Source organism: Neopsephotus bourkii, unplaced genomic scaffold (assembly GCF_033783945.1).
Source record: "Neopsephotus bourkii isolate Nb327-2 ecotype Australia unplaced genomic scaffold, CSIRO-AGI_Nbou_v1 NB_998, whole genome shotgun sequence".
Lineage (NCBI taxonomy): Eukaryota > Metazoa > Chordata > Aves > Psittaciformes > Psittacidae > Neopsephotus > Neopsephotus bourkii.
Genome location: NW_026901490.1, coordinates 1,846,290 through 1,907,237, shown reverse-complemented (window position 1 = coordinate 1,907,237; position 60,948 = coordinate 1,846,290). Strand labels below are relative to the sequence as shown.

Below are 60,948 nucleotides of genomic sequence, written 5' to 3'. Positions count from 1 at the left end.
TCTTGCCTGTATGATTCTTAAGGGCTTACCCTGTAAACCATACTTGAAGATACAGTTAAAACACAAGACAACTGAGCCACCTTTAATACAATATCCACCCAGCTCTCTTGGGATGTGGACAGATTGATTTAAAACTAAGAAAACTCCAGCAGCCCAGAGAAAGATCTAGAAAGAACACTGTTTTGTATCTGAAGGGGGCCTATAGGGATGCTGAGGATGGACTCTTCATTAGGGACTGTAGTGGTAGGACAAGGGGTAATGGATTAAAACTTAAAACAGGGGAAGTTTAGATTGGATGTAAGGAGGAAATTCTTTCCTGTTAGGGTGGTGAGGCACTGGAATAGGTTGCCCAGGGAGGTTGTGAATGCTCCATCCCCGGCAGTGTTCAAGGCCAGGGTGGACGAGGCCTTGGGTGGTATGGTTTAGAGCGAGGTGTCCCTGCCCATGGCAGGGGAGTTGAAACTTGATCTTAAGGTCCTTTCCAACCCTAACTATTCTATGATTCTATATTTTTTTCTACATCTTAACTCATACTTTTTTTTTTTTTAATCCATCACTTCTTACAATCCCACTATTTCTTTTTTTTTTTCCCTGAAATATATTTTGAGATTTCCATGAATAAAAAAGTCACTGGGAATAGCATACCCACCATTGTCCCCAGCTCACCTACTTCCTGGCTACTTCCAACTTCCATCAACATGTAGATATGTCCTGTCAGGCCACAAGCATTAGGTACTTGTGAAGACAATTAATGATCTGACTACAAGTCAAGACAGTATTAAAAGATGTGCAGCTTAGTACTTTACCAGTCCTTTAGAGCTTCATAAAAATATAGAAAGTTCAAAACCAGACCTATTTCCGTTATTATTTTGACCCAACCCAGGAACTTAAGGACAGCGTTTCTTCTGTTAAACGACATTACTTCAAGTACTGGAAGTCCAAACTTCCAGACTCCTACAGGTATCATGAAAGTATGTGAAAGACTAGAAGACCACAACATCACACGTTACAAAATCAAATACTCAATAGCTGAAGGAACACAATAACACATTAGCAAAAAATGTTCCTTCAACCACACCGGAAAAATGCCTTCCTGAAATATAGCTGGAGGACATAAAGATGACTAGACGGATGAATTTTGAAAGCTTTATACTCAAGGAAAGTTTGACAGCTTGGAAAGGATTTAAATCCGGGCTAATTAAAAAACCCTGCAAAATTTCAGATTTCCTTGTCGTGATGCCTGATCTGAAGCCAAAGTTGCAAAAATCAGGTTTCAGGCAGATTGCTGAGACAGCATAGGGGGTCTCACACTGCAGCAGAAAATTGTATCAGATCTTGTAGTGACCAAATGCTCATCTCTTGCCTTCTCTGTAAAATTTACTGCTGAGAACTGCCCTGTGACAGACATTTCAAACACACTGTAAAAACTCAACCTTGGAAAGTGATTTCAAATTAATGTCTTGAGGAAAAGATGGCTAATATTTCCCTAGTGCACACTCTTATTTAGATCTGAAATTACTAGTATGTATTCATAATGTCCCACTGCAAAGGTACTGACTTCTGTAGTTGGCACAGAATCTGCTATGCAAAACACAATTTTCAGAAACAAAGTGCTAATCCACACTGGGGTGCAATCACGTATGGTCCAGCCTCAGGTTTTCATTTCTCTCACTTCTATTTGTATGTGTTACGTGAATGTGTAACATCACAATTGCTGCAACACTGGTGCTTTGAATGTCCAGAAGGAATAAACTCCTGAAAGTACATCTAAGGAAGACTTTCCTGTTTGCAAAGGAACTAAATAAAACTCTCCTTCAAGCTATCTTCTGTTAAGTGCAGTAAGGAGGCAGGATATAACATTTAGTTTCACATTAATAACTATTTCGAGTTTTGGAAAAAGGGGAAGAATGTCATCACTGAGTTAGACCCAAAGTTTACCTGCTCTTTTTCAACTACTGGAATAAATTGCAAAAGATGGTATCCTTGTAAAGACTATTCTACAACCATCTTTGATTCACTAAAACTGGTATTCCAAAGGGAATCAGAGGTTTAAAAAAAATACCACTAATGCCATTTTTCTTTCAGCTTTCATTAATTCTTTTTTATTTTTGTAAGTCAAATGAGTCAATATATTGGTATTCCTAAATCATCCATCTTCCATTTTGATGAGTTAGTCTACCACTGTTGTTCTGAGTTACGAAATTTCAAAGTCTCTTTGGAATACTAATTTCATATTTATAGGTTTAAATTTGTTTATTCCTATTTCCCTGAAATTTTTCTTGACAGTTGCTGATGTAAAATTTAATATAAAATATTTAGTCACAAAATAGTATTGCTTTTATGCACATTGTGGTAAGATTTTTTTTTCTCCCAATAAAAACTATACCATCTTCCATAAAATCCTAAACATATTAAGAACTGTGATGCAGAACAAAATTACACAGGGTGAAACAGGTACCAGCACAACAGTGAGATTATATTACATCAAAAAATTTTAATGGTCCCAAATATATACTCAACAACTAAGCATACACTCAGGGGGGCAAAAAAAAATCTGACACAAAAGTGACCACATCTAGAATTCCACTCAATCTTTAATCAAGAAGGGACAAACAAATCCCTCACCTCCAAAAAGAATTCTGCAGTTTAAAGGGCAAAGGGAACAGATATTAAAAAAAAAAAAAAGAAAAAAAAAAAAGAGGAAACTTTATATTCAGCCCTCCCCCGTAGAGGTTTTTAAAACCTGTTGTAGCTTGAGTAAAATGTTCCGAATGTACGATTTCAAAGGCAGGTCTCTTTTATACAAAGAAACTGCTGGCATTCTTAACTAGTGAAGAATTAGGGCAAAAAACCGCCTCTTCTTCAGAAGTCTCATACATGGTCCAAGAAAGCATATTCTGATTGTAGCAACTGACCAGCCAATCCAGAGTTCCACTAACAAAAGTCCTGCCCTGTTGGCTTTTTTTTTTTGTTTTGTTTTCCATTTCCTTCCCTGAGAAAAGGGCAACGTGTGGTCCAAGCTGGAGAGCTCAAAGGCATAAGTCTTTCCCCTAATGAAGTATTTCCCCTCCTTCTGCTCCTTTGAATTGGCACTTGATTGGCAGAAATCCATTTGTATAGGTTGATCTGTGTCACACACAGTAGTTCATGAAAGATTGCTGCTTTGCTGTGGTTTTGTTTTGTTTTTGGAAAAAAGATCCTTCCCCCAACTAGTAATGTTCTTCTGCAGTTGCCATTATGATGACTCAAGCTTTGCTTTCTTTGACAAAGGTAAAGTTTCCTCTTTATCTTCATCTTCATCATCCTCTTCATCATCATCAGGATAATCTACAAGCCCGACAAGGCCTCCCTACAAAGACAGACACAATTACTACAATTAAAATATTTACACATATTCACATTTGTATTGGAAAATGATGTCTGCACGGAACATTACCATAAGTATACTGATTCAGGAAGTTTTGAATAAAATGAAGCAGAACAATAATAAATCCTTCAGCAAGAATTGTCTGAAAAATGCTTAAGTGAATAAATCCAAAATGGGCTTTCATCTATCCAATTCAATGGAATTATTTCCAGTTGAAATTTAAGGAAGTCCAAAAATCTGCTTAGTTTTTCTAAATGCCACTGCAGCTCTACCTGTAAAGATTTAAATCTTTTTTTAGGGAGCACGGCTGAATGCAACAACGAGCAATCTGGAAGCACCTCAGAAACAAAGAGTATCCTTCAATCTGAATTTCTGAATGATGATACTTTTTGAGCACAGTCTGTCCCAACAAAAGCTAGTTTAAATGTGTAGTAACTTAAACAATTTCTTTGTGCAATGTAATTGAATGAGGTGTATGAGTTACAGAATGTAAAAACTTGGCAGATGAAAATTAAAGTATATCCAGTAATATTAAAAAGATGCCTTGTATTGCAAATAAACACATTTTAAGAGCAGGCAGCTGTGGACCCATGAAGATGTGACACAAACTTCTAGAATTTCCTCCAACTACAGTATGTTTTAATTTCTGAAGCTTGACCAGCATTTGACTGCAACGGCGGTTACTGGTACTTTACTGCAAGATCATATTACTTATTCAGGTGTCTAATGATATCCAAACCAGAAAATTTCAGCCAACAGGCTACCCAAATACAACTTGATAAATAGTTACATACATTTTGTACAGTCACATATAACATATCACTGAGTATACTACACATAACAGGATGAGATAACGAATGAAAAACCCAATTTCACCACTGTTTCTGGTTTGCAGCTGTAGCACACTCATGAACAGTGTAAATTTTACCAACAGGAGATAGCTTCTGCCTGAATCCACGAATGTTTTTCAGCGCACTGCACATTTTTCTTTTACTACCATGACTTGAAATTTTGGAACCAATACTATATGCAATATGCTCCATATGTAGGCCCCATTTCAGAAGCAAGGAATTACTGTTTTGGAAAGAACAAGCCTCCAGCAGAAATATGGAACAGACTGAACTAAATTCCAAGCCAATTCTATCCCTTTTGAAAACTGCTTGACTCTTTCCCCATAAATAAAATAAATCTGCTTCCCTTCCCCACAGAAGGATTTAGAAGATGTAATCCTTAGTTCTTTCATCAGCCAAACTCTTCTTATCCAGGTGTTGTCAGCAGAAGGTAATCCAAATAAACTCTTAAGCTAAAGGCCTAGAATACCATTTACCTTTACTACAAGTTAGGTGAACAGAGTTATTCCAAGGCTGTATGAGAACTGAGATACAAACCTGGCCTTTCTTGTTAGGAAAGTAAATTCTCATTACCTGAACTACACTGTACAAACACTACCTATCTGTCCCCCGGTGCTGAGAAAACACCAATCACTCTGTCCCCTTGACTTAAATAAGTTTAAATAGAACTTTAGCCAAAAATACAATAAAATCCAACCAGTGTTCTAAAATATATAAAAAATGCTGGTTTGGGATATTTATTGCAAGTTATAGTGACTCTTTTAAACAGGATTTCTTCTTCTACTTCAGTATGTTCCAACCCAAAACTGTATGTTATTTAAAAAGATAAAAAAGTCACACTAGGATATTAAAAATTGTTTACATTTTGGCAACAGAAACCACAGCTACATAATACAATTTCTTTCTTTCATATGTGCCAGTTGTATCCTCCTGAACAATACTAAAAATGGTAACAGCAGAAGTTCTCAGTGGGGGTGGTGGGACATTGTGGCATCTGACAAAATTTGGCAATATTTCCAAAGTATTTCTGTTTTTCTACCTGCCAAATACGCTGTGCAATTCAACAAAAGTAAAGTGTTGTCTGTATTTCAACATAAATATCACTGCAAACAGCAGCTAGTGCTATGGCTCATGCTTTTAAGAGTCTGGGCAATAAAAGAGCTGTTATTTCTTCTTTCTATATACATTCAGATCTCTTTAAAAATGCTAAAAATCAGACAAAATGTACACACAAACCAGACAGTCCATTATCACATAACCTGTCAGAATTCATGCAAACCTGGGAGATGATAAAGCAAACCCCTAGTCTGGAACAATTAATTCAATCTATGTCCATCCAGAGTTACCTTAGTTGTGATAGCTGCCATCTGAGATGTGCTTTTAGAAACTGATCCTGGAGACCCAGGGGACCCTGGAGATCCAGGTGACCCCGGGGACCCAGGCAGATTACTTGCAGATGACTGGCTGGTAAGGTTAGACTTTGTACCACTGGTAAAGGAAAGCTTGAAACTTGGGCTCTGACGACCTGAAAGGTTCGTTTTCAGAAGAACTTCCTTTTCTTCACTCTCTTTTACTGGAGAGAGAAAAATAAACACAAAAAAATACAAAAGTAGAGCAGTATTATTTAGCAAAATATTTAATTACAAATCACTTTACTGTGTGGGAAAAGGCTTAGCACTTTATGTACTACTTGGTAAAGTGAGTAATCAGACTTTTTTTTCTCATACTATTATACTAGCTACCAGCGTGTAATAGTTGTCATTGGCCAGGAATGGACACTTGTATTCTACCAATGAAATCACCTGAACATTTATGTAGAAATTTTTGAATTATAACCTGAATAAATCACAGGAAAACTTGACTATCAGCTAAGATTGCCTTCCAAATGCTTAAAGAAATCTGTAACAGTATTCTGTATCATGCTGCTTTTAAAGACAACAAAACCTGTTTTGAAGGGGTGGTCCAACAACTTGGTGTCACAATTGCAAAATCTAAGAACTTTAGAATAAATATATGCAAATCCTTCACTGCAGTAGGACTACAGAATACAAGTTATTGCTTCTGCATGAGCCGTATGGTATTACTCTTCTCATCACTTACATTTTTTCCTTTCCATGAATTTACTGATAGGGTCCATGATATCTTCATCATTTTTAGTTTTGTCAGAAGGGGGCACCACTGCCTCTCCATCTTCCATATCATCTTCATCAGTATTAAACCACATTTCCTCCTCATCCTCCAGGGTTCTTGCATCCCTTCTGTATCTATGGTTTCTCAAAATGGATCGCATGCTGCCGAACAGTAAGTTTAAAATTCCTGATTCAAAACTCAACTCATATTAATAATAAAAGTTCTACTCAACATTTACAGTGACAGCTTACAGATACTAGTATTAGAGAATAAAAATACCAGCAAATCAATCTGTAATGTGAATATTTGTATTTTCAATGCAAATATCATTAAAAACATTATTTATAAAGAATCAAATAAAGTACAATTCTGCTCATAGCACATTCAGACTACTCTGTCCAAAACGGTGTTGCATGCAGGCTTGGATTAACAGTTTGCACAGGTAAATAAAAAGCTGCAAACCAAAGAGTTTGGGAACTATAGATTTTAATTTTTTTTCTTCCTGAAAATACTTGATAGCTCATCGGTATCTAGGGTCCAATGTGTTTAAGAAAAAAGGAAAAAAACCCAGCAAACAACCTCCTCCTCTGCCAATCTAACTTGAGTATGACTCCAGTTTAAACCAGATACACTAAAAAGACAGCTATCTCTTCCTGCCACATCCACTTCTTACAACTTTCAGTCGCTATCAGCTTTTTCCATTCTTCAGAGCCCTGGACACAAAGTGCTACCTGTCCCTCCCCATTTGATCTATTATCAGTGTTGGTATATCTCAGCCCCACCTTCCTTTTGTTCTCACAGAAAGCAGTATTAGGGCCTTGGAGAAGAGGGACAGTGATGTGCACCCTGAAGAACATAGAATCATTGCCAGATGTTGATTCTAACAGTTAATTTCCAACAAAAGCCTGAACCCTTTGACATTTCCTGTAGTGCTTCTTCAAAATTTACTGGCCACAATGTAAGTCTGAGATTTAATGTTTATCATAAAGTCTCTGTTACTGGAATTAAAATTTTAATACTACAATCTAGGTTTATTCTATTCATCGAAAAAATCTTGCATTACTGACTGAAGGAAAAAGAAGGGAAAAATCAGGAAATCACAAGGTATTAAAAAAGAATGCTAAACGTACTTTTAAAAATAAATTTAATTCTGAATAATCTGCTTGCCAAAATGATCATCTGGATGTATACATACTGCATGACTTTACACTGCATTTAAATTCAAGTTCTGTTAATAGTGCAAAACTACACTTAAATGGCACTCTTCCAAACACTTTTGTGGCCCACATCAACGAAATTTTTGGTCTCCTCCCTTACTGAGCTATTCTTTACTAGAGTGTGTGAACAGATTCTTGCTATCTTTGCGTTTTATTATTTCTGGGTTTTCACTTCGGAAATTATGCGGACTGTGACAGGGCTTGTGCAGCCACTAAACAAGATGTGTAGGAAGAAGGCAAAAACTGGGCTGGTTGAGCTACAGAGCTCTTGAAGCTGTAATTTTCTGCTGGATAAACTCATGCAGCACAACTAATACACAAATCACTTAGCTCAACTTAAGCCAAGACCAATGTTTTACTTCCCAAACCGGATGGAAATTACTGAAGGAAGTAGCTGGGTGTTCTTTCCAACACGTGCATTAATGTAACCATTATACTGAATTTAACAGGTGATAAGCTTAGCTGACACAAGACAAAATAGCAACATCTCAAGTGCAGAACATTAGTACTCAAAATTGCACATCTAATGCATACTCTTTAATGTGCCCAACCTGTGATCATACTCTAATTTTAATTGTGCGGTAAGTCTCACATTTAAATACTGGTTAAGAAATCTTGTGGCAGGAAAGAACTCAGAAGTCTGAAATTTCAAGATGTCCTCGTATGACTGATCAGGATTACTTTTTTAATGTGTTTTCAAACTAGCTCAAGACAACAAGAACAGGTCTTGCTAACAATTCTGAAGATTAACTCATCTAATTCATGCAAACAGTCCATTTTGTTTTCATGAAATGATATATAAAAGTAGTATCATTTGCCAAAAACAGATGGGAGTAAAAAGTCGTAAACTTCCTATTTTTATACACCCTAACCTTTTAAACTTTGGTAACCGCTGTGTACTAAGGAAGGGAACTTCTGCTCTGGCAAACGGAAGTGATTCAAGTGTTGCATCCGATTGGTTTTTACTCCATCAGCAAATCTAACAGTGATAAAAAAAGCATCCTCTGACAATTTCTTTGTATATTCTATTTCTCAGTCATTTTGGTAGAGCTTGAAATATCTACTCCCACAGCTACCTAAAATAAAAGGAAATCTGATGTGAATTTTTGGAGGAAAAATCCACTGAATGATAATTCAGAACTGAACAATCTTTCACATTAAACAATGGAAATTAATTATTTAAGCAAATGAATTTCCAATACTTGATAGGTTTCCAGCCCCATTGCAATGGTGTACATTAAGTTTAGGGTATGAAAACTTAGCATTATTCCTGAGGGTCCAGCAACTAATGTTAGCTGAAAGCTGATCCAAGAGTTTGAAGCAACACATCTGGGAATCACACTTTTAATCAGGTAAATTCAACAATACCCAAGATGCAAGCAGGAGTCTAAATTATTTAATTTCCCATTACTGCAGAACAAGTTACCAATATTAAACAGAGTTATATACTAATAAGAGTATTTACTGCATTTTACCTGTCAAGTTTTGGATTATCTTGTCTTTCCCTTTGTTGCTCAAATCGGAGTTTCAGTCCTTTGAATGTCTGCACATAGTCTACATCTTCCAGTGCCTTCCAGTAATTTTCAATTACATGAGCCGTTAATGATTTTATATCTTCCTATAGGAATAAACAAACATAAAGTAACTTATTTTAATTCAAATTACTTTATTTAATAAAATATAACAAGTAACTGAAATGAGAGATGATTTTAGACATTACAAAGGAAGCAGCATATTAACTAGCTTATGCAAAAATGAGTACAAGTGTAGTTAAAAATCGAGAGCTTCACATATCTGATTAGCTAAACAGGCATAATAGCAGCAATTTTCTAGCAGTATCTCCTTCCAAACTCATGAACAGAACCTAAAACCCCAACAGAAAATTATACCAAAACCAACTCTAAAAGGTCTTTACCACTGTAACTTACAAATATTTTTATAATTATATCAGTTAATCACTGATATCCGTTGTCATAATTCAATATAAAATATACTTATGAGATACATATGTAGTATTCATATTCTTTCTTTCCTCACTGCAAATACATTACGTAAAAATAATTATTCAATGTATTTGTTTAGGATGAGAACAAAGAAAGTATTTTTCATCAGAAAATAACATGAAGTTTCTCCTCTGTGGCCATATGGTGCTGGCCAAGGTTCTTTACAAAACCCTCCTAATGGTTCTATTATTTCGGTTTAGGGTTGTGGCTGCCCAACGCCACTCTAGGCAGCTGAGACTAGCACAGGTCTGAATACTGCAGCAGGGAAACTGCTCTTGGGCACTGTTTGGCTTCCTTAGCACAGCCCCTGGAATATACCTCAGAATAAACACCTTAATTACCAGCTAATAAGGATAAGCAAATAAACACGAATCTTAATACACTGATTGTTTTTCTTTTTGGTTATGGGCTCAAAGGCCTTCCCTTATGAATGGTTATACATGAGTAACAATAAAAGCACACTTTTTAAAAATTTGCTCTCTTTATAAAAAAAAATTGGATAAAAAAAATAATTACAGAATTTACAGATACCCAGACCTATTTTGGAAATGCAACCTGGGAATCTACGTGAAAAGGGAGATAACAAAATAAAAGACAATTTATTTCCCCATAGCATGAACTGCAGAATCAGCACCAAATCTCACGGAGTACTGAAAGACCACAGCACAGAAGTCAGGGCCATCCATACGGATTAACTTTTTTCACTGCAACAAAACTATGTTTAAATCAATTCTTCCATGATGGTCATCTCAGTCCTGAATCACTCTGAGTCTCAGCTCCAAGAGAAAAGAAGTCATAGAATCATAGAATAGTTAGGGTTGGAAAGGACCTTAAGATCATCAAGTTCCAACCCCCCTGCCATGGGCAGAGACACCTCGCTCTAAACCATACCACCCAAGGCCTCGTCCAACCTGGCCTTGAACACTGCCAGGGATGAAGCATTCACAACCTCCCTGGGCAACCTATTCCAGTGCCTCACCACCCTAACAGGAAAGAATTTCTTCCTTATATCCAATCTAAACTTCCCCTGTTTTAAGTTTTAACCCATTACCCTTCGTCCTATCACTACAGTCCCTAATGAAGAGACCACCCCCAGCATCCCTATAGGCCCCCTTCAAATACTGGAAAGCTGCTATGAGGTCTCCATTCAGCCTTCTCTTCTCCAGGCTGAACAGCCCCAACTTTCTCAGCCTGTCTTCATAGGGGAGGTGCTCCAGTCCCCTGATCATCCTTGTGGCCCTCTTCTGGACTTGTGCCAGCAGATCCATGTCCTTTTTATGTTGAGGACACCAGAACTGCACACAATACTCCAAGTGAGGTCTCACAAGAGCAGAATAAAGGGGCAGGATCACCTCCTTTGACCTGCTGGTCACACTCCTCTTGATGCAGCCCAGGATACGGTTGGCTTTCTGGGCTGCAAGCGCACACTGCTGGCTCACGTTCATTTTCTCATCAACCAGCACCCCCAGGACCTTCTCCGCAGGGCTGCTCTGAATCTCTTCTCTGCCCATCCTGTAGCTGTGTCTGGGACTGCTCCGACCCAGGGGTAGGACCCTGCACTTCTCGTGGTTAAACTTCATGAGGTTGGCATCAGCCCACCTCACAAGCGTGTCAAGGTCCCTCTGGATGGCATTCCTTCCCTCCAGTGTATCAACCGAACCACACAGCTTGGTGTCATCGGCAAACTTGCTGAGGGCGCACTCGGTGCCACTGTCCATGTCAGCGATGAAGATGTTAAACGAGACCGGTCCCAACACTGATCCTTGAGGGACACCACTCGTTACTGGTCTCCAGCTGGACATCGAACCATTGACCACAACTCTTTGTGTGTGGCCATCAAGCCAGTTCTTTATCCACCAAGTGGTCTATCCATCAAATTGATGTCTCTCCAATTTAGAGACAAGGATGTCGTGTGGGACAGTGTCAAATGCTTTGCACAGGTCCCAGTAGGTGACATCAACTGCTCTACCCCTGTCCATCCGTTCTGTAGCCCCATCATAAAAGGCCATCAAATTGGTCAGGCAGGATTTCCCCTTAGTGAAGCCATGCTGGCTGTCACCAAGCACCTTGTTGTTTTTCATGTGCCTTAGCATGCCTTCCAGGAGAATCTGCTCCAAGATTTTGCCAGGCACAGAGGTGAGACTGACTGGTCTGTAATTGCCTGGGTCATCCATTTTCCCCTTCTTGAAAATGAGGGTTATATTTCCCTTTTTCCAGTTGTCGGGAACTTTACCTGACTGCCATGATTTTTCAAATATGATGGCCAGCAGCTTAGCAACTCCATTCGCCAGCTCCTTCGGGACCTGTGGATGGATTTCATCAGGTCCCATGGACTTGTGCATGTTCAGATTTTTAAGATGGTCTCGAACCAGTTCCTCTTCTACAGTGGGCCCAAGGTCTTCATTCTCACAGTCCCTGGGTCTGCCTTCCAAGACTTGGGTTGTGCGGTCAGAGCACAGAAGGTCATTAGCACAGAACATTTCAAGAGGTGACCAAGCCTCCTTTTTTCCTTACCCACTTACTCCTCCACGACTGACTGCATCCGAGCTTAGCCCTGCTTACCACATTTAGGGTCTGTACAGCACCTTGTCAGAATCTGGATGCAGACAACAGTGAGGAAACAGTACTGTGCTGACAGCCAAACTGGCATGGATATTTTAGCAGACTCCCCACCGGAAGAACTTTGCAGCACTCTACTAATATAATCAAAAAAGACTGGCATTTTTTCTGTACGTTTCCCTATTTAGTTGAGTTGATGTTGCAGAGCACAGCTAAATTGGATAGCTTTGTAGAAGTAGTTTTAAATTACGTTCCTGTGATAACAGGCCCATCCAATCTGCGTGATTTGCACACCTGCGAATACACACTGTTGAGTGAATTTAACTTTCAAGTCACAGTACTGTTTGAACATAAGAAAGCACATGTACATATATGTAACAGTGATACAAAAGAAAGCTGATTTAAATACAGTATCATACAGTCCCATTATGATAGCATAATTTAGGGTACAAGTAAAAAGAAAAATCGTCTTGAATTACAAGATTAAACAATACAGTAGTTGTCTTCATCATGTAACAGCACTCACCACTCTGATAAATTCAAACATCTCTATTATGGCAGAGTTCATCAGATTATAACGGGAACCATTATTTAGAAATGCTTTGACCACAGGTTCAAATAAAAAACTTTTCATTATGTAACGGTTGTAGAATTCATCCTTTAGCCCAATTATCTTTCTTTTGAAACGAAGGGCACCTGAAACAGAAGTGTGACCAAAATATTTTTTAAATTTAAAAGAAAAAAAACCTAGAAATTATTTAGCATTACTCTATTTGCAACCTCAGTTCTTACACAGCATTACATTACTAGAACCAGGTAATACAGTCAGCTATTCTCTGCTTCTCAACAGTCTTGACTATACTGCTGAGGATTACTTATCTATTTTATCATAAGGAAATCCTTCATCATAATTGTAGGAGTGAAGCCACCTCTGTTCACTGAAGAAATATTATACTATTGTTTAATTATTCCAATGTAAAAGTGTATTTTTGCTTTTTTAAATTACTTATGACAAAGGCAAAATGTTTTCTCAGAAGAATTAGAAAATTTGCTTATTAAATTGTCATTCATTTAATTTGCTTATTAAAATGTAAGTTCAATTACATTTGAGTCCTTATTTGATCAGGATATAAACTATCTCATTTTGAAAAGAGCAAATGACATTTTCTTCACACATACAGTAAAGCAAAGACTATATTTACATCCAGTTTAAAGCTCTTTCTGAAACTCCAAAGCGTACACAAGTATGTGAATATCCATGTATAAACAGAAAGCAGAGTTTCAACTCGATACGAGGCATCACATTTTGGTTAGCAACTACATGTAAATGAAAGATTATTCAAGGGTTCTAAAACCTAATTCAGGTGATTCACTTACAAATTTAAAAGGTCATTTCTTATTGCATAGTACCACTCAGTCAACTTTAGGCTTTGTTTTACTCTATGTGCACAATGGAATTATGGAAAAAATCTCTTACTTGTCTCCAGAATAAAGTCACACTGTTTTATTATTACTGTGCTGAGCATGGTCAGTAGAATGGTTACTAGAGTCAGAAGAGCAGCACGCAGAGCTTTTGTGCTGTTTAATGCACTCCAAATTACAGATCTGTTTAATCAAATACCTCTGATAATTTCTACTAAAAAAATGTCAAAAGTTACAATGGCTATCAGTATATTCAATATTGAGATGCCATCTTTTACATTTACCTCTAGACTGAGATTAAGAAAAATCCGTCTGCTTTTTACGACAAAAAAAAGCATCTATAAATTCAAAACTATTCAGTAATACTACTGACATAGCTAGAAATTGGTATGAGTAACACAGAGTATAACAGAATTCCTGTATTCAGTCACAAACTGTCATCATCTGTGAACAGTTTACTTCCAGCAGAATGACGACATGCAACACTTCACATTCATAAAGTACTAGTTTATTCTTCAGGTTTCCAACTTACACAATGCCAAGAAAGCGTGCTTTGAGGCCATGAGAACGAGTACCCTTCGCAGGATATCTTTGTTTATGATGTAGTTCTTTATGTGATAAGTATGATGTTCTACACAGAAAGTTAGCAATTCCAGTATTAATGCCAAGAGTTGGGCTGTCTGAAAATCATCTATAATAAAACCAAAACCAAAATCATTAAGCGTATCTAGGATATTGCCTTCAGAAGCTAACTTCAAGTATCCAGCTGCAGTCTGGTAAACATTTACAAGTTCTTCTGTATTCCCACAGACAGTTTAAGAAACATGCCACAGGATATGTTTAGTCTTTAAAACAGAAACTGAACAATCTTCTTAAGAACAGAGTATTTTCTATTTTTATATATATGGCAGGAAACCCTCTTAAATGACAGAAACAATTACATTTTGTTTTAACTCAGTGTTTGAAGGTTCAGAGAGGACAGAATGTAACAGTAACACAACCATCAGGCTTTTTTTAACCAAATCTCATTATGATGCCCGTATGTCTGTATCATAAAGTACTGCCCTACATGCAGTGCCTTGACTACATCTGCACCAAAAATACAATCCATTATGCCTTTTAACAGAAGAATCTCAGCCTCTTTTAATACTTCTAGGACAACCACATCAGCATATACAAAACATTAATCCTGCTTGTAAGTACAAAAATAGTAAGTTAAATATTAGATTTAATGCCTTTTTTAAAAAATGTAGTTCTACCTTTTAAAAGTGTTGCCAGGCAGTCGACCATTAAAGAACAGAAGTAATTTAAATAATAAAAACCTCACTTTCAATCCATCTGGATGACAGTTAAGATAAAATAGATTAATTTAACTAATCCCTTGGAAATCCATACAATAAATTAAGAAGTTCAGAGAATATTTATGTATCATTTATGTACCTCCTTTTACATCCATTTTGGATGTGCTATACTATTAACAAACAGTACTGCTGCTAGTAGCCAGCAAGAATAGTTACTTCATCACTGATCTCTGCTTTCTTCCTTTGATTTAGAAAAAATACCCTCAAACTCAGCACAGTATTGTGATACACACCTTCTTAGGGGCAATTCTGCATCCTCTCTAGTAATCCCTGACCTTATAAAACTTTTACATGTTTACAAGTCTGTCACTGAACAGCCCTATGAGTTACTAAAATTTATACGGTATTTCATTTTTTGGAGAAACAAAATCTGCAGCAAATGCAATTCATTTCTTAAATCACGTCTCTGCTGAATTTTATAATTATAAATTATTCAAATGACTAAATAATGAATCAACATTTTACTTTGAACCATGTATCACAGACTCAGATACTCTTTAAAACAGAAAACTTCCTTTGACAATTACTTTGTTTTAAACACAGACATTCAACTGCCTTGATATGTTTAAAATCCAGAGCGGCATTACCTTTGCTAGGCTTGTCCTCTGTAGTATTGGCCAGTAAAGGGGCTGTCAGAACATGCATACAATGTTTGTAGAAGAAACCCAAGAACTCTGTCTTTTCTGTTTTCTGAAGAATGGGGAAAAAATATATATATATATCTGTGTAACACATATCAGCAATAATCTAAAAACCAAATGTAATTTCACTTTAAGGTGTTTACTTACATTGGCAGTGGCAAGCATATTTTCTGGATCAACTAAAGTACGAAGCAAACCCATTAGTAGCACTGCCCCTCCAAGTTCTGGATCTGTGTCACAAATCATGTGTTCTATAATGAGGTTGATGAGTAATATATCCTAACAGGGCAGGAAAAAGAAAATATGCAAAAATCAGTTCTAATGTTCCTCCCTTGCACCAAATCCAAATTACCTTCCAAAAGGGTTAGTGCCTGGTTAAAATGGTGCTCTATCGAAATTCTGCAAAATGTAAACAACTACCAAACAAAAAAATTCGAACTTAACAGAAACAATTTAACCTTACAGGCCACTGATGCATCCTGGTCAGTGGTTCACCATTAAGAAGGCAAGCACTGAAGAATCTGTCAAAGCAACTAAAAATGGTTCTGAAATTAACAATCGAATTTTGAATTCAGTCTGAACTTAAATGTCAAAACGTAAAAAGTAGAGACAGGTAATTAACAGTCTCAAAACATAACTGATTTCTGGAAGTGTTTTCAGAGCACAGTTTTTATTTGCACATCTCTTCCTCTCCCCCTTTAGAATACATACCAAGAGTTTTACTTCTACAAACATCCAACAGTACATTTTATAACGCTATTGAACTTGATGAGATTATTTTCACCTAAAATAACCCCAACATGTATTAGCAAAAAATCAAGAAATACACATAAAAGTAGAAAATATTTACATTTAGGAATCCCTACACTAAAATTGCCTGGTTACCACCATACCCCATGAAAGAATACGGTCATCAGATTCAAGTAGCTGGAAAGACCAGCAATATTCCCTGTCCCAGCTGGCCCTTCTTTCAGTACAGAAGTAGCAGCACCAGCAGCTTCCTGTTCTCTGGCATGTTTTTAACAGATAGGAGAAAAGACATTAACTATCTCCTCTAGTGAAAACACAGCACAGTATTTTTTTCTCCACTGAATACCACTCTGAAATACCCTTCTTGCTACTAGTTGTGTGCTGCCTTTTGTATTTATCAGCTAGAGAGGATCTCTGGGAAACGTAAACCTCTGTTGAAATGTGATTTTGAACACTCAGGACCATCATTCCACTTGCAACATGTGAGACAGTAAATGAAACACAGATTTCTCACAAGTAAATTAAAAACATATGTGTATGCTAAGATCAAGACTGAAATTCGTATTTTGCATTTTGAGGAGGCCACCATTCAAAACCATTCTGCACTGCTCGTATGACAACTATGTTAACCAAATGGTTTATGGCAACGTGTTTTAAGGAACAAGAATATGTAAACAGCAAGCATTCATCTCACCAAACAGAACTATTAAAAACATGGCAGTTCAGTGTCCTGTAACCATCATGACTATATTGCATATTTCTTCAGAACTAGGGTTCACGTCCTTAACAGAGTTGTAAATATAAAATAGTAATTTCAAAAAACAACACACACATTTCTAGCGACCCTCTACTTACATCATCATTCTGCTGCGCTTCCTGCATGACGAACTCTCGTACCATGGATGGGTTGTATTCAACCAAATATGAGAATATATCAGTGGCTGCACTTCGTACTTGTGCATCATCCATCCCCTGGAAAAGTCAAATAAAATCATTTATGTTTCCTTTAAAGAAAAGGCTTAAATGCAGTGAGAAACACAAAGCATATAGCTTTTAATTCCTACTTACAAGTCATATATAACTATTACTAAAACTGTATTCTAAACCTGTATCGACTACAACCTCTTCTTTGTACATTTGACAACTGTTGGGAAAAATACATTTTATGTTTTCCTTGCTCTCTGGTCTATTTCCCTATTTTCTAACTTAACAGTACACCAAAGAGCATATAAAGATGTAAAGCGAACAAGGAAACAAAAACATAAGAACGCCAGGGCACTCACCAATGTCATACTGCAACTGGCTTGAAAGTTTTACAAAAATATTTTAACCCAAGCTAAGAAAAGAGAACGAAGCAAACACTTCAGAAAACCGCATGTCTGAAGTTTGGCATACTTGTTTTTTTAAAACAACCTCTCTGGACATACATAAAATTGTTATCACAAATAAAATGGAACTGACTTACCAATATAACTTCTAGTGCTGGCAGTATGCCCATATTTGACAAGGTTTTGAAAAACGCATCTCTGTTTTGAGGTTGCAGTGTTTGCGAGAATGCACAAAACTCTTTCAGAAAGTTTACCTGAAAAACATCAATAATGCACTAGTTAGTAATTAAAAAAAACAGATGCATGCCTCTTCGTAGTAACTGCCCCTTTCATGTACATTTTACATATTTCTTACCAATTCCTGTCTTTTCTCCTCATCTGTGGCTTCATCTGTTAGCTGTGCAAACAAGTCTGTCAGAAATTTTTCATCTTCCTACAAAGGCAAAACAATACCATTTGTTTATTTGACAGTATCAAAAATGATCCAAGTATAACATAAAGTTCTTATAAACCATGCTTCCTGTAACTTGAGAGAGTATACACTTGTGTACTGTAGTTAATCACACCAGTATCAACTTTCTAACTCAAATTTCAAACAAGTTAATATCAATGTTGGTTTTGTGCTTTTATGATGTTCAACACCACTCCAACCTCAACACTTCACTCTCAGTTATGACGTATCTTGTATTGCCTTTGGCTGTCCGTTTTCTATTTTCTACTGCAGATCTCATCACTTTGTTCATGACTTTTCTAAGTTACTTCCCCCTTGTCACATTCCTGTCCCCCAAACCACACTACAATACCCTTGCTTCAACTGTTTACATGTATTTCTAAATATGACCTCCCACTCAGCCCTACACACACATGTAACTTTGGAACCTTGAGATGTTTGCAGGAGACAAAGACACAACGAAGAGAGAGTTTCCTAACAGCAGGAAGGAGCCAAGATTCTTTCTCCCCAATGCTGTGAGAAGGGTGAACTTCAGAAACCAAATCAAAGTGTTTCTATTATGTACGGCACCTACTGGGCATTCTGGCTGGCAGCAATCAAAAAACATTCCATTATTTTTCATGCTGCTGCACCTTAGCAAAACTACAAACAGCAGACAACACATTACAAACATGTATTTAGACTGAAAAAGCAGCAATATGTAGCTTCTCATAACCATCACGGTCCTAACAACTACATAACCATTAAAATGGAAACAAATCTTCCGCATCCTTTCCCCAATATTACACAGTTATAGGACAGCACTTGCTTGAAAAAGCTGCCTGTACATCAGATAGGAATAATTTTTTTTCAAAAAGCTGCCAGTGTTACTTCTTGTGAAGTCAAGTGACACCACGTGCAATATCCCTCCACCCTAAAACCACAGTGCTAGAAAACCAAACTACCTTGCTTATGTTTACACAGTATAAAGCAGAACCATGACAGTACTTCAGATACATCCACATAAAGTTACTGAAACTGCAGATTATCTAGGTACCTCACCCAGGGTCACTTTGCAGCCTTGCTGAGAAAATGAGTACCTCAGTTCCAATAGCACACCCCACTAATGCAGCTATAACACTGTCACAGCTCAGGCCAGGATCTCTAAATGGCACTGCACAACACAGATAAACCCAAAATAGGTTGGCATGAATTACCACCCTACAAGGCATTACACCACACTGCAAGGCAAACCCTGTATTTGTGATATGCCACCTGTTTCCTCTTGTTTGATGCTGTGCTGTGCTTCCAACCTGACCCAACAGTTTAGTGATAATACAGAAGAATCATTTCTGCACACAATTTCAGGTGCTATTTCTGTTGCTGCTTCAAAATCAAAATGAGATAGGACAGGCTTCATTTGAAGTTTACTTAAATTCACTCTGGAGGAACAAGTGCTGAAAATGCAAAGTTTGACTTTCAGATTTCAACAGTCACACATGTTCTGAACAACTATTAAGGTCTTAGATTTCAAGAAACGTAACTTCAGCTGTGATGAAAGAATACAAGGATGTTTGGCTACCTGCCATCCAGCTGTAACATGGCTTGGTAAGATTTCTATTATAATATCTAACTCATTAGACATTACAGGTAGCATGACAAACCCACAGTACACCTATCAACATCTTTTTTACTGAAATTAAAAAAAACAACCAATAAGCATAAAAATATAAAAAGTAACTGATTTTTTTTAAGAGCATGCAAGTTATTCTCCATGATTAGCAGTGTATTTAAGAACAGGCTAAGTAGTTTGCTTTCATTTATCTTTTTGCAGTTTTTAATCAAAATGTAAAACTAACCTCGTCTCTTATCAAAACTACTGAGAAGATGCATGCTTATCCAAACCGGAAAAAGTGTAACCCCTGCATTTCCAGTCTCACTGTGAAATGAACTTTTTACTTCCTTCATAATACTTGGCAGTAACTGCAAGCCAATACCACAGAAATATCTTAGAATGATCATCAGGAAAAAACAGTGGAAATTTCAGCATTTCAGTATGACAGAGTCAAGACTAGTGTGCTTCTGCATAAAAAAGGGTACACAATACTACCCAAAGTGTGTGTGTGGGGGGGGTTGTTTGGTTTTGGTTTTGTTTTTGTTTTTTTTGTTTGGTTGGGTTTTTTTAAGTCAAGTGTGGAAGGAGAGGAGGAGACCCTGTGGTGCTGGTGACATGGGGGATCTCACTTGTGACCCACTATGGAGCCTCAGAGACAGAGGTGGCCAGAGAAGCTGCACCTCCAGCACTAACAGCAGAGTCTGACAGGCAGGGCCTTGCTGGGCAGGACCCCAGCTCAGCTCTCTGACAGGTCATCAGGTTCCTGCCTGGTTCAGTATGCCATCTACAGGAGAGGCCAACCCACTCATCCTGTTATTGGGCTTGCAAACATCTGGGACTTGTAGAGGGGACTCTCTAACACCAAAGATTCTATTTAGAAGTTTAAAATCAGACAAAATTAAGACGAATCTGAGTGATTTGAAACATCCCATTCTTACATGGATAACATGCAGTAAATGGCAGTTATTCCAAGAAAAAAAAACAAAAAAAAAACCCAACCTGTTACTAACTTTGCAGCTAGGTCTCAGCCCTGAAATGTGTTTTAGGCACTGTCTCATTCCAGGATGCTTAAGGAAAGGTAAACAGGTTTTTATTGATGGAAAACTCCAAACACTCCTGTATTACAGAAAACTGTGATTGCAGTGGACATTCTAAATACAAGATTCTCTCTCTCAGGGTGTAAAATTACTGACATGGGCATAAGAGCTACAGATACATTCCTGGACAACACTACCAGAACCTACAGAAATGCACAGTCTTAAAGCAGAGTTTGCATATATTATAAGTCACAAAGCACCAACACCAAATGCTGGAATCCCACAAGCTTAAGTGTTTCCCATTTCGGGTGTTTTCCAAGTTGAAAAAATCCCCCAAAATACAGCTGTGAACACAGCACAAATGCATAATCCTTTGCAATATCTGGCCCCTTCATGCAGACAAGCACCAAAATCCATTCGGATGTTATCTTGGAAGTTGTGAAAATCACAACTGTTTCTAAGAAAATAAAACTGCAAACGATAGTTTATGAGGCAATTGTAGAATAGTTATTTTCCCCATGCACAGAAATTAAGTAAATGTCCCTGCCCATGGCAGGAGGGTTGGAACTTGATCTTAAGGTCCTTTCCAACCCTAACTATTCTATGATTCTATGATTCTATTGAATACTTAAACTATGCATATGCCAAAAACTAAGTGTATTCATTTATGCTTCTGCAAAATCCAAGTACATGCTCCTTGGATTTAATATATTTCAAAGTTCATGAAGATAAAATTAAGCCAGGTTATCTATGCACTCAATCACTTATGACTTTAAAAACAAGAAAACCCACAAAGTAGGATCATAAAAAAGACACTATTTATATTTGTGATTCAACTTTCAAAGCAGTCCTCCCCCTCCTACTAGTAGGCACTTAAAAAAGCATTCTTCAAAAGCAGGCCTTTCCTAAATGTAATTAACTTGCACTTATCAGATCCTTCATGCCTGTGATTACAGATAACTAACAGAAAACATGCCTTTCTCAAAAAAACTTTCAAGAAGCTCTGTGTCACCTGAGGTGGAAGACAGTACACTTTCCATCCTGTTTTCCACCTCCATATTCAATTTTAGGCAGAAACACTATTTCAGCCAAGAAAGTTTCATAAAACGTTACCAGCAAACAGAATTACAGCTTCAAACATACATTCCTTCCTGCTGCCACAACAGAGGATTTTATAGTTTAAAAAATGTTTCAGTCTCCTTTATCCCAGACTACCTTCCCACACATGCCTTCATTTGCTATCAATAAGCTATTTCCACTTGAAACAGCATGCTGAAACAGCAATAGGATCCATTTATCACGTTTGGAGTTTCTGTAGACAGTGACAATAATTTTGTACAATATAGAAGTTAATCTCAGAAATCATTACATGCACCACTCGCAAACTTCATTCACTGTCATTTTCCCCAGAAAGTGGCACCCTTTTACACCTTATCTGCAAGGCAAATTTTGCTGGGAGTGGATCTCCAGAGTTACTCCTGAGCCAACTACAAAACAGCAGACTGGCAGAAGACATTTCAGTCCTAATACATTTGCGTAAAGCTACCCACATGCACTGACACAATTCTTTCTCAACAACTACAGATAATTACACTTGCATCCACGGAGTTCTGTAAAGAATCAGTAACTACCTGTAAAACCACTCTCAAAATTATAATCAACCTGTTGTTATATATAAATCCAGCAAAATATACCTAAATGTATGTAACTAAGTGTACTTTAATGCCTACAATTTTTTAGCTATTAAAAAGGGATATAGGGCAAAATGATTTCTGTATTTTAAAACGCTAATTTACCAGTGCAATAATGCCACGTGATCACTGCTTTCCTAGGCACATGAATTATTTTAACGTATGTCCAATGTTCCCATTGTACTCTTCACTTTTCTCAAAACAAAAGACTGGATAGAAGTCTAAAAGCACATACCCCAAAGTAATCCTAACAATATTCTGTACTGTGGAAAGTAAAACACTGCAGGACCTTGCTAACAAAAAGAGCACGCCAATGAGAAAGGGGGAACAGAAGGAAACAGTGTTTGCTCACTCTATGGCGCAGTTTTGCAAGTTTTTGGTTTGTTTTTAAGAACTAGTTATAATACAAAGGGAAAGAACTGGTGGCCTCCAGTGTGAACATTAGTGTATATTTTTTTAATTGCAAAAGAGCGTCATATAAAGTAAGAAACACCACTTACCTGTCCCACCCCCACTCTCAAAACTTGGCGAACTCCATGTTTCAGAGAGGTTTCTTGGTGGCTATGACATCTCAAGACTAGAACAGGCTGGACGCCAAGCAGTAAGAGCATATTAGGAGGGGCTGAAATTGGAAAAAAATGTTATATACCTCTTTCGTATCTCATGTACAGAGAATCATAAAACCTGTAATTGCAGAGGTTTCCAGAGCAGTTAATTCTATAGACTGGAAATACCGGGCTTACTATCCATCATGAACAACAGTATCTAGTTTAGTGAGATCTCCACAGTTACTTAAAATTACAGATCTTAGACAATTAAATCACAAATAAATTAACCTCAGTTTCTTATAGCAGCCCATTAGTGTAAACATTTACATAAAGATTATGGAAAAAGCTAACCTTCATAAAGGAGAGAGGAATACAGTTCATAAGCCTAAGTGCCAAAGGCGCTCCATTCTCTATTTTTATTGTTTTACCAGAGAACAGACAGAAGTTATTTACCTACCAAAGGAAGCAAAATCATGGAAGCAGGTATCCTCCATGACTGCAGATGTATTTTTTTTCTTTCTAAAGACGTCCAAAATCCCTAAAAAAGCCACGATTCTTAAGAATCTGCATATTGTTACTTACAGAATTCACTAGTGTCCTGGGTTTAGCTAGTTTAACTAGCTATACTGAAAAATTCACCTTACATGTCCTATGTTGACACCAAACACCTTAAATAAGACACAGTGGTAATTCTGAGGAAAGTCGCCTGGCCTGTCAAAAAGCATAAGGCAGAACCTGTGCAGAGGCTTGTACAATTTCTAGTCTCTTCTCTGTAACTAACGTATGGCTCAGTTAATTTGAAACGAGGGAAGTGCAGTGTGCCATTTTAGTTAATATGCAGCCTGACATGAGAAGGGCTCTGTAGAGCTTCTCTGTTTTGCCCTGGTGGAAGTTACAGTTTTTCTCGTCCTTTCCTTAACAGTCAGTAAGAGAGAAAAGAACAGAATATAAAACAAGTCAGTTGCACACACAATAGCTGCAGTATGTCACAGGGTATCAGCTGCTCACAGACTTTACTTTTAACCCGAGAGGTAAAATTTCCTAAAGAGATCACTCTCCTCGCAGTGGTCCAGGAGAGACAACCTACGGTCAACAGCTGAAGCATTAACAACCTGCACTACAGATCAACTAAGAACTCGAGACTCATCCATGGGTCTGAACAAACTACCAGGAAGCATCCCAGAAACTCCTCAGTAATGATTTATAAAACACCAGCTTCTTAAGTACACATGTAAGGTTACTGAGCATTGGGATTTCACAAGATCTAAAACAATGAATGTCAGAAACTCCAGAGACAAGTTTAAATCTTTCATGAAATAACACCCCCCACCACTGAAATACTATGATAGAACCAATTACAGAAATGCATGTTAAACCATACGCTAATAAGAGACCTTGAAAAACAGTTACAGAAGTTAAATCAACAGAAGCAGTCTTAATTTTGTCCTCAGAACATTATTTATTCTGCTTAAAGAAATTAAAAGGAATGAAACCATACATATTATACACAGAATGTAGGAATGGGGGTGGTGGAGAAAGGGAAGGGAAGAATGAAAACTTAGAGGGCAGAGATAACAGAAAAGTGCAACCTGACATATTGCTTTATAAATAAATGGATAAATAAATGTCAGGTAAGTAGGCTTAAACCTTGGTTTAGAGCTACACTGTCAGAACTAGAAAAATCAATCTATCAACCGATCAATCAAGCCATTTAATGTCTTAGAAATGCAATGGGTGTATAATTTGTGATAGCCTCTTTTAATTCCCCCAAAACCAAGAACTGACCATGAATATGATTTCCAACAGTCTTATTTACAAACTCAGGGAGTAACCACTCAATGCCATACAGCTGTACTGTGAAAGGTCTAGGAAATGCAATGTAACACAGAATATGTGTTCCTCCTCCTATGCTACCACTTGTGGCTGCTCAGAACTGTAGAAAGCACTTGAACAATTTGAAGGATCTATTTAACTTTGAAAGTTATGCAGTGCTAACTATTCTGGCCCCACTGCACACACAGTACACTTTATTCTCAACCACAGACAACAGCAACAGAAGTGAAGATAATGCTCAGAAACCTGCAGTCACACAGCAAATCAAAATCAGACCTTAGCCTCTGTTTCAACTGTAAACTGCAACTAAAATGCTTTTCAACTGAACCAATCCTTGATATTCTAACCCAAGCTTACCTTACATCTATTAACCTAACATAGGATGCAAGAGAGAGAAAAAGAGGAAACTAATCAGCTACTCAATCAAGTTACCCAAGTCACCCTTAATGATTTTGCAGCATCAGGTCCCCTTTCTTCCTTGCCCAGCTTCCTTTACAAGAACTTCTCAGAATCAGCCACTAACACCAACATTCCTGACTAATTCTTCCATTCCTCCTCTTCAAACTAAAATATATGATCCTCCACACTTTACTTTTAGCAACCCTTGCAAAAAGGTCAAGACATTTTAGAGACACAGGTCATACTGGATACTTAAGCTGAGATGCCTTAACTGAATTATTCAACACTTGCAACGTCAGACTTGTAAGCTTCTCAAAATGGCCACTCCAAAATGCTGAAGGCCTTCTGACTGTTTCAGATTCACGTTTGGGACTTTATTTATCAAGGACACACATACAGACATGAAGAGTTTGGTTCAGTTGGGTGCAAACTGGGGTCTAGTACTAACAAAGAGGCCCCTGATGTTCTACCAGCCTTCCACCAGCTGCTGCAGGAAGTAATGGTCTGTCCACAAGGCACATGCCTCAGCTGCTAGGCCTGGGTGACATCACGCACATCAAATACTCCATGTGTGGATATAACAGATTAAAGCTCCAACAGAGCGGATTAAATAATATCGGTATTCTGATCAACTGAGTGTGGTGGATGGAAGGTTGGGAAGTTTTGCTATGAGCTTGTAAAAGGAATTTTCATTCTCCTTTGCTGTATATTCCATAAAATTGAACGGGATGCATGCCGAGATTCAGCTTTAGATAAATATGATTAAGGTCATCAGTATCATCTAGCACTTTGCACATTTCTCCAGATAAGACAGCCCTTACAAAGACAGTGGCTATGAATTTATTAAATGTTAGAAGAATTAAGATAGCGACAATTAACAAACTACAATACATGTGCTGTAACACTTTGCTGAGCTCGCTGAAAGCGTTAGGAAGCTCCTATTACAGACATTCCACCTATTTCTACGGAGTTTGGGAAGTTCATGGGTTGGTGCAGAATATTCAAGACATGTAAGCAAGGTATCTATCATCATCATACAATCTCTTTACATTTGCATTAAGACACACATCATGAAAACCTGGCAATTCTAAGCAGTATTATTTAGGGACTTAAAAGACAAACTAAGAAAACATTCAAGCACCTAAAGCAATGTTACGTTCTGAACCTGCTCTTTCCAAACGACTGATTTAATTTACTTCCAAATCAGAAACAGTTTTATCCTGGTATGAGATTGTATTTGTGAAATCTGGGTGAAGTAATATTATTTTTTTTTTTCTTGTCATGGTAGTATGACAAAAAATTATCCTTAATTGCAGCGCGTGGAAAGTCCCAAAATACAGAAAAAACCCACTAACGCCTACAAAAAATCAAACCTGCAAGATGAAAACAGTACTATTCATTCCAAACAACCTCACTCAGGATTCCACATATGTTTTGCTCCATTTAGATCAGTTACAGAGAATCTAGTCCGGCATCTGAAATTTAAGAACATATACTTAACAGCTCAGTACTCGAATCCATGCCTTTTATGTCATACTTCAAAATTACTTTTGGAATCACAGAAATGAAGGTTCCACTGAAGCATGTCAATCTTTCCAAGAAAAATTATCCAACTTTCTCTGCACAAGCACAAATAACAAATAAAGAAGCTGTGAAATTCTAAAACTTACCTGTAACATACCAACTATTTCCACTTTATTAAAAAAGATGAAAGAATGAAGTGTTGATAGCATATTCTCCTCAAAAACTGAGGGAGTGGGTAGGACCATATCTTGAATATACTGTACTCTGTATGTCTGATGTATTTTTTGCTTCAGCTCTGGATCAGATATAGGTATCACCTCTTTAAATTTTGCTGTTTTAGTCAGAAATTCCCTGTGTTTCCGTGACTGTGATAAAGACGGATCATATTCTAGGCATCCAATTACGTCCATTATACATTCCTCAGAAAACATGACTTCAAATAGTGCAGTTCTGTTCAAAAGGAAAATTCCCTTGATAATTTCATATAAGTGGTGTAGTCCTTCAATGTTCTCCAAGTCTTCGCACACATGGAAAATTTCTAAGAGCTTCTTAATATAGCCCTCATTTTCCAGTGCTAGTGCGAGTTTTTCACGACGTAATGGTGAAGGCAGTGAAGATGCCACAAGTTCTGCAATTTCTTCTAGCCGGCTTAATTCACAGGATGGCAATTCTAGACCTGGTGATGACATATCATCAAAACGCTCTTCCTCAGATTCATCGACAAGGTCCTGAGTAATATCGACAGAGGGGTCTTTGCCTTGAACCTACAAAATAAGATGCATTCAAAAAAGTGGAGTTTAATGTTTACTGCTACCTGAATGCTTTTATAAAAATACCATTTCAAACACCACACACTTTTTCTTGGTACGGCCAAAACAGAACTGCAAACGTAAGTCTGACACTGAGTACAACTGGTTTGGAAAGTAAGAGATGATGAAAAGATTTCTGCAAACAGAAGGCTTTACAAAATTATTTCTACATTAGATATTTATTTATTTTCTACAAAAAGGAGAGAGAATAAAGAAAAAAGCTATATTTCCCGAGTACTCCAAATAAAAAAGTAAATTCATAATTACTAGCATGGACAACTTTCTAACCGGCTACTGCACCTCTACTCTTCTCTTGTGAGACCCCACTTGGAGTAGTAGGCAGATCTGGTGCCGTCAGTGTAAGAAGGACATGGATCTCTTGGAGCAAGTCCAGAGGAGGGCCACGAGAATGATAAAGGGGCTGGAGTATCTTCTGTATGAAGACAGGCTGAGGAAGTCAGGGCTGTTCAGCCTGGAGAAGCTGCACAGAAACCTTATAACAACAGCCTTCCAGGATCTGAAGGGGCTTACAAGGATGCTGGAGAGGGACCCTTCTTCAGGGACTATAGCAATCTGACAAGGGGTAATGGGTTCAAACTTGAACAGGGGAAGTTTGGGTTAGATATAAGGAAGAAGTTCTCTACTATGAGGGTGGTGAGGCACTGAAATGGGTTGACCGAGGAACTTGCGAATGCTCCATTGCTGGCAGTGCTCAAGACCAGGTTGAACAGAGCCTTGGGTGACATGGTTTGGTAATGGTAATGTGAGATGTCCCTGCCCATGGCAGGGGGCTTGGAACTAGATGATGTTAAGATCCTTTCCAACCCAAGACAGTCAGTGATTCTGTGATTCTCTGCAGACAGATTTTCAAATGCAAAACAGTATGGTATTACTGCAGTTATAACTTTAAATGTTTATCTATAGGCTATTTAACTGCTCTTCATATTTTTCAAAGCCTCTGCTACCTCAAACAAACGAGAGAGGCCAGTCTTGTTAAGTCGTTTTCAGTTCTGGAGACCTGCCAGCCAAAATCCATTACTGTACACTTTCTAAATACTCAAGAGGGGCACAGGACCCCCTCTTAAGAAAAGAAAGCACCAAACAAACATTAACGAAAGAGTAGTGGAAATCTGGAACCATCAGCAAAACAAGGCACACCACCTGCAAATATCCCTCTAGAGATACACCAAGGAAACTGTGGAAAGTACAAATTAGTGAGGAAAGAAAACAGAGACAGATGCTTGGGCACCAGTGTTTCAGCTTTAATGACATCTTTATTGTAGTATCTGCTTGGTGTCTGATACGTGAAATCCAGAAAAGCACTGCTGCATGGACTGGTAGAAGTCAGATGAAAATCTTCATGGATAACAGCAAGCCTATACTTAGAGTGAAATCCAGAATGCTGTCAAATTCCACATACTGTTCTGCTTATACATCAGCAGCCACTTCCAGTACAAGTGGTACCAAGGTTTTCTTTTTAAAAGAAGCTTTAACAACATAAATAATAATGATGAGATCATGAGATGGTTGAGTTCAAGATCCTCAGGACAGCGAGAAGAGCATGCAGCAAGCTCACTGCCCTGGACTTCAAAGAGAGCAGCCTTTGGCCTCTTCAGGAACCTGCTTAGTGAAGTTCCATGGAATACAGCTCTAGAGGGCACGGGGGCCCAGGACTGTTGGTTGATATTCAAGGATCACCTGCAACAAGATAGGGAGTGTTGCATCCCAACTAGAAGGCAGTGCAGCAGGAGGGCCGGGAGACATCCTAGGATGGATAATAGAACTAATGGACAGGGGTTGAGCATTTGACATCATCTACCTGGACCTGTGCAAAGCATTTGACAATGTCTCACACGACATCCTTGTCTCTAAATTGGAGAGACATCAGTTTGATAGGTGGACCACTCAGTGGATAAAGAACTCGCTGGATGGCCGCACACAAACAGTTGTGGTCAATAGCTCAATGCCCGGCTGGAGACCAGTAACGAGTGGTGTCCCTCAGGGATCAGTGCTGGGACCAGTCTTGTTCAACATCTTTGTCAGTGACATGGACAATGGGATTGAGTGCTCCCTCAGCAAGTTTGGCGATGACACCAAGCTGTGTGGTTCGGTTGATACGCTGGAGGGAAGGAATGCCATTCAGAGTGACCTTGACACGCTTGTGAGGTGGGCTGATGCCAACCTCATGAAGTTTAACCATGCCAAGTGCAAGGTCCTGCACCTGGGTTGGAGCAATCCCAGGCACAGCTACCGGCTGGGCAAATAAGAGATTCAGAGCAGCCCCTGGAGTACTGTGCACAGTTCTAGTGTCCTCAACATAAAAAGGACATGGAACTGCTGGAACAAGTCCAGAGGAGGGTCATGAGGATGATCAAGGGACTGGAGTACCTCCTGTGTGAAGATAGGCTGAGAAAGTTGGGGCTGTTCAGCCTGGAGAAGAGAAGGCTGAGTGGAGACCTCATAGCAGCCTTCCAGTATCTGAAGGGGACCTATAGGGATGCTGGGGAGGGACTCTTCGTTAGGGACTGTAGTGATAGGACAAGGGGTAATGGGTTAAAACCTAAACAGGGGAAGTTTAGATTGGATATAAAGAAGAAGTTCTTTACTGTTAGGGTGGTGAAGCACTGGAATGTGTTGCCCAAGGAAGAATGCTCCATCCCTGGCGGTGTTCAGGGCTAGGTGGGACAGAGCCTTGGGTGACATGGTTTAGTGTGAGGTGTCCCTGCCCATGGCAGGGGGGTTTGTACTAGATGATCTCAAGATCTTTTCCAACCCTAACTATTCTATGACTCCAACTGAGGAAGGTTAAAAGCTTTAAAGTACACTAGACACAATACAATAGCATGGCCTCAAAACAGGATGTAAAGACACTGGTTTCTTACAAAAATGCTAGATCTTTAGATGAGGCTGAGGAAGCTGCACTTCTTATCTGTGTGTTTCCCAAGAACACAATTTCCCCTTTCCCCTGATTTGTTTCTTTCCCCAACTTTTGGTCTTTTGATGGTTAAGGTTCCTGGAAATGTTTCTGCAATTATTTACATAAGTAGTACTCATTCCTGATTTGATTTTAAATTCTAGAAAAATTAATGATCTATACACATGCAATTGTAAAATCAGATTTCTTTTGCTTTTTTCTGAAATCAGTGAGAACAAAGTCCAAAAGACAATGAAGCGAGCTCAACGCTTGTTAAGAACATAAGAGTCCATACAGAGAGAATTAGACAAATTTTGAGAAATGTCACCTAATGTAGCATAGAAATTAAGAGAAGTTGTAATGCTTGGAATGGAAGAAAAAAAAAACCTGCACAAGAGCTGACAAAATGAATGAAGTGAATACATTGACTAAAATCTTCCAGGTATTGGCCAACAGTCAATACCTGACCAAATGTTACCCAGAAACAACACTGACTCAGTGACTATACTGTCAGGTGGTAATAGTGGTAAACCACTATGAGTTAATTAGCACATATTAAAATATATATATGCTATATATAAATAGGTTCATTTCTTTAAACTGGAAGAACTATAGCTTTGAGGGGATAATGAAGGGATAGAGCTATCTCTTACTTCAGAGGAACAATCAGATCAATCTTCCATACCCTGATAGTCAACAGAAGCATACTGTCATACTTAAAATGGAAAAATTCTATTGAGAAACTCAGTATTACCCTCACCTGAAACAGTAGAATGAGATAAGAGGAAGAGAAGAACAAGAAATGTAGAAACAGAAATGTGAATAAGATACGGTTAAATCTATGAGAAATATGTTATAAAAATCACTAATAGCTCACATACATTCTTCTGTCTACAGCAAAACCGTGGACAGGTAACCTTTTTCCTTTTAGCCATCCTGGGAAAACTTAATTACAAAATTAATTGTTATGAAACTTTTTAAGCACTCATTTTTGAGCTAAAGTTTCTTGGGCAGTAATAGAGCTAAAAAGACCCGAAAATACTGTAAAAAAAACACTGCAAACATACTTCAAGTTCATAACAAACTTCTGGAGGAAGAAGAAAGTTTTCAAACTCAACAAATGCACAATTTGGGGGAGGTGGCTACAATGATAGTTTGTACTTTCTATCCACTGTGTTCAGATTCATCTCTTAGAACAGTCTAAAAATTCTGAACACAAACATTAAGATGATTTAGGTTGTCTCAATCTTAGACTTATCAAACTTACCTGACATATTTTTTCCCATATTTCATCACATCCTGCTTTTTCTTGAAAGCTAAGTGCCAAATCATAATTTTCAGCTTCCGACCACACAATCAAGGTATCCTTTAAAGAGAGGAAAAGTATTTTAAGGCAATGTCACTTCAGATTTTGCAAATCTGAAGAGTGTTTAAAGTGTAAAAATTTAAAATAAAAACAGTTTAACATCTAGTTATAACAGGAGAGTAATACACTACAAATGCAATCTCATACTTTGCAAGACTTATAAGTTCTGAGATTCTCAGAATTACAAACATTTCTGTGTAAATTAAGGAAGTACCAGAAACATACTGAAAGGTTTAGTTAATTCAAATTACCATAGTACTGTAAATCTCAAAAAGGTTGATCTAGAATAAGTACTTCTACCTCAATGAAACCTCTGATAAATCATGGTAACAAAATCAACTGGCTTTGGTTTTGATTTGCTTGGGTTTTTTAAATTTTTTAACTGGACCACATAAAACTGCACATCTTTTGTAGGAACTAAATTATGACCCTTTTTTTCTCATTCTTATAAGCCCCAGAAGTCACTGTGCAGAAGCACAGAACAGCTGCTTAAAAAGCAGCCCCAAGATGCCTACAAACTGTAAACGAGAACAGCAACTTGAATATGCACACAGGTAACTGCCTAAGAGTATGCATACGTATTACACTGAACCACACGTACCATTTTTACATGTTCCAAATTCTGAAAGGATGTTTTGCCCTAGATGTCTACAAGTTGGTTGAAACCACGCTTAGCTATGTTTACTACCCAGACAGTTAAGCTTTCATCTACTTTACTAGATTAGTTCAAGAGTTTACCAGAGCCCTCATATTGCATGCAAAAACAATATACGGCAGCGGAAGCTGATGCTGCAAACAGTGATATCGCACACTGGTAAGGTATTCCATGGAGTAGTTTACAGACAGTCTGCTAAACAACTGTTAGAATAAAAAATAAACACGAAAAGAAAATATAATCTGCATTATTTACATATCAAATCAATTTTAGTTTGTCTTTTGTCTTCTTATAACAGCTAGCTGAAATATAGCCACATCAAACATATATATGCAACTGCATTATTTTAATTAAATGATAAAACATGCATTTACTCACTAGCACAAGGCACGATAATTTTTCCACTTATATTTCAATGAGAACCATAGCTTACAGTATTTTTGCATCATTACGTATAAATTCTGCTTACAGTGATTGTTCCTAAATGAATTACTTTTAAATATTTGCAAAAGCACTAAAAGTTGCCAGACATCAATACAGTTTAAGACAGTTTATTAATTTGGCTTAATTTATTTCAAATATTAAAATGAACACTGAGGATAAAGAGAAATCTTACACTGAGATTTTGATATACACTTACTAGAAAACTCCTTTAACTATAGTCTAAAGAGCACAATAAGGTAGCTCCATTAGGATTCAGTAAAGCAATACAATATAATCAATTTGCCATTACCAGAGCAGCTATACTGCTTCAGAGGCACTAATGGCTTTACCTTGCAAATGGCAAATAGTTTACCTTTTCCAAAGGGTTGAGGAAGAGGTGGTACACAGAAGAAAGGGATTTAGGAAGACCACCTCCAAAATACAAAAGGAAGAAGAAAGTCACAATTAATACTTTATTCTTTACAAGACAGGTCATGGTGCAAATACTCTGGTAATAATAGATCGACAGCACCTAGTACTACTGACTCCTACTAAGCCAGAAAAATAACAGGCTACAAAAATTTGGAAAAGGAAGATACTAAAGAAAATTCTGGGTTTTCTTTTGTGTGGTTTTTTTAACTATCTTTTAAAAACAGGATGTCCCTTGCAGTATTCATTGGAACTATCAGGTTCAAACTGTAATACATTGATCTCTGCAATCAGTGTTCGTACTGCAGAAATTCTATGGCCGCCATCTCATCAGCTTCCCACTGAGTAACACTTACTTAATTTTTAAAACAACAAACCTTGACACTAACGCTTAAGTAGACCCTAGCAGAACTTGCAACGCTCCTATCTAATTATAACACAATTTAAGTGAAAGTGGTTAAATTTCTAAGCAAGCCATTTCCAAAAGAAAATAAAAATGTAATGTTTTTCTCTATAAAAACATTACTAACAAATAGAGAAATTACTAAAAGAACAAAAATAAGGACAGTCTTAATAATATTAACTGTGGTAAACTGAATAAACAAAAGCTCTAAGTCTCTGAATACCAAGACAGGTCAGTTGGTCAGTCTGTCTTTTTCTTCTGGGGACAGGAGGAATAGAGGGAGAAAGACAGGCAGAAAAAAATGAAAGGGAAGACACAAAGGTAAAGCTGCTTTGAAAACTATAGTCACAGATATACAGATGCGCATTTGGCCATAGTATAGCAACTGTTCTTATAAACAAGATCATCTACTATCATATATGGGAATTCAGACTATTTTTTTCACCTCTACACATTCTGATTTTTCATTTTTTCCTTCTTTGGAAAGCAAACCAAAATCTGCTGAAATAAACTGAGCAACAAAACAGTAACACTCAAGTTACATATGTTAGTATCAGAAAAGTATTTTCCAAATGCCAACATTAAAAATTTCTAATGATTAGTTATATGCTGTCTTATCACACAAGGATTTCATATCATAGATTCTTATCAGTGCCTCAACTGAAATCTACCAATTGCTGCTCTCTGGATCTTTAGGAGCATTTGTACATTCTTCCTTGCCTCAAAAGGCTTTTAAAGAGAACGCAACGTGAGAAAACCCACTTCACTCTGGCGCGCAATATACAGCTCAAAGTTTAAATTCACTGTTAAATGCATGCAGTTATTAATGTAATTTTATCTCCTTAATCATACAAAGCTTTTAATCATCAAAAAGAAGAGCATGACAAGAATTAATATGCAGTGAGAAGTGACTAAAGGGAATTCTAGATGTAGCTACAGATAAAAAATTTAATAAAAATCTAGTTTCTGCTTGTTTTATTTAAAGGAATCTTTCTGTGCGTTTGATCTGAAATCTCCTCAGTGTAATGTGAATCCACTATCTACTCTGGATCTCTCAGCTATGGAATAAGACTATCTGTTGCTTCCAAATGCCAAACATTACTTCTTGCAACTCCAAAAAGCAACCAAAATTTCTCAAGACTGCCTCTCCCATTCAGAGGAAAAACAGCAGTGTGAATAAAAATGCTTAGGAGAAGGAGCTATTGGTTAGAGAGTTAAGATGAGTCTTGCACATTACCCTTCTGAGCATAAAATCTTCAATCTTGTATGATTCATAAAAGCAGTCCTGGCTCAGTTTGATCAAAAACATATCCTTTTTTTCATTATATACAAAATGTTAGTCTCTAGACAAGGAACTGGGTGGGATGACTAACACAAACATCTGAAATCTGTTCTTGTCTAGCTTGGCATTAAAAACAATTAAAATGTGAAACTGCAGTATTAAGCCATAGCTATATTGTGTGAACTGTGCCATAAACATGGACACGTTTTAGCACTGAAGGCTTTTACACCGAGTGCTTTGCCAGAATCCTGGCATTCTAGCTCTTAACGTTCTTAAAGATGCACTTGAGTTCTTGGCAAGATCTTTTTTAAACAGGCTGATAATCAGGAAACTAGTTATATAGAGTTCTCAACCTTATTCTGTTTGAAAATCACTTGCTGCTTCACAAAACAAATATTTTGACAATAGTGCCAGTTGAATGGATCATCACTGTCTTAGCCTACACAAAATTTGCTGTCTCCTTAAGACCACTTATATAAATTTGTGTTCTTCCACATTATTGTTCATTATGAGTGCTCATATATAATCAGGAGTTTTTAATTTTAAGCAAAAATTCTTATCATGGCCTTTTCTTAGAAGACTTGTGTATATAACATTCCCATAAAGAGGTATATATTCTTTCTACCAAAGAGGTTGCACTCTTATCCTTATAAAGATACAGCCTGAGGCAAAACTTCTTCAGAATAGTTGGGGATTCCTCTGCTCCTTGTCTCATCGTTTGCTGTATCACACTCACACGGAGCAAGTTCTTGTTGTTTGTTAGAGGTTTGCAGGGAAGCACTACTGTGTCCTACAGCTTTATTTAAGACTTCACTTCCACAAAGCTGAACTTCAAAACCACTACTGCAATAGTTTGAGCCAGAATACAGTGCAATTGTATTTAGATGGGTGAGGCTTAGTATCTACCATGTGACTCCCCTCACATTTTTTTGAAATTATTTCCAAAAGTCTCACTTTCCTTAACAGAAAGGTTGTTGAACACACACCATCAGTCTCAAGCTCTTGACTAACACTCAGCAGACATCACACTTTTATTAAGACATTCAACCAATTTTACTTAATTATTCGCAAGCTGATCAGCAGGTGCATTGTACAGCCTTCATACAATCTACAAAGCAAGCCCTGGAATTTCATAATGAAGAATTTTAGGCAATCAGTACTCAGGATTTGATTCTGCTGTAAAATTGATTTAAGCTTTCTTTCCTAATGCAGTAAAATTTATAAAACTACTGCTGTTTGACAGTGGCCTCCTACTAGTATTCACATCCAGGGAGAATGATTACCAGTCTTCACAGCAGCTCCAAAATATTCTCTCAACATCCCTGTGAGATTCAAGCTATTCTCAAGAAGTAGCGATTCCCAAATCACACAGGTCTTTCCTAAGTGCTTGCTTTCTGTCTTAAGAAGCAAATTAATCTCTTCCTATTAGTCACCAAACAATTTAGGCCTCTGAAACTTTCCTGGATCCCTCTGGAAGTTCAACACAGGAAGTTTGTTCCTCCCCCTCTTGGACTGCCTGACTGCTAGTCTTCCTTATCAGAACCCTTACATTGTTTACAGTTGCAGACACTTCCACATGTCAAGCCACCTTTCAGCATCTTGCTAGCTAAATATTTACAATCAAAAGTACAATTTCCTAAGCAGTTTTCTGCTTCAGAAATAAACTACTGGTGCTACCCAAGATTTTTAAGTTTATTTATACAGCTACCATGTTAGGTTACACCAGGATCTTCTGGCTATAAAATCCCATCCTAGTAATGTAATATAAAGGTTCACTTCTGCATTTGGTTTTGTGCATTTATTCACCTAAAACTGGAATATCTGAATGTTACCCCAAAAACTGGGGTAATATATCAATGCATACTCATCTTATGGCAGAATTATTCTATTAGCTTCTATGAAAGCTCAATAATCATATGTGACTTTTCAGTTATCAATTTCATAGCTGCATTCCCATGAATCATGAAATAAAAGTTTATTAGTTCTGTAATAGAAAGGACTCTCCGGCCTAGTGACCATATCCAGAAACAGCAGAAAAACTGGATTTCACTGGAAAACATGTAAAGATAATGGAACATGTGATTATTTGAAATAGATGAACCATCCCACCCAAACCCAAGAGCAGTCACTCTAATTGCCTCTCCTCTCACCCCGCAAAACCACACATTCTTCCTTACTATCTTAGCTACAGTAAGCACAAATTTTATTGAAATAGTTTCACTGTTGACTTGCTTGTCCTGACAGCAAGGGCAGGAAGTTCATCTTCTCAGAGTATTCTGCCAGTGCCTTTCTGGACCTGTTCAAAATGTAGCTTTGTTATTAGCAAGTCTGCTCTCCATTATACAACGATAACCACCTCTAAACTACGTAGTTAATAGAAGGTACTCTAGATGAAAATTAAGTTTTGTATTCTTGTAAGGAAATGAAAAAGGGGCTGCAAAGGTAGAGAACACAAGACCCTGATGTTTCTAGTGCAGAGGCAAGACTTTGTAGCTGGAAGCAACTCAAGTCCTCCTTGTTTCAGGCACAAAAGGGGATGCAATACATATTTCGTCACTGGGTTACAGGATGTACGTGGATGTATTTAAAATAAAGTTAAAAATGTAAGTCTTTAGTGTTCTATAGCTAAAGCACTGCCAAAGTATATTTAAAGTATATACCTCAGTCCACACCCATATCAGTTTTCTCCTAGATAAATGCTACATATACAGAGTTTATTTCTCCTCTAAGGTTGCATAGGAGGAAATGTGCTGTTCTAAAATACTGATGCAATTACTCATTTTCTGAAGAATGTTCATTTTAGAACAGCACCTCTGTCACTAGCATTCTGGAACTGTGGCATTTTAATACTTTAAAAAATACCCAACAATGTAAGAAACAGAGCATGAACTGAAGTGTGTGTAAACTGACTTCACCAGCGCACTGCAACTAAAGTATCTTTTACCTTTACTAGTAACACCAGAAGAGTTAAACTAAGTGTTGTATGTGTTGTCCAGCAATCACTGTATTATTAAATTCCCCTTACTAAACAAAATTTGCTTTTAAGCTCCGTGCTACTTACCCATAATTAAATCCAGTATATTCCATACTGAAATTATCATCATCATTATGGCAACATTTAAAAATAAGAATAAAACTCAGCATACAGTCCTAAACAAGAAAAAAAGTCAGGAGGCTGAGTTGTACTGATGCACATTTTACTTCTTCAGAATACATCTTCTGCCCACAAATCACACCTTAAAACAAAAAATTAGCCCTTTTGCTGAGCCACAAGGCGTTAGTTTCTCAAGATTTTTTTTTTCCCAAAGTTTTTTTCTAGCTTGTTTTTCTCACATGTATTCCTTTCTTCTAGTTCTAGTTTAAGTAATGAAGAGTTTGCCAGGAAGCATGCAGATCAGAGCATACAAAAACTTCCACTGGTCAGGTTCACAGACACATCTTTCTTCATGAATGCAGCAAAATGATTGTTCATGGTGACAGAAAGACAATCTAATTTATCTGACTCTCTACATGTTTCATACTTCAACAAGTTATTCTAAACCTCCAGGTGGTAGGTAAGTCTGGGAAGACAGTGTATCTCAGGACAGTGGTGATGCCTGAAAAATGAGTCCCAAAGCAGACCCCAAGATCTATCAAGTATTCTTCCTCTCCAAAGGGCAGACATTTGTACCTACCACCAGTAAGATCAACATTTATGTGCACACAGAGACCTGACTAATTCACAATAAAGGGCAGTCAACACTTTCAACCCTGAACCCCAAGAAGTCTAAAGCAGACAATTTGACAAAATGTTGTCAGGTGCACAGGGTATGGCTTCTGTTGTTTTGTTTTAGTTTTTTATTTGGTTTGGCTGTTGTTTGTTTGGGGGATGGTTTATTTATTTTTCCATGGATGTCTTACACACCAAGACAAAAGTGGCAGCAAGGCAAACCTGTACTCAGGTCTTCACACTATCATTCAGACAAATAATGTACTAAGCTGTGACAGCTATCATTAAAATATGCAGATGTATACCCTGAGATTGCATCATTTTTGATACCAACAATTAATGAGACAATCATTTTCACAGCGGCATTAACAGTGCAGAGTAAGTAGAAGGTTCTTTCACCAGTGGAAGAACTTCACTGTTTATTACAAAATTCTTCTTGAAGAACTCCACTGTTTATTACACTATTTATTACAACCCTATTATTACCTATAGGGTTGGTAAAGAATCCAAAGCAACTGGCATTGAAAGTTTCCCCAAGAACTTCTCATACCTCTCCTTCCTTCCAATCACAAATCATATTAGTTGTTACATAAAAGATTGTTTCTCCTTACAAGCCTCATGTCAGCTGAGACAATAGTCATCCAAAGACCTTATCCACTGATTCCATTAGTTCAATTAGGTATCTGAAGGCCCACAAGGCACATGCTCACTCTTCCATCTCACAGTTCCACAAACGGATATTGTGTGAGGAAACTTCTGCTCACAGAGACAGTTATGAGTTTTTGAAGAGGGATGTGGAGTATTGTGGTTTAGTGAGTTTAGGAGGTTCAGAACTCTATAAGCAGCTGCAAAGAAGCAACTCTTCCTTTCAACTGTTAAATTCCCAAGATTAGCTCATATGGAATCAGGTTTAAACTCTGCACTTGCCTTTTACTAAAGGAAAAGATAAGAAGGCCTCACATAAAAGAGAATGTGCTATAAAGTAGGATGAGCACACACACCAAGAAAGATTTGGTATTTCTAAGGCTCAGAGTGGGGCCCTAGATTCAATCCATATTAGTTGCTGCTTGACTTAAATATTATGAAAAATCCACCTACAAATATAAATTCTGCCTATAAAGCATTTGAAAGCTTTAAGAAGTGCGATTTTCTTTCTCCTGCACAGAACACATAGAGTGCTGTTTCAAAAGGACAGATTCAAGTTTAGTATTTTTATTTTAGTAACCATAGTTTCGCAATCACCAGTATTGACTTGTGCAGCACCAGATCACACCACATGTCTGACTCTGACCCAGAGCAGCCATGACTACAGGTGTGAAATGCTGTTGTGCTCACAGGCACGTGTGGGGGTTTGCACAGATCTGACAATTTTATGCCTACTTTAAGTAAGCTTCACATATGATATGGCATAAAGCCTATTGATACAAGGCTCACCCCTCAGTGCTTTTTCAACAGATTTGAATCAGCTAAGCAAGGTTACACTAGAACAGCACTTTTAGCCATAAAGCTGTGAAATACGCAAGGTTGTTTAGGAGTCCTAAAGCCTGAGTTACTGTATCATAGAACCATCACCTCAGGCCAGTAAGGATTACAACCAAGAGACAGTTTACTTAGCATTTTTGCTGGTCTTGTCTTTTCTTACTCCCTGCAATTGATTTTCCACTCTCCATTGGCCTTATCAGTTGTTCAGTACAGACTGCTGATATGGTGCATTACAAATTATATCAAGGGGCAGACAGAGGTTAAATTTTTCAAGGAAGGGTATTTTAACCCAGACTGGTTCTCCTCATTCAGCTCAACATAAAATCCTACAAGCAGCTGCACAACCACTGGGTCTGCCTGTGAGCAGAACTACAGTGCATCTATGCTTATAATAAACTATTAAAGGTGAAGACTGAAAGGTATTTTAATACATTAACTGCACCTTACCAGATTTTAGCAAGTCTGAGCTGACTAAACAGGCAACAAAATACAATCTGTTTAACATTTCTAAACCTCTAAGGGTAATTCTCAGCATCCATGAGAGATTAACAGAAAACAAAATTCAAGACCTACAGTTCACTTCTCACCCACCTCAGCAGCTTTCTTTCAGGGCTTACAATGTATGGCTTAAATAATTGAAGAAAGGTGCAAACTAGAGGTGAGAAGCTGCTTTTGTGTATAGAGAATGCTTTGAAGCTTTAGTAACCCATATCCATCTTGAAGCAAAAACCAAGCAAAGGTAAATACCTAAATAGCTTTAAAGCCTTCTAGTCTTAAACAAAACACATCACAAGTTGTAGTGTTTGAAACACAAATAAAAAAGCCAGATGATATTAAATTTCTGATATTATAATCCTCAGGAACCTCAGCTACTTTGTGATTTTCACACCTACGCTTTGCCTGTCTCTCCCAAAGCAATTTTTGATGTAAAACAGAGTGCAAGTTATATAGATAACTTCACAAATACTGCAGAGAAATAACACGCGTATATCACAAAATGCACAAAACGTTGAGAACTACTTTGTCTATTTTTGGTAGAAAAACGCAATATTCAATTTGAAATAGAGGCAAAAAAAACCCCAACAAACAACAACCAACTATTGCTGAAGTTAAAGAACCTGCCTTCAAATGTGAAGAAAAAGCAGTATGTTTACCTGTTGCTTCTGGTACGCAGTGTTAGGGTTAATTTTCGACTCCAGAAGAAGAGAACCTAGAAAAAAAAGTTCCACTTTACATGTGTACTATTTACATGTGTATTAAATTCCAATTTCAACATGAATCTTCTGATCCCTCTTTCCACAAGTAGTAACACCCTTCCTCCCAACAACAAGCCTGTGAAAACCATATTCTACAGCTTTGTATTTTGTTTTTCCCTCAAATATATTTTTCACACAGTACAGAATATCCAAGACTCTTTTGAGGACTGGATTTTGAACTGCTTTCTTATTCAGAGTAACAACTTTTCAGGGAACGTTTTTAAGAGATTTTAAAATCAGCACACAAAAAGCATTGTAACTGTATTTCATCGATCACCCCCAGTTGTTTTGTATGAAATTTGCTAATCATGCGGTATTTGTTCTTGAAGTTTAGCTAAAACACATTATTTTGCTGGAAAACATATACAGAAACTAATGCTTAGAGTAGCAACCCTTGTGACAGCTGGACAGAGAAGGAAAACATCCTAGATGAGCTTTAATGATTACTCCCAATACACTAGTACTTAGGCCACAGTCCTGAGCTCTGCATTTTGGGTTTGCCTAGTGAACATCTAAAACCTGCATTCCCTTTCTGTTACAATCACCTCTTACAGGCACTATTTCACTTCAATCTTACTTTCAGTTTCAAAGCTTCAGCTTCAAATACATGAAGTTTTAGAATATTATTTTCAGCTATTCACCCAGCTGACTAACTTCTATAAATTCTTTACTATCTAGAAATATTTAACGGCAGCAAATACAAATCAGAATCATAAGAATTAAAGCAATTGATAAGTTCAACATTATAACTGCTGAACACATATCTACAGACATGGGAATCCTGAAATTACCAGAGTCTTGAACACCATGTTTGACAAAATACTTAAAATAAATCTTGGAAGACAATGAATGAAGACATTTCATCTTCCAGGCTAGAAGGAGACACCAAAGAATAATCTCCTTACTACACTTCCAGAGAAGAACATTTCTTCTCCTGCTAAACCTGAAGTTTGCAGGAAAGACAAATCGAGCATTATAAAGCTTGACTTGCTTCTCATTATTACATGATTCAACTTATTCCTCGCCATTTGTGATTTATAACTAGAAGAACATAAATTTGGAAATAGAAATGTACTGAAGTGTAAAAGGTGTGCTCTACACCTAATAACTGCCCCCAACCCATCCTTCTGAAGGATATGATGTTCCATTTGTGCGATCTGTTCTAAAACGTTCAACTACTGAAAAAATCAGTAACTATTATACTAGTTAGTTTAGTGAGCCTATTTTCCTATACTAAGTTTTACTGGGTCAGGCCCCTTGCTGGTATGAGAGAGTCTTAGGTTTCCCTTATTTGCTTCTGTGAACCAGGCAACAGTAACAGACATCTGTAACACAAATATGCTCTTTGGAAAAAGGTTACAGAAATTCAACATACCAAAACCAAAGTTCTCCTCCATTCAAAGTCAGTATCAGTACTGATTCCTAAACACAGATCAAGATGCTTATCTCGCATTTGTCATAAGCAATTACTTTCTCTGTAGGTATTTTTCTTTTGGTACTACGCTAGAATACATTTAGAGTATCCAGTCTACTTTATAAAAATACACCAAAAAATTTCATCTTCACTGACCCAATGACTATCTAGAGTTACGTAACACCTGAAAACTCACCTTAATACAAACTATGGTTTTAATAAACTCCCCCAAATTATGCAGATCTAATTATATCCTTGAATGAATTTACAAAGGTAACTGAAAAACACTGGTGCCAGAAAGTAACATTTGAAGCCATCTAATAAAGAAGAAAACACTGATTTGCAGAATTCAGTTATTTGCCACTGTAATGCAAAAACGCACAGCTGGTGGTTTTTTTTAACTACACCATTCTATGCTGAGAAAGTAATGCGAGTACAGGGAACAACTTGCTCAAAGTGATGACATACAGATATACAATGCTATTTTCAAAGATATTTAGAGAAGTATTCTGAGCCAGTAGCCTTCATCAACAAATCTGCAGACTTGTTTATATATATACGTACGGAAAAGACCTGCTGCTATGGAACACTGCTCCTCTCCCATCTAACTGTGACGTGGATCCTTCCTCAAAAGCAGAAAAGGTACAGTGTCACTCACCTCCCTGCACCAGTACAAACCTTTTTTTTTTTTCAATGAAAACTTCAGCTCAAGAGCTGTTTTCTGCAAGATGCACAAAGAGGTTTAAGCTCTGCAATCAGTTCTGCTGCTAGTGATTCACAGAAACCAATCCACTGAAACACAGGAAACAGCTCAAACTGAGGTCCAGAATGCGCTCTGCATTTGCAAGAGACTATTCATCAGTCTCATGCATTTCTGAAGGGTCAAACCCAAACATTAAGGAGAGAGAAGAACCAGGAGAAAAGAAACAAAAAAAATTCCACCCCCAACCCCCATGGTTTTGTTTGGGTAATTTTTTTTTTGTTCAGGTTTTTTTGAGGGGTAAGGGGTGGCATTTTCATGGAATCACAGAACAGTTTGAGTTGAAGGGACCTTAAAGATCATCTAGTTCCAATCCCCTGCCATGGGCAGTGACACCTTCCACTAGACCAGGTTGCTCAAAGCCCCGTCCAATGTGGCCCTGAACACTGCCAGGGATGGGCAGCTGTAACTTCCCTGGGCAGCCTCTGCCAGGGCCTCACCACTATCACAGTAAAGAATTTCTTCCTAGTATCCAACCTAAATCTCCCTTGTTTAAGTTTGAACCCATTCTCCTTTGTCCTGCAACTACATGTCCTTGTAAAAACTCCCCCTTCAGACTTCTTGTAGGCCCCCCTTAGGTATTTTAACCCCAAGTTTTTTGGTGTTGCTTTCCTATAAATAAACAAAATTAAACCCTTAAGCTTGGAGCAAGGTAAAAAAACTTAAGGCAAACTTTGGCTAAGCCTTCTGCCAATGTTACAGGGTTACTGATAACTAGTCTAAAGAAAGAGTGAGGATGCGGATGCCTGCCCTATGACTAAAGTCATTAAACATAGCCTCCTATGGGGGAGTTCACTTCGGCTTGTCAAAAAATTTAGTTATAGGACTAGTAAGCTTCAATTAAAAGTGTAAGCCCTCAAATTAACATAACTTAGTTGAACAGAAAAGTTCATTACAGAGGTCACTTTAGCCATCTGGGCTCAGAACAAAAAAAGTGATCTGAAACTAGGCAGTTAAAGTCTAGAAGCACACAGACATTTCAAGAATGAGGCAGGCCACCACAGCCTCAAATACCATGTGAGAAACAGGTAACAAACCAAAGGCTTCCAAATACACAAGAAACTCACATGGAAGGTGATTATTTGTAAGAAGAGTTCACTACTGCCCTATTGCAACTCCAGTAGCATACAGCGCAACTAGGAATCATACAGAGAAACTTCTCAGGGTTTTAGGTAAAAAAAGTTAACAGCTGTTTAAGCGTAAAACAAACAAAATCAAAAATCAGTTCCCTGTTTAAGAGCATAATATATCTGATCTGAAAGCAGTTTATGCTATTTCTGTACAGTAAGAGATTACTCCAAATAGCCTGCAATGATTAAAGTTTAGTGCCTTGGGAGCATTAGCCATCTCAGATAACAATGTAAATCACCCAACTGCTCTCAGCTCTTAAGATGGTGTAAAAAAAAAAAATCAAAACCAACAACCAAAAAACCCCAGAACACCACCAACCCACGGAAAAAAAAAAACCAACCACAAACAAAACCAAAACCCAATTACTCCTATAGATAAAGAAAAAAAAAATACTGCACTTTTACTCCTCCAATTTCAAATGATCGCTTACCTTGGACTTGGCACACCGTAGTTCCTTTATCTGAACCCCCTGACCCTGCCATAAAATCTCAGCCACTTGGAAAGCAGCTATGGAGCTACACCAAGCCACATCTGCTCAATCAGAAGACTTAACTATGTGCTAGCCCCAGTGGTCAGCCAAATGAACCTCTGGTAATTCTGCTGTCACTCTGTCCACAGCCGAACTGGCCTTTTCACATTACTGGCAATTTCCCATCCACAGCAAGAACTCTTGCTAACATCCCCCATAGACTCCCCCACTCAGGAAACAGAGCTTTTAACTTAGGCAGATCCCAAGGTTTTCAGTCAGCTTCCTGAATAAGTCAGTAAGAACACAGCAGCATGCACAGGATAAATCTCAGCTCTAACGCTAGGAAAAGCCGGTTTAGAAAAGGAGGAAGGAAGAAGTTTCATTGTGGAACGAGAAGGAGCTGACAAAGAAAGACAATACACGAAAGCAATGGAAACATGAAGACAAATGATGTACAGGTCAGGTTCCCAGTACTTTTCTGTTTCTGATAACTGAGAGGGAGAGAGGGGTAAGAGAAATCACAGTAAATTACTTCATCTAGTTAAAAAAGCATGCAAGAGAACGCACAAATTGTGTAGTACCTAAAACACTAGTCTGGTGTTACCTTTCCGCAAAACATTTGCTCACACGTAAAAATGACTATGCTTGCCTTCAAAATCAGCCTGCAAACAACTGCCACGTAGAGTACACAAAATAGATCGATTTTATGAGGTGCTTACAAAAGCAAGTTTGAAAAACTACCCTATTAATAGAGTGCATGTTTACCCAGGATTGATACTACCTACTAAATTAGAACTTAAGATCTGTGTATTATTCAGTACTCTTGAAATACGTGGATGCTGTTTGAGAGAAGTTTAATGTGAGTATCCCATTAAATAACTTCCGTTTATTAGGTGCTATTAGTAAGTTCGAGCCAGTTTTGCTTTGACAGACTATCTTAGCTATGGAACACAAAGTAATGACTTCATCTTTTCTGGGGATCATTTACACCAGTCTGTATTTTCTTTCTTACAGATGCTCATTTGCAACAAAGAAGCTGGAAACAACAGCCCAGTTCAGGTTCTAATCAGTCTTAAGCATCCATATCCCAGTAAAAGTCAGTAAGGCGATTTTAGTTTGAATGGCCTATTTCTTCACAAGCAGGTTATGAACTGCAGTTATTTTGCTTTCTTTTCTAAAAAGAATTTAAAAAATACCCAACGAAACAAACAGGAAATTGTTTAGTGTGTAGAAGACATAACAGTTTTTAAAAACAAGCACATCAACCATGTATACAGCAACCGTATCTATAACAAAATATATTGTAAAGATCAGCCTAAAAACGTAGTGATAACCTTTTTACTTCCCTTCTCACACTGAAATGAAACTAAGTCTGTTACCATTCTGAATAATTTATTATACTATGAAGATGGCCAAATATAAACGCAACTTTAGTGAAAAATAAAATTATCAGTTTATCAGTACAACTTTTTAAAGTATAATCAAGAAGCTACAAAATCCTGAGATTTATGCTTATCAGCAACCCTATTATAAAAATCCTGCTCAAAGTTTCATTCTTCCTTATCAGTTTATGATCTCTGCTGCATAGATTACTGCACAGTTTGTCAGTACTTTCTCAAGCAGTAAGATGTAATGATTCTCAAGATGCTTTTCAATCTAGTTCCTATAATGACAAAGCCAAATAAAGAAAATTACAAGGTCTGTTGACAGTCACAAGCTACAACTAGATCTACAAGTCACCAGATACAGCCAGCTGTATATCTAATGAAATAGTAAGTCATACACTGACAGACTTTACTATCAAAATGATACATGCTAGATACTGCAAAGTATGTATTTTACAATCTACTCTGATCATAGCAGTCAAATCACTTAGCCAGTAATCAAGACTAGCCCAAACATGTAGCTACAGGAGCAGATGCTACTACTCAACCTACACAACTGTCACATGCTGTTCAGAAAATATGAAGGAATTTGATAATGCATTGTTTTAAATGTATTTACAGGAAGATCTAGAACTACTGAACGACTGAGAAATACCACTCCATTAAAAAAAAAAAAAACAACAAAAAAAACCCTCTGAAAATGCTGTTCTGTCCACTGTACTTACTACTGTAACAAATGTACTCTGAAAACTGTTGATAGCTTTTAGAATGTCTTGCATAATTCTTGCTACCAAAGAAAAGGGGGAAGGGGAAGAAAGGGTGAGGGGGGAAAAGGTGTTAGCCATCCAATAACCTTTCAAAAATTTATGCTAAAAAACATGACCTAAGTTTTTAACAACTCCATTCATGAGATCATTTCCAGAAACACTAAGGAAGGATACATCATAGTTATCACTTTTGAAACTGGAGTACATTCAGCATGTAGTGATAGATCACTAGATGGCCAAACCCATTCCAGCTTTACAACATGAGCTTCAAGTATTTTGTATGCAACACACTGTTCACTATGAACCAAGTGCCTACTATGCTTGCACTTCATGGCAATCTTCCACGTCTTTCACTTGGCCTACCACGAATGAACTATGGTTAGAGCCTACTTGCTTTTAGAAATCACATCAGAATTATGCAGCAAAACCTTAAGGCAACAGACACAAAACTAAGCCCAGTTCCTTTTCTGGGTAGGACGAGGAAAGACTGTACCGTCTAACACACACTTACCATCACTCTCTGCCCTGACTAGCAGGGACATGCCCTTGAGCCTCTCCACGTAGCAAGAGGACACATGCCCTGTGCCTCGATCGTCCCACTGGCGGTCTTCATTTAGCGTGTAAACCTTCACCCTCCGTCGGGTGTCAGTCATCCTGCCGCCTGCCACAACACAGCCACCACTCTGGCTTACAACTGCTGGAGAAGGAGGAGGCGACTCGGCGGCTAGGCCCCCCTCAAAGGAGGGGAGCGCGAGAGGAGGTAGCAGCCGCACACAGGCACACCAAGCAAGCTTTTCTTACTCCGTTTCAGCGCTCCAAGGGACTCCTCATTGCCGAGGGTAACAGGGTTGGGGGAGGGGGCTCAGAGGAAAAAGGGGAATGAGAAAAGAGGTGGAGATGGAAAAAGGGAGCTGCTCCAGGCACCGTCAGGCGCTGCACAAAAGACGAATAAGCCTGCGCAGAGGAGAGCCGCAGAGGAGAAAGGCTCTTTGCAGGGTGAAGGGCAGGCAGGAGAGGCGGTAAAGAAGGGCTCCTGGAGAAGCGGATCCACAGGAGTGGAAGCAGCAGTGGAGAGCAGATGGCACGGGCAGCAAACGGCAACCAGCCCGGGGTGACAAGAGCAGGCGACCCTGGCGGCCCGGGCCCTGGCGAGGGAAGCAGGCGAGGCTGGGGTGAAGCAGGCGAGGGGAGGCAGGCGGGAGAGGGGCCGCTCGCCCGGGCCTGGAGCTTGGCTCTATTGTGCAGCAGCTGTCCAGGCCCGAAGCCCCTCGCTCGCAGTCCGTCAGTGCGGGGCTCCGAGGAGCCGCCCTCCTTCCCGCCGGGGCTGGCCGGGGCCTGTGGGCGCTGCCTATCCGGAAGCAGGATGAAACGGGCTGGCAAGCTCAGCACCTCGTCTCCCCCATGAGCTCCCGTCGCAGGCAGCGGCTTCACTCCCACTACGACTCCGCCGCCATGTTCTTCTTCCTCGTCCTCCTCCTCCTCCTCCTCCTCCTCCCGGTCTGCGGTGGCTCAGTCCTGACTCCTCTGCGAGCCCTGCGACGTGGCTGCGCTCCAGGCACTCAGCAGCCCGGCCAGCAGAGAGGCGCTCTGTCCTGCGGAAGGGGCGAGCAGCGACGGTGCGGTACGGTGCGGCCCATCCAGCCCGGCTCCCTCCGGCTGCACCTCAGTCACTGCGCGGGCGCCATCTTGGTTTCACCTCTCACTGGAGGCGCGGGGTCTCCCAGCCAGCGGCGGAACGGGCCGCCCGCCAGTGCTTAAAGGGACAGCAACCCCGAGCGGGCACCGGGTAGAGTCCGCGTCTCTGGACACGGCGCGCCACTGGTGGCTTCAGGGAGCACTGGCAGCCCCGCACCGGCACCACCGCGCCCAGCACCGCCCCCACGCAGCGTACTGCACTGCACTGCACTGCACTGCACTACACCACTACACTACACTACACCGCTCTGCACTGCACTGCACTGCCGGGATCGCTGCCGGAACTGCTCGGGCGGGACACCCGTGGGACCCGGCCTGGGCCGTTCCCGCGGGCCCAGGGAGGGGTGGTGCTGGGTGACAGCGCCCCCGGCGGCGGCGCCCGCTCTTCCCGCGCTCTGCGCAGGGCGCTGCCGGGCCAGAGGTGACCGGTATCGCGGCGAGACGGGGTCTCCAGCAGGCGCGCGTGTGCGCGGGCCGGGGATGTCAAAGGCACAGCCCCGGATCCCCCCGCGGAGGAGACGTCGGGGAGCTGTGTTCACCCAGGTTCGCGTTTGTGTGGCTGCTCTGCGAGCACAACCGGGATGGGCATCTCGCAGAAGGGTTTTTTCCTTCCTTCCTTTTTTTTCCCTGTCACACGTTGCTGGGTGAGCCTAAAGTTAAAGCTTCTGTCTGAGCGGCTGTTGGATCTCCATCGGCAGAAACAGGATCTAACAATCGCAGTAACAAACAGAAGCTGTCGAGTCTCTGCTTTTGCCACTGCTGCCAGCATCTGAACATATGTTTGACAGATTTCCCTAAAATACGCAAAGGCAGTAGTCATTTGGGACCCTGCAGACACACCACTGTGTGAGTCCACCTTATTTTCTAGGTACACTACACACATGGAAGCTCATTGCAATTTATATACTCTATTAGATTGATTTATTTTTATACTTTAAGGCAAGTACTGGTATTTATCAAGTGAGTTATATCAGTGCTAGTTAGAGCCAAACACACAGATGATGAGCTTTCACTCCAGAATTCATTACACTCACGAGGAGGCCTCCAGTCAAGCACTGTTTTCCTTTCTCCACTTTCTAGTTTGCTTGCCATGTGATGAAGTTAGTGCTCAGCTACAGAATTGGTACTTGGTTTCCCAGTGGCTCAGATAAACCACTCATCCTTTGCTTTAAGGCCTGGCTGTGTTGGCTGAGAACTACTTAAGAACACAGATGCCTTCAGGAGTATTGTTTGGGTGCCCTTAAAGTAGCTGTAGGCATGTTGGTTGTGCTGGCTAATGCAATGAAAGCTTTGAAAAGATTTGATTGTCAGAACTGCAGGTTATGGGCCCAAATGAAGGGAAATCTCACGCAGCACATGCACAGAAAGGCACTTTTCACCTTTGTCTGAAAACCTGTGCAGCCCTTGTGGGGACTTGCCCTGGGCAGTGCTGTGCCAGAATTTCTCTCAGGCAGTTCTGGAGATGGATTCTTATGACTTCAAAAAGGAATGAGGACACTTAGAGAAACCTCCGTGGGACCATTACAGTCATTTACAGTTTACAAATTGTACCCTCTTGTGGCCATCAGACTAAGCGTAGACCACACTGTTAACTGCAGTTTGGTTCTTTCAGTGCTTCTTGTGAATTGAAAACAAGAAGTTCAATCAGATTTCAGTTTACATAGTTTGCTATATGAAAATTTTGGGTTCAGCTTCTCTTAATTGGCCCTGTATTATTTTGATATCAGTCTGAAAAATGCTCAGCCCAACAACAGTGCCCACTTGTCAGGGTTTTATCCCAATTCTCGTTATATTTAGCGAAGTGTTTCATCTTTTTTTTCAAACATTTCCACCCCAGTGCTTCCAAAAGAAAGGGTGGGTGCTGAGGGCAACTACTCATCCTGGAAAGCAGACATTAAAGAAAAAAATCCCACTCAGTTTATTTTTCTTAGAGTCATGAGTTAGAAGGCAAACGTGTTAGGTCATACCTCAGTCCCTCCCCCCCATTTCCAGGGGTTTGATGGACTGTGTCCAGAAAGAAATATCTTCAGGGATTGTGAGAGGCCATTCTTAGCCGAGTTTAAAGGTTAAGCTCCTTAGTTCCTGTAAATGATAGAGGACCATGCCCTGGCAGAGGTTTTGGCCCACCAGGAATTGAGTAATAAGTGAGGAAATGGAGTATTGAATACAGTTTTAAACTTCTCACATTCACAGGAAAGTAACTGCATGTGGATCAGTGTAATAGGAATAAGCCTAAACTGGGTTTACAAACAAGGGCCTCTTGCACAGCAGTCCAAGAACAAGATAACTTCTTCTTTCAATATCTGCTTCTAATTTGGGTAAAGAAAATGACATTGTTATAATGAGATCAGACATATAACTTGGAGCTATGCATTAAAGCACTATTAAGAGTTCCTTAAACTCCTAGCTAATTACTTTCTGCCAAAAAAACCCCAAAACCACATATTGGGGAAACCAACAATTTCAGACTTTATTATGTAAAGCTAACTGCTAGAATATTAGTCAGTGCTTGCCTGAGTATTTCTATATGGTTACATTCAGCATATGCAAACAAGGTTACAATCTGTACTATATATACACACATGGATACTGGCTACATCTTGTTCCCAAGACACGTTTTGACTTTTCCCCAAAAAAGGCTGTGGAAAACGAACGACTGAGTGAAAAGAAAAATTACACAGAAAAACTATATCAAAGTAGGGGGAGTCTATAAAGATGTCTCTAAAGAAGTCAGCATATTGTGATCAAGAAAGAGGGGAGATTCTGGAAAATAAATTTCTAGTTGAGTGAGAAAGTGAACACGGCAGTTTGAAATAGGTACGTACAAGAAACAGAAAAAACGAAAACCTAGCAATCGTTGCAAATTCTATAGCATAGAAAAATGGATGAGGGCCTCAAGGGATGTGAATGATTGGAAGTTTTACGAAAGCTCAAGTTTTCTGAATGTTAACACTATTATAGGCTTATTCTATCTAGACTATTTAAAAACGTTGATAGTGATTCAAAAAAGTAGATTTGTTTAGTAAATAAATTTGTTCTGTACCTGAAAGAATGTGTGATGTATTTGTATCATATAAACAATGACTAAATGCCTTCCTGGTCATTATTAAGATGGATATTGAACAACTTTTCTTAGAGAGAAACATTTAAAGTACACATGTCCTCAAGAACTTGAATCTACAGGAATCCTAAAGGACTGTGATCTCAGAAAGCATGAAATATATTAATTTTTAATAAAGCTTATATTATTGGACGCGAAGACTGACTGCAAGTATTCGAATTGGACAAATGAGAACACGTAATAATAGACCGATTTATCTGACATCAATCACAGACAACAAATGCTGATACAGGATGCAGTAAGGAATTATGAGCTGGAAATACACCAGTAGCAGCTGATGCGGCTTTTCTCAAAGAGCCTGGAAGACTTACATGCATGGCTGAGGACAGAATGGTCAGAAACAGACAGGTTCACCTACTGAAGTCTGTGATGGAGGAGAAGGAATGGCATAGCCTGAGGCAGCTGGGAAGGTTACTGGCAGCTGCTTCTGGCTTATTCCTACTTTACAGGTGTCTATGAGTTCATAAGCACCTCCCAGTCATCACTGCATTTTTAAGGCAAACAATAGTACTTAAAATTTTGAGCTGTAAACAGTTTTGATGCAAGAGCTGTTGGGCGACCAGCTTAGCCAGCCAGGGTTGGGGATGCCATGGTCAGCTACGATGGCCTGGCTGTGCTCTGACTTAACACCTCCAAAATGGAACCAGTCAGATACAGCCAAATACAAGGTCATACCTACAGGTATAAATAGTAAGGCAGCTCTGAAAGCAGCTCAGCTGTATAGTAAACAAGCAACCCAACACACTGTCTATATAATATCTAATATCTTTTGGTGTTATCTAATACCTTTAGGTACTTATCATAGTACCTAAAGGAGGAGGTGGAGAGGGACTTTTTTTACAAGGGCATGCAGTGACAGGATAAGGGGGAGTTGTTTTACACTTAAAGAGGGGAGATGATAGATTTCAATTTGATATAAAAATGAAATGTTTACCATAAGAGTGGTGAGGCTCTGGCACAGGTTGCCCACATCAGCTGTGGCTGCCCCATCCTTGGAAGTGTCCAAGGCCAGGTTGGATGGGGCTTTGCGCAACCTGGTCTAGTGGGAGGCATCCCTACCTGTAGCAGGGGGTTCGGAACAAGGTGATCTTTAAGGTCCCTCCCAACCCAACCCATTCTATGATGATTCTATGATTCTATAGTAAGCTAGCAAGCTGTAGAAGAATGTAACTTTAGAATAACGTAACTTCAGGACTAAAAAGTATCTCTAACGCCATGTCCTATGAATCATGTTTCAGATGTCGCTGCTCAGTTTTTACATCCTGCGGCAGATTTTCTAGAAGCAGTAGCCCTGTTCTTGTACCTGAACCACAAACCTGAGCCTGTGAAGGTCAGCAGTTAAAGTTCTGTGACTCTTCCTCCTACATAATGTGCATACAAATCCCCTCAGCAGAAATGTCATCTCTTTTCTTTCAACCCATATTGTCATCTTAATTTTCACCGTGCTGAAAAGACCCTAGTCTTGGAAGCAGAGCTTCCTTTGAGAATTCTGTGCAACTTCATAGCTGTGCACAGGCTGTGTTTGTTTTGAATTCCTATATGTCTCTGGAAATGTTACACTTTAAATGTGCAGGCCTCATCATCAAAGATTCAAGAATTTCAAAGCACTGCTGAAGATATTGGATGCAGAGAACATGTCTGGGTCATTTATTCATCTGATAGTGAAAATTCCCCTATTTCTGAGAGGGAACTCTAAGACACCTGAATTATGCTAGCTGTGACTATGAAATGTGTATTTCTATTTTTACATTTATTATTGTGTCTGTTGGCTGTATCTGTAAACCTTTTTAGTAAGAAGTTACCAAGGACTATTTTCCTTTTTTTCTCTGGTAGAGTTCTATTGCTAACTTTGTATGTTTTTCTTTTTGCTTTGCTACTTTTCGCAAGATTTCCAGTACTTTATCTGTAACTCAGACTGCAACAAGCTTCTCCTCAACCCATATGGTTATTGGTCTTTGAGAAAATGATGGATAGCGCGGAAGGAAGTATGAGTGCCATGTCGTGACTTTGTTTCCAAGAAGCTTTGAAAGCCCGCTAAAAATCCAGACAAGAAAAAAATACCCCTATTTTCCTATTACATTTCTACCTAATCACATAAAAAAAATTACTAAGCAATGCAATATTCTCATTAAAATAAATTCCTCATTACCTTAGTACATCTTAAGATGACTGTGGAAACTGTTAAAGCTGTTTCCATTTGTGTAAATAGGTGGATTTAGAGCGAAAAGGGAGAAACACCAAAAATGGAGAAGGCACGTTGTCAGAGCCAGAGCAAGACACAGAAGCACATGAAAACAGACAGACTCTCATCCCTATACGTATACACAGGGCCTTAGTAAGCTGGTACTTTTAGTTAAGGTAGTCATCTGGGATGATTGGGCTCGACCTGTGTAAGTTTAGTATCAGGTTCCTGTACAAAAGCTGGTGAAACTAACAATATTTTTCCATCTATATAAAAAAATGTCATTAAAAAAAAAAAAAAGAAGTCAGAAACCTGAAAAGACCTTCTGGAAAAAAGGAGGAATATGGGCTTTTTGAAGGAAGCATTTTAGAATCAGCCATTGTACTGACAGCACCCCAAATATAGGCTTTTCCAGTTTTAAAAGTTCTGAGTCACTTCAGTGTTTGTGACAATGATGGTCTTAAAAATGCAAATAATTCGAGACATACGGAGCAGGAACGATTGTAGTACAAGTTACAACTAGGTAATAAGACTAGCACGCAGATGGTGAGCACATCTAGCTACTAGGGAGATTACTAATTATCTGTTGGCTCTAGGATCTCCATTTTTGTATATGAAACTAATGAAGTAAAAGTGAGAACTTGGCACCCAGTCTATGCAGTCCATGAAAGAGCTCTGCAGTTAACAGCGGCAGGGCATTTAGGAAGGGATACGCTCGATGTCATAGAATCATAAAAGACTTAGGGCTGGAAAAGACCTTAAGATCATCTAGTTTCAACCCCCCTGCCATGGGCAGGGAAACCTCGTACTAAACCATGGCACCCAAGGCTCTGTCCAACCTGGCCTTGAACACCACCAGGGATAGAGCATTCACAAGTTCCTTAGGAAACCCATTCCAGTGCCTCACCACCCTTACAGTAAAGAACTTCCTCCTTATATCCAATCTAAACTTACCCTGTTTAAGTTTTAACCCATTACCCCTTGTGCTATCACTACAGTCCCTAATGAAGAGTCCCTCCCCAGAACCACTATAGCCCCACTTCAGATACTGCAAGGTTGCTATGAGGTCTCCACGCAGCCTTCTCTTCTCCAGGCTGAACAGCCACAACTTTCTCAGCCAATCTTCATGCAGGAGGTGCTCCAGTCCCCAGATCATTCTCATGGCCCTCCTCTGCACTTGTTCCAACAGTTCCATGTCCTTTTTATGTTGAGGACACCAGAACTGCACACAATACTCCAAGTGAGGTCTCACAAGAGCAGAATAAAGGGGCAGGATCACCTCCTTCAACCTGCTGGTCACACTCCTTTTGATGCAGCCCAGGATACGGTTGGCTTTCTGGGCTGCAAGCGCACGCTGCTGGCTCATGTTCATTTTCTCATCCACCAGCACCCCCAAGTCCTCCTCCGCAGGGCTGCTCTGAATCTCTTCTCTGCCCAGCCTGTAGCTGTGCCTGGGATTGCTCCGACCCAGGTGTAGGACCTTGCACTTGGCATGGTTAAACTTCATGAGGTTGGCATCAGCCCACCTCACAAGCGTGTCGAGGTCTCTCTGGATGGCATTCCTTCTCTCTAGCGTATCAACCGAGCCACACAGCTTGGTGTCATCGGCAAAATTGCTGAGGGCGCACTCAATCCCACTGTCCATGTTAGCGACAAAGATGTTGAACAAGACCGGTCCCAACACCGATCCCTGAGGGACACCACTCGTTACAGGTCTCCAGCCGGACATTGAGCCATTGACCACAACTCTTTGTGTGTGGCCATCCAGCCAGTTCTTTATCCACTGAGTGGTCCACCTACCAAATTGATGTCTCTCCAATTTAGAGACAAGGATATCTTATGGGACAGTATCAAATGCTTTGCACAAGTTGAGGTAGATGACATCAACTGCTCTATCCCTGTCCATCAGTTCCATAGCCCCATCATAGAAGGCCACCAAATTGGTCAGGCAGGATTTCCCCTAAGTGAAGCCATGCTGGCTGTCACCAAGCACCTTGTTGATTTTCGTGTGCCTTAGAATGCCTTCCAGGAGAATCTGCTCGAAGATTTTGCCAGGCACAGAGGTGAGACTGACTGGTCTGTAATTTCCTGGGTCATCCGTTTTCCCCTTCTTGGAGATGGGGGTTATATTTCCCTTTTTCCAGTCATCAGGAGCTTCAGCTGACTGCTGTGATTTTTCAAATACGACTGACAGTGGCTTAGCAACTTCATTTGCCAGCTCCTTCAGGACCCACGGATGGATTTCATCACTTCCCATGGACTTTCATGTTCTTAAGATGATCTCAAACCAGATCCTCTCCTACACTGGGCCCAAGGTCTTCATTCTCACAGTCCCTGCGTCTGCCTTCCAAGACTTGGGTGGTGGGGTCAGAGCCTTTGCCAGTGAAGACCGAGGCAAAGAAGTCATTCAGAACCTCAGCCTTCTCCAAATACTGTGTAGCCAGTTCTCCTGACAGCTTCCAGAGGGGGCCTACATTGTCCCTAGTCTGTTTTTTATTTGGAATGTACCTGTAGAATCCCTTCCTGTTATCATTAATATCCCTAGCCAAGTTTAATTCTAACTGGGCCTTAGCTTTCCTAACCTCTTCCCTAGCTTCCCGGACAACATCCCTGTACTCTTTCCAGGCTGCCTGTCCATGTTTCCACCTTTCCAAAGCTTCTTTTTTCCTTCAAAGTTTCCTCAGGAGGTCCTTATCTATCCAAGGAGATCTCCTGGCCCTCCTGCTGCACTTCCTTCTAGTTGGGTTGCAACACTCCTGAGCTTGTAATAGGTGATCCTTGAATATCAACCAAGAGTCTTGGGCCCCCTGCCCTCTAGGACTATATCCCATGCAACCTTACTAAGCAGGCTCCTGAAGAGGCCAAAGTCCACTCTCTTGAAGTCCAGGGCAGTGAGCTTGCTGCATGCTCTTTTCACTGTCCTGAGGATCTCATATTCGACCATCTCGTGATTGCTGCAACCAAGGCTGCCCTGGAGCTTAACATTTCCAACGAGCCCTTCCCTGTTGTTGAGGTCAAGCATGGCACCTCTCCTTGTAGGCTTCTCTATTACTTGCAGAAGGAAGTTGTCTTCCACACAATCAAAGAACCTCCTGGATTGCTTGTGCCAGGCCGTACTGTCCCTCCAACAGATGTCCTCGTATTGCATTTCTTTAGCCAAAAGCGAAGCTAAGTAGACCAAATGCAAAATTGGAGTTTTTGCTCTTACTGTCACCTAGAAAAAACAAACTGTTTTAGAAGAGGTGTGCCTCAACAGTCACATTGAAATACTGATTCTACGTTCCCAGCCTAGTCCCCTGATTTTCCATACATCTTGGCTCCTTTATGCGTCATGTCAGAGACAGAACGTTGCAGATGTTTGTAACATCTTGAAAGGCATGAAGAAAGTCAGCAAGGCTCAGTTTAGTGTCTTCTCCAATACAAGAACCGAGGAGCAAGAAGTCCAATGAGTAGATGGAATGGTCAATGAAGAAAAAGAGGGCTTTTTGTACCTCATTGAAGAAGGTGATGGAATGCTCTGCTGCAAGGTGTCATGGGTGCTCAACTCCAATATACTAGTCCAATATACTAATCTACTACCAGGCTGTCTCACAGAGAGTATGTGTAGCATGCACAGCCTCAAAGCTGATCTCTGAAGTTAGAGACTTTCTGTAACTAATGGGCAAAGGCATTACTGGCATGTGGGGATTATCAGCGGATGTGAATGAAGAAGAAGGCTAGGAATGGTGTGCCTGCTAGTAAGGTCTATGGCAGTGAGGTGCAAAGGGGGTCTGGCAGCTTTCACACCCCAGTGCGTTGAAGTGTAGTGTGAATGCTGTTACACATGCCACAGGGCCCTAAAGCCTTTGCTGTGTGGCTGCCTGATGGACACCAGTGGAGGTAAATAAACACGGCTAAGAGCACACATGGACATTGCTACTAAAGGTGTAAGTGTACACCATTTCATACACACATACATTCATTTCATCACACATGAGATGGTTGAATTTGAGATCCTTAGGACAGTGAGAAGAGCGTGCAGCAAGCTCACTGCCCTAGACTTCAAAAGAGCAGACTTTGGCCTCTTCAGGAAGCTGCTTAGTAAGGTTCTGTGGGATATAGCCCTAGAGGGCAGGGGGCTCAAGACTCTTGGTTGGTCTTCAAGGATCACCTGCTACAAGCTCAGGAGTATTGCATCCCAACTAGAAGGAAGTGCAACAGGAGAGCCAGGAGACCTCCTTGGATAGATAAGGAGCTGCTGAGAAAAATTCAAATGAAAAAAGTTTTATAGAAAGTAGAAGCAAGGACAGGCGGCCTGGGAATAGTACAGGGATGTTATCCAGGAAGCTAGGGACCAGGTTAGCAAAGATAAGGCCCAGTTAGAATTAAACTTGGCTAGGGATGTGAAAGATAACAGGAAGGGATTCTACAGGTACATAGCAAATAAAAAACAGATTAGGGAGAATGTAGGCCCCCTCAGGAAGCTCTCAGGAGAGCTGGCTACACAGGATTTGGAGAAGGCTGAGGTTCTGAATGACTTCTTTGACTCGGTCACCTCTAGCAAAGGCACTGACCGCACCACCCAAGTCTTGGAAGGCAGATGCAGGGACTGTGAGAATGGAGACCTTGGGCCCAGTGTAGGAGCGGATCTGGTTCGAGACCATTTTAAAAATCTGAATGTGCACAAGTCCATGGGACCTGATGAAATCCATCTGTGGGTCCTGAAGGAGCTGGTGAATGAAGTTGCTAAGCCACTGTCAATCATATTTGAAAAATCACGGCAGTCAGGTGAAATCCCCGACAACTAGAAAAAGGGAAATATAACCCCCATTTTCAAGAAGGGGAAATTGGATGACCCAGGGAATTACAGACCAGTCAGTCTCACCTCTGTGCCTGGCAAAATCTTGGAGCAGATTCTCCTGGAAGGCATGCTAAGGAACATGAAAAACAACAAGGTGCTTGGTGACAGCCAGCATGGCTTCACTAAGGGGAAATCCTGCCTGACCAATTTGGTGGCCTTCTATGATGGGGCTACAGAACTGATGGACAGGGATAGAGCAGTTGATGTCATCTACCTGGATTTGTGCAAAGCATTCGACACTGTCCCACATGACATCCTTGCCTCTAAATTGGAGAGACATCAATTTGATGAATGGACTACTCAGTGGATAAAGAACTGGCTGGAAGGCTGCACACAAAGAGTTGTGGTCAATGGCTCAATGTCCGGCTGGAGACCTGTAACGAGTGGTGTCCCTCAGGGATCAGTGTTGGGACCGGTCTTGTTCAATATCTTTGTCGCTGACATGGACAGTGGGATTGAGTGCGCCCTCAGCAAGTTTCCAATGACACCAAGCTGTGGGGTTCAGTTGATACGCTGGAGGGAAGGAATGCCATCCAGAGTGACCTTGACCTGCTTGTGAGGTGGGCTGATGCCAACCTCATGAAGTTTAACCATGCCAAGTGCAAGGTCCTACACCTGGATCAGAGCAATCCCAGGCACAGCTACAGGCTGGGCAGAGAAGAGATTCAGAGCAGCCCTGCGGAGAAGGACTTGGGGGTGTTGGTCAATGAGAAAATGAACATGAGCCGGCTTCAGTGTGAGCTTGCAGCCCAGAAAGCCAACCGTATCCTGGGCTGCATCAAAAGGAGTGTGACCAGCAGGTTGAAGGAGGTGATCCTGCCCCTTTATTCTGCTCTTGTGAGACCTCACTTGGAGTATTGTGTGCAGTTCTGGTGTCCTCAACATAAAAAGGACACGGATCTGTTGGAACAAGTCCAGAGGAGGGCCATGAGAATGATCTGGGGACTGGAGCACCTCCTGCATGAAGATCGGCTGAGAAAGTTGTGGCTGTTCAGCCTGGAGAAGAGAAGGCTGCATGGAGACCTCATAGCAGCCTTCTAGTATCTGAAGGGGACCTATAGGGATGCTGGGAAGGGACTCTTCATTAGGGACTGTAGTGATAGGACAAGGGGTAATGGTTTAAAACTTAAACAGGGTAAGTTTAGATTGGGTATAAGGAGGAAGTTCTTTACTGTAAGGGTGGTGAGGCACTGGAATGGGTTGCCCAGGTAGGTTGTGAATGCTCCATCCCTGGCAGTGTTCAAGGCTAGGTTGGACGAGGCCTTGGGGTGATATGGTTTAGAGAGAGGTGTCCCTGCCCATGGCAGGGGGGTTTGAAGTTGATGATCTTAAGGTCCTTTCCAACCCTAACTATTCTATGATTCTATGATTTATTTATGGGGTTTACAGTTCTCATAGGTAAGAGAATCTAACAAAATAATTATGATAGAGTCCTAAATCTCTAAGAATATATCTTGGTTCTACCTGTTTATTTGTCTTTAATACTGACTAAAACAGGATGATATTATTTACCTTCTCTGAAATCGGTGGTATAAAATATTTTGTAGTCATGTAGTTTTTGGATATTGCAAAACCAATTTGGGAATGATAACTCAAAATTTAATGGAAAATTTACATATGTAAAGATTTTTTATGTATGTAAAAATTCTCAGAAGATTAGAAATATATTACCGAATCAGGAGCTAACTTTAACATAAAGAATCTGTAAGAGGTTCAAGAAACACAAACAGGAAAAGAAATAACATACTCT

At 39.6% G+C, this 60,948-nt stretch overlaps 1 protein-coding gene and 1 long non-coding RNA gene across 6 annotated transcripts in view; both read right to left on the bottom strand.

Annotated features, from left to right (window-relative positions):
* Positions 1 to 2,954: 2,954 nt before the first annotated feature.
* PPP4R3A (protein phosphatase 4 regulatory subunit 3A) lies at positions 2,955 to 48,542 on the bottom strand. 5 transcript variants are annotated; one of them, XM_061359934.1, is made up of 15 exons: positions 47,872 to 48,542; positions 41,333 to 41,388; positions 31,697 to 31,795; positions 26,853 to 27,470; positions 17,985 to 18,062; positions 17,767 to 17,883; positions 17,157 to 17,273; positions 15,699 to 15,830; positions 15,498 to 15,600; positions 14,082 to 14,240; positions 12,654 to 12,823; positions 9,041 to 9,183; positions 6,319 to 6,509; positions 5,565 to 5,791; positions 2,955 to 3,349 (listed from the first exon to the last, which is right to left on the bottom strand). In XM_061359934.1, exons 1-15 carry the CDS (start codon positions 48,011 to 48,013, stop codon positions 3,236 to 3,238), a joined length of 2,466 nt encoding a protein of 821 aa, XP_061215918.1. In that variant the 5' UTR covers positions 48,014 to 48,542; the 3' UTR covers positions 2,955 to 3,235. The 5 variants fall into 5 exon arrangements, with proteins under 5 accessions (XP_061215918.1, XP_061215919.1, XP_061215920.1 ...); XM_061359935.1 differs by lacking the exon at positions 14,082 to 14,240; XM_061359936.1 differs by lacking the exon at positions 41,333 to 41,388 and having other exon boundaries at positions 47,872 to 47,895.
* A 2,958-nt stretch (positions 48,543 to 51,500) lies between these two features.
* The window catches only part of LOC133215730 (uncharacterized), a 9,657-nt gene continuing 209 nt past the window's right edge, over positions 51,501 to 60,948 (bottom strand). Inside the window, exons 1-3 of the long non-coding RNA XR_009726477.1 lie at positions 60,946 to 60,948; positions 53,111 to 53,235; positions 51,501 to 51,694 (exon numbers count right to left, since the gene is read on the bottom strand). The exon at positions 60,946 to 60,948 is cut by the window's right edge and continues 209 nt beyond it. This is a non-coding gene — a long non-coding RNA (uncharacterized LOC133215730). The remainder of the gene's footprint in view (positions 51,695 to 53,110; positions 53,236 to 60,945) is intronic.

Excerpts from the sequence above, each read along its gene's own strand:
- PPP4R3A (XM_061359934.1), bottom strand. The coding sequence starts at position 48,013 with ATGACTGACACCCGACGGAGGGTGAAGGTTTACACGCTAAATGAAGAC. Across the intron at positions 41,389-47,871 it reads AGTCAGGGCAGAGAGTGATG|GTTCTCTTCTTCTGGAGTCG; the intron begins GTAAGTGTGTGT and ends TTTTTTTTCTAG. Across the intron at positions 31,796-41,332 it reads CTGCGTACCAGAAGCAACAG|GATACCTTGATTGTGTGGTC; the intron begins GTAAACATACTG and ends CTCTCTTTAAAG.